The sequence below is a fragment of the Calonectris borealis genome, chromosome 3 (genome assembly GCF_964195595.1).
Source record: "Calonectris borealis chromosome 3, bCalBor7.hap1.2, whole genome shotgun sequence".
Lineage (NCBI taxonomy): Eukaryota > Metazoa > Chordata > Aves > Procellariiformes > Procellariidae > Calonectris > Calonectris borealis.
Genome location: NC_134314.1, coordinates 114420472 through 114486867, shown reverse-complemented (window position 1 = coordinate 114486867; position 66396 = coordinate 114420472). Strand labels below are relative to the sequence as shown.

At 56.4% G+C, this 66396-nt stretch overlaps 4 protein-coding genes and 6 long non-coding RNA genes across 10 annotated transcripts; all 10 read left to right on the top strand.

Moving 5' to 3' along the window:
* The first annotated feature begins 1566 nt into the window (after window positions 1-1566).
* Window positions 1567-2229, top strand: LOC142081455 (uncharacterized). Its single transcript, XR_012673332.1, has 3 exons — window positions 1567-1712; window positions 1797-1906; window positions 2074-2229. It is a non-coding gene; the product is annotated as an uncharacterized LOC142081455 (long non-coding RNA).
* A 1437-nt stretch (window positions 2230-3666) lies between these two features.
* LOC142081454 (uncharacterized) lies at window positions 3667-4240 on the top strand. Its single transcript, XR_012673331.1, has 2 exons — window positions 3667-3801; window positions 4154-4240. It is a non-coding gene; the product is annotated as an uncharacterized LOC142081454 (long non-coding RNA).
* A 5198-nt stretch (window positions 4241-9438) lies between these two features.
* On the top strand, window positions 9439-10136 carry LOC142081453 (uncharacterized). The gene is made up of 3 exons (XR_012673330.1): window positions 9439-9465; window positions 9633-9828; window positions 10056-10136. It is a non-coding gene; the product is annotated as an uncharacterized LOC142081453 (long non-coding RNA).
* A 4913-nt stretch (window positions 10137-15049) lies between these two features.
* On the top strand, window positions 15050-15791 carry LOC142081452 (uncharacterized). The gene is made up of 3 exons (XR_012673329.1): window positions 15050-15124; window positions 15228-15281; window positions 15593-15791. It is a non-coding gene; the product is annotated as an uncharacterized LOC142081452 (long non-coding RNA).
* A 399-nt stretch (window positions 15792-16190) lies between these two features.
* LOC142081451 (T-cell activation Rho GTPase-activating protein-like) lies at window positions 16191-19383 on the top strand. The gene is made up of 9 exons (XM_075148177.1): window positions 16191-16454; window positions 16690-16851; window positions 16936-17045; window positions 17213-17408; window positions 17636-17753; window positions 17881-18026; window positions 18606-18697; window positions 18784-18944; window positions 19297-19383. Exons 3-8 carry the CDS (start codon window positions 16993-16995, stop codon window positions 18905-18907), a joined length of 729 nt encoding a protein of 242 aa, XP_075004278.1. The 5' UTR covers window positions 16191-16454; window positions 16690-16851; window positions 16936-16992; the 3' UTR covers window positions 18908-18944; window positions 19297-19383.
* Window positions 19384-29981: 10598 nt separating this feature from the next.
* LOC142081248 (T-cell activation Rho GTPase-activating protein-like) lies at window positions 29982-37506 on the top strand. The gene is made up of 13 exons (XM_075147938.1): window positions 29982-30031; window positions 33174-33258; window positions 33362-33415; window positions 33727-33793; window positions 34403-34578; window positions 34814-34975; window positions 35060-35169; window positions 35337-35532; window positions 35760-35877; window positions 36005-36150; window positions 36729-36820; window positions 36907-37067; window positions 37420-37506. The coding sequence occupies exons 1-12, from the start codon at window positions 29982-29984 to the stop codon at window positions 37028-37030; spliced, it is 1380 nt and encodes a 459-aa protein (XP_075004039.1). The 3' UTR covers window positions 37031-37067; window positions 37420-37506.
* Window positions 37507-38990: 1484 nt separating this feature from the next.
* On the top strand, window positions 38991-43456 carry LOC142081247 (T-cell activation Rho GTPase-activating protein-like). The gene is made up of 6 exons (XM_075147937.1): window positions 38991-39059; window positions 40934-40987; window positions 42376-42537; window positions 42622-42731; window positions 42899-43094; window positions 43322-43456. The coding sequence occupies exons 1-6, from the start codon at window positions 38991-38993 to the stop codon at window positions 43454-43456; spliced, it is 726 nt and encodes a 241-aa protein (XP_075004038.1).
* Window positions 43457-43621: 165 nt separating this feature from the next.
* Window positions 43622-45059, top strand: LOC142081449 (uncharacterized). The gene is made up of 3 exons (XR_012673327.1): window positions 43622-43712; window positions 44282-44620; window positions 44973-45059. It is a non-coding gene; the product is annotated as an uncharacterized LOC142081449 (long non-coding RNA).
* A 4116-nt stretch (window positions 45060-49175) lies between these two features.
* On the top strand, window positions 49176-51017 carry LOC142081246 (T-cell activation Rho GTPase-activating protein-like). Its single transcript, XM_075147935.1, has 6 exons — window positions 49176-49181; window positions 49650-49700; window positions 49937-50098; window positions 50183-50292; window positions 50460-50655; window positions 50883-51017. The coding sequence occupies exons 1-6, from the start codon at window positions 49176-49178 to the stop codon at window positions 51015-51017; spliced, it is 660 nt and encodes a 219-aa protein (XP_075004036.1).
* A 305-nt stretch (window positions 51018-51322) lies between these two features.
* LOC142081450 (uncharacterized) lies at window positions 51323-52244 on the top strand. Its single transcript, XR_012673328.1, has 3 exons — window positions 51323-51444; window positions 51902-51993; window positions 52080-52244. It is a non-coding gene; the product is annotated as an uncharacterized LOC142081450 (long non-coding RNA).
* The last annotated feature ends 14152 nt before the right edge of the window (window positions 52245-66396 follow it).

Here is a 66396-nt window from a genome sequence, read left to right as displayed (position 1 = left end):
TGCCGTGAGTTTCTCTCTGCTCTGGGCTCTGTCCTCGAGCACTGCTCCTGCAGCCCAGCATCAGAGCATCGCTGCTCACCTTCTGCCACTCCTTCTCTCTTGCCCAGTGGAGGACATTCAGCGCCAGGAGCCTGCGGAGGCTGATGGAGGGCCAGGCAGAGGTGAGAATGGCTGCCTTTCAGCCTCCTCTGGCTGTGCCGGGCTGTGCGGCGACTGGGGTGAGCTTGTGCAGGAGAGAGGGAGGGAGGTCCCATGGTGCCACTCGGGGAGCGGAGAGGGTTGGGGAGCCACCAGGAACGCCGGCACGTCCTCACTGGCGGTGCTGGGAGGAAACCTGCTGCGCGGGGCAGAGAGCCTGGGAGGGCAGAGGGTCCCAGCTCTGCCACGCTCAGGCTGCTGGTGCCGGGCGGCAGCTCGCCGGTGGCCCTTTCTGCTGCAGGGCTGCTCTCTAAGCGCAGCCTGGTTCTTGCAGGGTGATCCCACGCAAGGGCCTCCGACGGCCCCATCTGCCAACAGAGTGGGACTTTGCCACTCGGCAGGTGAGTTTTGGTGAGAAAGGCAGGGAGGGCCTTCTGTTCTCCTGAACTGGCACGTCTGCAGAAGTGAGGATGCTGCTGCTGCTGCCCTTCGCCCAGAGGCAGTTGGTGCCCATCACGCTGCAGCAGGAGAGAGCTGAGCCCTGGGGACCCTTCGATAGTGCCCAGCGCTCGAGGTCCCCAGAGCCCGGCGGATGGGTCCCCGCTCCTCGGCCGGAGCCGGCAGGAGCTGTGCTCACTTGTCCCTTGAGTGTTGCCATGCAGGTGTGGCACCCCAAGGGAGGACGTCACCTGGAGGAGCAAGGACACCCGCTGGGCAGCAGCCGCTGGACGTGGTTCTGCGGGGACACGCAGGCTCTGCTGCTGCCCACAGCTTGGAGGAGGGCAGGGCGAGGCCTGGGACAGGCTGTCCCGGTGGCACGCCGACTCTCGGGAGCCTCCCACCCGGAGCCGCGGCTCCGGCTGTTGCCTCCCTGCCCGTCCTGCCGCACCGCTCAGCACCGCGCTGCAGGCAGGGCAGGGCAGGGCAGGGCAGGGCAGGCTCCGGGAGCGCTGGCCTGGCGGTCTCCATTGAGGGGCTCTTGCTCTCTTTTCCTTTGCAGCAGCAGGGAGCGGCAGCAGCAGGAGGAGGGGGCTGCCCTGGCCCTTTGCTCTGCGGCGGAGCCCGGACGCTGCCCAGGCGCCAGGGCAGGCGGGCTCCGGCTGCAGCAGGGCGCTCTTTGGCCAGCCCCTGGCAGCCCTCTGCGGGGAGGACGGCACGCTGCCCCAGCCCGTCCAGGTAAGGCAGCCTGGACAGGGGGGCCCCAGCCCTCCCTCCGGCTGCTCCGGAGAGGCGGTGGGTGTCCCCAGGAGCTCCAGGGATGGGCGACTGCGCTCTTCACCCCCAGAACACGCTTCTGCTCCCAGCCCCTTTGCGGGGGAAAGGAGCTGGTTCTTGGGCAGAGCTTTGGCCCCGGCCACCGCTGTCAGAAGGCAGCTCTTCAGCCAAGCAACTGTCTCCTGTGTCTCCTTCAGGTGGTCCTGGATATCCTGCATCAGCAAGGACCATCAACGGAGGGGATATTCCGCCTAGCTGCCAGCGGGACGGCGTTTCGGGAGCTGCGGGAGGCCCTGGACAGCGGCGCAGACGTCGACCTGGGTAGCCAGCCTGTGCTGCTGCTGGCCGTCATCTTGAAGGTGAGCGCTTCTGACCTGCAGCTGGAAGAGCCCCTGGCTGGCCTGGACTCTTCAAAGGCTCACCGCGAGCCCTTGGCATTGCAGGACTTCCTGCGAAGCATCCCTGCCAAGCTCCTCGTGACAGACCTCTACGAGGACTGGATGGCGGCGATGCAGAAGAGCGTCAAGGAGGAGAAGGTGGAAGAGCTGAAAGCGTAAGTGTGGCCAGCAGCCTGCCTGTTGAGCAGGAGGCCTGACCGCTGGCTGAGAGCACCTGCAAAGCTGCGCAACACAGCCGCTGGCTCCCACCTGCCTTGGGCAAGCTTCGGGGACGGCTGTGGGCAGCAGCTGCTCTATTACCGTTGCGTTCCTGTTCCCTCAGGGTGGCCGAGAAGTTGCCTGCAGCCAACCTCCTCCTCCTCAAGCGCCTGCTGTCCCTCCTCCAGCACATCGGCCACAACGCCTCCACCAGCAGGATGAGCTGCAGCAACCTGGCCATCTGCCTGGGGCCAAACCTGCTGAGCCGAGCCAGCGAGGACCTGCTCCCGCTGGAGGCCATGCTGGAGGTGACTCAGAAGGTACGCTCTATTGAGCAGCCGGCTGCAGCCTTCCCGAACCATCAGAGCTCGGCTGGTCAGAGGTCCCTGGCTGCCTCCTCTCTTGAGCAAATGCCGGTGGGGCGGCTGCCTGGCAGAGCAGCCCCACAGCCACAGCCTTCTGCGCAGAGGCAAGGGTCAGGAGTGGGAGAGGCTGCTTGACACGTTTTCCGCCCCCTGTGCTGAAACCAAGGATGTGATGTGTGCAGGTGAAGGTGCTGGTGGAGTTCCTGATTGAAAACCATTGTGAAGTCTTTGGGGAGGAGACAACTGGCCTTTCCAGTCCCTCAGCTGAGGCGTCACCAGCGCCCATGGACAGATCCACAGGTATGAGGAGGGACTGAGGCTCATCACAGCCTCAGCAGAATGCTGGCGTAGGGCTTTGGGTGCGTTTTGGTTTAGCTGTTGTCCTCTTGCAAGAAATCACTTTGCTGCCCATGCTTTTGCTTTCCAGAACTGCCTTTAGAAGAGCAATGGGGCCCTGCAGGCGACGCAGACATGGAGCACCAGGCAAAAGCCTTCCTGGACACACCAGCCTCTCTGCTTGTCCTCCAGAAAGCAGCAGGGGCAGACACGGTGGCGGGATCGGAAACGGCAGAGGTATGGCAGGCCACAAACGCCGGGACAATGTGTCTCGTGTAGGAGGGTAGTTGCTGAGGAGTCCAAGTAGCTGCTGTGCCTCTTCCTGGCGTTCGAGCTCTTGTGGCTTTGTGTGGGGTTTTTTATCCTGCAGAATGATATGTGGTAAGTAAAACCGGAAAGGTGGTTTCTCGCATGTTAGGCACCTGCTTAATGAAAGGAAAGACCTACAAAACACCTAGAGAAAGGGAGATTTCAAAAGCAAAGCCTCCCAGCGCAGAAGGTGCTATTGCACCAAAGGGATATCCACCGAGCTCTGTCTGGGGAGGGCAGAAGAAACCCCGCAGAACGAAGCGGGCAAGCCTTTTCTTGCGTGGAGGGGGACCGCAGGCTCCCTGCTGAATGGCCCCCCCAAATTAACTGAGGGTCACACAGCCGTGTGAACATGGTGTTCCAAAGTGAGGCCCTTGGAAGAAAGGGCTCACGCAAAGCAGCCAAAGGGATCTTCTCTGGAGAGCTAAGGTAGCAATTTGCCAAACAGTCGCTTACTACTCCAGGGCGTCCCTTGCCAGCTGCTAACGCCAACATTTCTGTTCTAGGCACCCGTTGCTTTGCCTCCAAGCACCCCACAGACCACGGCAGACTCCCTGGGCAGCGCAGAACTAAAGGGCCTTTCAGAGGAGAGAAGGTAAAACGAGTCAGCTTTGGTGAAATCAAGAACTGATGCCAGTTGCTCCTGGCTTTCCCTATCTAATCACATTGTGGGATGGAAAGGTTTGCAGGCTCCCGCCAGGACAACGAAAACCAAGGAAAAAGAAAGAGACAAGAGGTCTGGGCAGACGAGCGGGAATGCCAACGAGCAAAGAAAAGAAGGAAGACAGAAAAAGACGGGGACTGAAGGAAAGCAGGAAGGTGCAGAAGGTCAGGAAGGCCAGGTGTGTACCAGGCTCTGCTGCCCATCTTTCCCAGCTCACAGCAAGGGACAGCGAGGGATGGTGCTGCGTGGGGTTTGGGAAGAACTCCATGGCAGCTCCCCGGGGGCTCCCCATCGAGCCCTGCTGCGTGGCACAGGGGCACCGGGCATCTCTGCACAGGCACAGGGCTCTGAGGGCATTACCCGTGGGGATAAGGCACCAAAGCCAGCCCATAGCCAATGCCAGCAACAGCTCTCTCTTCTGGGCCATAAAGAATTCCTCGTAAACGCTCTTCCCCAAAGAAAAGGGAACAAAATCCTGCCTCTTCCTGCCTCTAGGGATTTATCAGAGCTTTCTGACTCTGTCGTTGCAGGGGCTGATTTGTTTTCACCAGCTGAACCGCTGTGACTCCTGGGCCCCCACAGCTGATGTGCACAATAAAATGGTCTTTTCTCTCTTCTGACTGTGTCTGCCGAACGATATTGTGGAGTGGGGAGCTGTTGCTTTGTGATGAATGCTCGGGGAGGAGTTTGGGATCGTCCCTTGTGCCAGCATCCTTTCCAGCGGGCATCAGGCCTGAGTTGGGATGCTTTAGGAGTGAAAGCGAAGCACAGAGTCCTACAGGAGGGTGGAGTTTGGGAGGGACCTGTGGAGGTCATCTGCTCCAACCCACCTGCTCCAGCAGGCTCACCTAGAGCAGGTTGCCTGGGACCGTGTCCTGGTGAGATTTGGGTATCTCCTAGAAGCAGCGCCACGAGCTCAGAGCGAGGGCAGGACGTAGGCAGGGCACGGTGGCCAGGAAGGGCTGAAGGTCCTTCTGCAGCCACCGTCACCTGCAGCTTCCTGCCCCCTGCAGCCACCCTCCTTGCACACTGATTGTCGGGCAGTTTCTGCAGACCCCCCGCTAACTCATGGCAATGGTAGAGATTAACGTCCACTTGCTGGGCGGTATAAATGCGTCAGCTCACCCAAAAAGCTTTTGAAGCAGCTCCAGCAGCAGCCGGACTGCTGAGGCTTTTGTGCAAACCGGTGTGGTACAGGGGACGCCCGCACCTTGACGGAGGAGGAAGGATGAGCACTCTCACCGTCAGGAGGGAACTCTTTTGCTCACAGCTTGTTGTGGTTTAACCCTGGCTGGCGGCTGAGCACCACACAGCTGCTCGCTCACTCCTCACTCCCCCGCAGGGAGATGGGAGGGAGAATCGGAAGGGTAAAAGGGAAAATACCTCATGGGTTCAGGTAAAGACAGTTTTAGAATTAAAAAAAATTGTCAGAAAATAAAACCCAACCAAAAGGAAGGAGAGAGGAAAGTACAGTCCAAGAAAAACAAGTGATGCAAAGGAAAGCAATGGCTCCCCACCAACCGACCGATGCCCAGCCAGTCCCTGAGCAAGGGCAGCCCCCGCCAACCTCCACCCCCCACTTTTATTGCTGAGCACCACGTCATATGCTGTGCGATCCCTTTGGGCAGTCGGCGTCAGATGTCCCCGCCATGTCCCCTCCCAGCCTGCTCGCTGGCGGGGCAGTCTGAGGAGCAGAAAAGCCCTTGGCGCTCTGCAAGCGCTGCTCAGCAATAACTAACACACCCCTGGGTTATCAAGGCTGTTTTCGGCACCGATGCAGAACATAGCCCCGTACAAGCTTCGAGGAAGAAATTTCACGATTACGCTCATCATACGGTCCCATTTCAGGACTTCTTTTGCTCCGTCTTAAAACTCGCCTGGCCTTCACTACTGCTGCCACGGCAGCACTTCAGGCTGCTCTAGCTTCTGCCAATCCTCCTGGGGCATGACGGTCCTAGCAAGACCAGCCTTCAGACATCCCTGGCCCTGGAGACCTGGAGGAAAGGCTGGAGCAAAGAAGAGGTACCCTTAGTGCAAGAGGATCCACTTAGACCCTCAGGTGGCAGAGGAGGAGATTAGAGAACACTTAAGCCAAGTAGAGATGCTCAAGTCCCTGATGGGCCCCCATGGGCTGCACCCTCGAGTGCTGAGGGAGCCGGCAGATGGGCTTGTGAGGCCACTCCAAAAGGGAGCTGTGCCTGAGGACTGCAAGAAAGCAAACACCACACGGGCTGATGAGCACTGCAGTGGATGGAAGACTGGCTGAGCGGCCGGGCCGAGAGGGTGGTGCCCAGTGGCACCAAGTCTAGTTGGAGGCCAGGAACTAGCGGTGAAGCCCAAGGCAAGGGGCATTGGCAGCAGGTGGAGGGAGGTGGTCCTTGCCCTCTGCTGTGTCCTGCTGTGGTTTCCCCAGTGCAAGAGAGACACGGCCATACTGGAGAGAACCCCCAGGCCAGGGCCCCCCCAGGGCCCCTCCCACTTTCCGTTGGCCTCGGAATCTCGGTCCGTTGGAGCCAACAGCCACCAGAGACAGCAGGACGGAGCTGTGCTGGCACGCAGCAGCGCTGGGAGGAGGCAGGCTCTGGCCCAACAGCGCTGCCGCGGCACCGGCACCAGCACCCCGCTTCCCAGCCTCGCTGTCCACGCCTGGGCAGCCTCCTTGCTGCACGGCAAGGGTCCTCCTCTCCCGGGCAGGATGGGCCAGGCCAACTGCTGCTGCGGCTCCAGGTGGGCTCCCCCCATGGCTCGGGGACACGCGGGCACCCGCGGGCCCCCAGCAGCGGCCTTTCTCATGCCCGCCGCTCTCTGCTTTGCAGGGAGGCTCTCACCGATGCCGAGACGGTGCTGAGCGCGGACGTGCGGCTGACCCGGGGCCACAAGAGGAGCGAGAGGCGCCTTCTCCTCCTCCAGGAGGAACTGGTGGTCGCCAAGTTGCAGTAAGACCCCCAGAGCCCAGCTGCCTTTCCCCCAGCCCTGGCCCTGGCACCAGGGCAGGGACACCCTGACACCTTGCTGCTGGGTGCACCAATGTCCATCCCAATGGCAGGTGGGGGACAGGGCTCTTCCCGGGGGGACCCCAAGGAGGCCACCTCCAGCTCACTGCCTGCCTCTCCTCTGCAGACGTGGCACCACCCTGCGCCCACAGCTCCGCCTGCCCCTGGACCAGCTGTGGGTGCTGAGTGGTGGGAAGGAGGCAGCAGGGCAGGAAGAAGAGGAGGAGGCGGAAGGCAGCCATGAGGACAGCACCTCCATCGTCCTCGCCTGGCCCACCGGCTCCTGTGTTGCCACTTTTGCGTGAGTCGTGGTGCCGCGTCCCATGGCAGGGCACGAGAAGTTCCCAGCCATGCCCAGGCCATGCTGTGAATGGTCTCTGCTCCCCGTGCAGAGCCTGGGCAGGGAGCGGGCAGCACGCATGCAGGGAGGGATGGGGGGGCATTTCCACGTCCTGTATCCCCTGTCACCTCTTGGTGCCCAGAAGGGAAGGGCAAAAGCAGCGGCTCTGGCAGGAGAGAGGGAGCCAGGCCTTGGGCAGCGCCTCCGTCCTGCCCCACGGGGCTTCGTCCTGCCCCTGTGTCCTTCCCCACGGGGCAGGGCTGTGTGGGCGCCCGCCTCTGCCCACGGGCTGGGGGCAGCGGGATCTGACGCGTTTCTTCTTTCTTTCTGCAGCTCCCAGGCGCTCAAGGAGCTGTGGCTGGGCACGCTGCTGGGGTAAGCTGGGGGGATGCTCCAGGCACAGCCGGACAGGGGAGAGGTGCCCCCGTGGCTACAGGCAGCTCTCGGGCAGAGCTGTCTGACAAGAGGGAAGAGGCAGCTTGGGGCTCACGCAGCTCTCTCCCTGTCCCTTCCCGGTGCACAGGACACCAGAAGGAGCAAAGAGAGCCAAGGTGACCCGTCTGCCATCCATCAAACTCCTGGAGAAGGAGCTGAGCCGCCGCCATGCCGTGAGTTTCTCTCTGCTCTGGGCTCTGTCCTCGAGCACTTGTCCTGCAGCCCAGCATCAGAGCATCGCTGCTCACCTTCTGCCACTCCTTCTCTCTTGCCCAGTGGAGGACATTCAGCGCCAGGAGCCTGCGGAGGCTGATGGAGGGCCAGGCAGAGGTGAGAATGGCTGCCTTTCAGCCTCCTCTGGCTGTGCCGGGCTGTGCGGCGACTGGGGTGAGCTTGTGCAGGAGGGAGGGAGGGAGGTCCCATGGTGCCACTCGGGGAGCGGAGAGGGTTGGGGAGCCACCAGGAACGCCGGCACGTCCTCGCTGGCGGTGCTGGGAGGAAACCTGCTGCGCGGGGCAGAGAGCCTGGGAGGGCAGAGGGTCCCAGCTCTGCCGCGCTCAGGCTGCTGGTGCCGGGCGGCAGCTCGCCGGTGGCCCTTTCTGCTGCAGGGCTGCTCTCTAAGCGCAGCCTGGTTCTTGCAGAGTGATCCCACGCAAGGCCCTCCGACGGCCCCATCTGGCAACGGAGTGGGACTTTGCCACTCGGCAGGTGAGTTTTGGTGAGAAAGGCAGGGAGGGCCTTCTGTTCTCCTGAACTGGCACGTCTGCAGAAGTGAGGATGCTGCTGCTGCTGCCCTTCGCCCAGAGGCAGTTGGTGCCCATCACGCTGCAGCAGGAGAGAGCTGAGCCCTGGGGACCCTTTGATAGTGCCCAGCGCTCGAGGTCCCCAGAGCCCGGCGGATGGGTCCCCGCTCCTCGGCTGGAGCCGGCAGGAGCTGTGCTCACTTGTCCCTTGAGTGTCGCCATGCAGGTGTGGCACCCCAAGGGAGGACGTCACCTGGAGGAGCAAGGACACCCGCTGGGCAGCAGCCGCTGGACGTGGTTCTGCGGGGACACGCAGGCTCTGCTGCTGCCCACAGCTTGGAGGAGGGCAGGGCGAGGCCTGGGACAGGCTGTCCCGGTGGCACGCCGACTCTCGGGAGCCTCCCACCTGGAGCCGCGGCTCCGGCTGCTGCCTCCCTGCCCGTCCTGCCGCACCGCTCAGCACCGCGCTGCAGGCAGGGCAGGGCAGGGCAGGGCAGGGCAGGCTCCGGGAGCGCTGGCCTGGCCGTCTCCATTGAGGGGCTCTTGCTCTCTTTTCCTTTGCAGCAGCAGGGAGCGGCAGCAGCAGGAGGAGGGGGCTGCCCTGGCCCTTTGCTCTGCGGCGGAGCCCGGCCGCTGCCCAGGCGCCAGGGCAGGCGGGCTCCGGCTGCAGCAGGGCGCTCTTTGGCCAGCCCCTGGCAGCCCTCTGCGGGGAGGACGGCACGCTGCCCCAGCCCATCCAGGTAAGCCAGCCCGGACAGGGGGCCCCAGCCCTCCCTCCGGCTGCTCCGGAGAGGCGGTGGGTGTCCCCAGGAGCTCCAGGGATGGGCGACTGCGCTCTTCACCCCCAGAACACGCTTCTGCTCCCAGCCCCTTTGCGGGGGAAAGGAGCTGGTTCTTGGGCAGAGCTTTGGCCCCGGCCACCGCTGTCAGAAGGCAGCTCTTCAGCCAAGCAACTGTCTCCTGTGTCTCCTTCAGGTGGTCCTGGATATCCTGCATCAGCAAGGACCATCAACGGAGGGGATATTCCGCCTAGCTGCCAGCGGGACGGCGTTTCGGGAGCTGCGGGAGGCCCTGGACAGCGGCGCAGACGTCGACCTGGGTAGCCAGCCTGTGCTGCTGCTGGCCGTCATCTTGAAGGTGAGCGCTTCTGACCTGCAGCTGGAAGAGCCCCTGGCTGGCCTGGACTCTTCAAAGGCTCACCGCGAGCCCTTGGCATTGCAGGACTTCCTGCAAAGCATCCCTGCCAAGCTCCTCGTGACAGACCTCTACGAGGACTGGATGGCGGTAATGCAGAAGAGCGTCAAGGAGGAGAAGGTGGAAGAGCTGAAAGCGTAAGTGTGGCCAGCAGCCTGCCTGTTGAGCAGGAGCCCTGACCGCTGGCTGAGAGCACCTGCAAAGCTGCGCAACACAGCCGCTGGCTCCCACCTGCCTTGGGCAAGCTTCGGGGACGGCTGTGGGCAACAGCTGCTCTATTACCGTTGTGTTCCTGTTCCCTCAGGGTGGCCGAGAAGTTGCCTGCAGCCAACCTCCTCCTCCTCAAGCGCCTGCTGTCCCTCCTCCAGCACATCGGCCACAACGCCTCCACCAGCAGGATGAGCTGCAGCAACCTGGCCATCTGCCTGGGGCCAAACCTGCTGAGCCCAGCCAGCGAGGACCTGCTCCCGCTGGAGGCCATGCTGGAGGTGACTCAGAAGGTACGCTCTATTGAGCAGCCGGCTGCAGCCTTCCCGAACCATCAGAGCTCGGCTGGTCAGAGGTCCCTGGCTGCCTCCTCTCTTGAGCAAATGCCGGTGGGGCGGCTGCCTGGCAGAGCAGCCCCACAGCCACAGCCTTCTGCGCAGAGGCAAGGGTCAGGAGTGGGAGAGGCTGCTTGACACGTTTTCCGCCCCCTGTGCTGAAACCAAGGATGTGATGTGTGCAGGTGAAGGTGCTGGTGGAGTTTCTGATTGAAAACCATTGTGAAGTCTTTGGGGAGGAGACAACTGGCCTTTCCAGTCCCTCAGCTGAGGCATCACCAGCGCCCATGGACAGATCCACAGGTATGAGGAGGGACTGAGGCTCATCACAGCCTCAGCAGAATGCTGGCGTAGGGCTTTGGGTGCGTTTTGGTTTAGCTGTTGTCCTCTTGCAAGAAATCACTTTGCTGCCCATGCTTCTGCTTTCCAGAACTGCCTTTAGAAGAGCAACGGGGCCCTGCAGGCGACGCAGACATGGAGCACCAGGCAAAAGCCTTCCTGGACACACCAGCCTCTCTGCTTGTCCTCCAGAAAGCAGCAGGGGCAGACACGGTGGCGGGATCGGAAACGGCAGAGGTACGGCAGCTCCACAAACGCCGGGACAACGTGTCTCGTGTAGGAGGGTAGTTGCTGAGGAGTCCAAGTAGCTGCTGTGCCTCTTCCTGGCGCTCGAGCTCTGGTGGCTTTGTGTGGGGTTTTTTATCCTGCAGAATGATACGTGGTAAGTAAAACCGGAAAGGTGGTTTCTCGCATGTTAGGCACCTGCTTAATGAAAGGAAAGACCTACAAAACACCTAGAGAAAGGGAGATTTCAAAAGCAAAGCCTCCCAGCGCAGAAGGTGCTATTGCACCAAAGGGATATCCACCGAGCTCTGTCTGGGGAGGGCAGAAGAAACCCCGCAGAACGAAGCCGGCAAGCCTTTTCTTGCGCGGAGGGGGACCACAGGCTCCCTGCTGAATGGCCCCCCCAAATTAACTGAGGGTCACACAGCCGTGTGAACATGGTGTTCCAAAGTGAGGCCCTTGGAAGAAAGGGCTCACGCAAAGCAGCCAAAGGGGTCTTCTCTGGAGAGCTAAGGTAGCAATTTGCCAAACAGTCGCTTACTACTCCAGGGCGTCCCTTGCCAGCCTCTAACGCCAACATTTCTGTTCTAGGCACCCGTTGCTTTGCCTCCAAGCACCCCACAGACCACGGCAGACTCCCTGGGAAGCGCAGAAGAACTAAAGGGCCTTTCAGAGGAGAGAAGGTAAAACGAGTCAGCTTTGGTGAAATCAAGAACTGATGCCAGTTGCTCCTGGCTTTCCCTATCTAATCACATTGTGGGATGGAAAGGTTTGCAGGCTCCCGCCAGGACAACGAAAACCAAGGAAAAAGAAAGAGACAAGAGGTCTGGGCAGACGAGCGGGAATGCCAACGAGCAAAGAAAAGAAGGAAGACAGAAAAAGACGGGGACTGAAGGAAAGCAGGAAGGTGCAGAAGGTCAGGAAGGCCAGGTGTGTACCAGGCTCTGCTGCCCATCTTTCCCAGCTCGCAGCAAGGGACAGCGAGGGATGGTGCTGCGTGGGGTTTGGGAAGAACTCCGTGGCAGCTCCCCGGGGGCTCCCCATCGAGCTGTGCTGCGTGGCACAGGGGCACCGGGTATCTCTGCACAGGCACAGGGCTCTAAGGGCATTACCCGTGGGGATAAGGCACCAAAGCCAGCCCATAGCCAATGCCAGCAACAGCTCTCTCTTCTGGGCCATAAAGAATTCCTCGTAAACGCTCTTCCCCAAAGAAAAGGGAACAAAATCCTGCCTCTTCCTGCCTCTAGGGATTTATCAGAGCTTTCTGACTCTGTCGTTGCAGGGGCTGATTTGTTTTCACCAGCTGAACCGCTGTGACTCCTGGGCCCCCACAGCTGATGTGCACAATAAAATGGTCTTTTCTCTCTTCTGACTGTGTCTGCCGAACGATATTGTGGAGTGGGGAGCTGTTGCTTTGTGATGAATGCTCGGGGAGGAGTTTGGGATCGTCCCTTGTGCCAGCATCCTTTCCAGCGGGCATCAGGCCTGAGTTGGGATGCTTTAGGAGTGAAAGCGAAGCACAGAGTCCCACAGGAGGGTGGAGTTTGGGAGGGACCTGTGGAGGTCATCTGCTCCAACCCACCTGCTCCAGCAGGCTCACCTGGAGCAGGTTGCCTGGGACCGTGTCCTGGTGAGATTTGGGTATCTCCTAGAAGCAGCGCCACGAGCTCAGAGCGGGGGCAGGACGTAGGCAGGGCACGGTGGCCAGGAAGGGCTGAAGGTCCTTCTGCAGCCACCGTCACCTGCAGCTTCCTGCCCCCTGCAGCCACCCTCCTTGCACACTGATTGTCGGGCAGTTTCTGCAGACCCCCCGCTAACTCATGGCAATGGTAGAGATTAACGTCCACTTGCTGGGCGGTATAGATGCGTCAGCTCACCCAAAAAGCTTTTGAAGCAGCTCCAGCAGCAGCCGGACTGCTGAGGCTTTTGTGCAAACCGGTGTGGTACAGGGGACGCCCGCACCTTGACGGAGGAGGAAGGATGAGCACTCTCACCGTCAGGAGGGAACTCTTTTGCTCACAGCTTGTTGTGGTTTAACCCTGGCTGGCGGCTGAGCACCACACAGCTGCTCGCTCACTCCTCACTCCCCCGCAGGGAGATGGGAGGGAGAATCGGAAGGGTAAAAGGGAAAATACCTCATGGGTTCAGGTAAAGGCAGTTTTAGAATTAAAAAAAATTGTCAGAAAAAAAAAACAACCAAAAGGAAGGAGAGAGGAAAGTACAGTCCAAGAAAAACAAGTGATGCAAAGGAAAGCAATGGCTCCCCACCAACCGACCGATGCCCAGCCAGTCCCTGAGCAAGGGCAGCCCCCGCCAACCTCCACCCCCCACTTTTATTGCTCAGCACGGCGTCATATGCTGTGCGATCCCTTTGGGCAGTCGGCGTCAGATGTCCCCGCCATGTCCCCTCCCAGCCTGCTCGCTGGCGGGGCAGTCTGAGGAGCAGAAAAGCCCTTGGCGCTCTGCAAGCGCTGCTCAGCAATAACTAACACACCCCTGGGTTATCAAGGCTGTTTTCGGCACCGATGCAGAACATAGCCCCGTACAAGCTTCTAGGAAGAAATTTCATGATTACGCTCATCATACGGTCCCATTTCAGGAATTCTTTTGCTCCGTCTTAAAACTCGCCTGGCCTTCACTACTGCTGCCATGGCAGCACTTCAGGCTGCTCTAGCTTCTGCCAATCCTCCTGGGGCACGACGGTCCTAGCAAGACCAGCCTTCTGACATCCCTGGCCCTGGAGACCTGGAGGAAAGGCTGGAGCAAAAAAGAGGTACCCTTAGTGCAAGAGGATCCGCTTAGACCCTCAGGTGGCAGAGGAGGAGATTAGAGAACACTTAAGCCAAGTAGAGATGCTCAAGTCCCTGATGGGCCCCCATGGGCTGCACCCTCGAGTGCTGAGGGAGCTGGCAGATGGGCTTGTGAGGCCACTCCAAAAGGGAGCTGTGCCTGAGGACGGCAAGAAAGCAAACACCACACGGGCTGATGAGCACTGCAGTGGATGGAAGACTGGCTGAGCGGCCGGGCCCAGAGGGTGGTGCCCAGTGGCACCAAGTCTAGTTGGAGGCCAGGAACTAGCGGTGAAGCCCAAGGCAAGGGGCATTGGCAGCAGGTGGAGGGAGGTGGTCCTTGCCCTCTGCTGTGTCCTGCTGTGGTTTCCCCAGTGCAAGAGAGACACGGCCATACTGGAGAGAACCCCCAGGCCAGGGCCCCCCCAGGGCCCCTCCCACTTTCCGTTGGCCTCGGAATCTCGGTCCGTTGGAGCCAACAGCCACCAGAGACAGCAGGACGGAGCTGTGCTGGCACGCAGCAGCGCTGGGAGGAGGCAGGCTCTGGCCCAACAGCGCTGCCGCGGCACCGGCACCAGCACCCCACTTCCCAGCCTCGCTGTCCACGCCTGGGCAGCCTCCTTGCTGCACGGCGAGGGTCCTCCTCTCCCGGGCAGGATGGGCCAGGCCAACTGCTGCTGCGGCTCCAGGTGGGCTCCCCCCATGGCTCGGGGACACGCGGGCACCCGCGGGCCCCCAGCAGCGGCCTTTCTCATGCCCGCCACTCTCTGCTTTGCAGGGAGGCTCTCACCGATGCCGAGACGGTGCTGAGCGCGGACGTGCGGCTGACCCGGGGCCGCAAGAGGAGCGAGAGGCGCCTTCTCCTCCTCCAGGAGGAACTGGTGGTCGCCAAGTTGCAGTAAGAGCCTCACAGCCCAGCTACCTTTGCCCCAGCCCTGGCCCTGGCACCAGGGCAGGGACACCCTGGCACCTTGCTGCTGGGTGCACCAATGTCCATCCCAATGGCAGGTGGGGGACAGGGCTCTTCCCGGGGGGACCCCGAGGCCACCTCCAGCTCACTGCCTGCCTCTCCTCTGCAGACGTGGCACCACCCTGCGCCCACAGCTCCGCCTGCCCCTGGACCAGCTGTGGGTGCTGAGTGGTGGGAAGGAGGCAGCAGGGCAGGAAGAAGAGGAGGAGGCGGAAGGCAGCCATGAGGACAGCACCTCCATCATCCTCGCCTGGCCCACCGGCTCCTGTGTTGCCACTTTTGCGTGAGTCGTGGTGCCGCGTCCCATGGCAGGGCACGAGAAGTTCCCAGCCATGCCCAGGCCATCTTGGGAATGGCCTCTGCTCCCCGTGTAGAGCCTGGGCAGGGAGCGGGCAGCACGCATGCAGGGAGGGATGGGGGGGCATTTCCACATCCTGTATTCCCTGGTCACCTCTTGGTCCCCAGAAGGGAAGGGCAAAAGCAGCGGCTCTGGCAGGAGAGAGGGAGCCAGGCCTTGGGCAGCACCTCCGTCCTGCCCCACGGGGCTTCGTCCTGCCCTTGTGTCCTTCCCCACGGGGCAGGGCTGTGTGGGCGCCCGCCTCTGCCCATGGGCTGGGGGCAGAAGCGCCTGACGCGTTTCTTCTTTCTTTCTGCAGCTCCCGGGCGCTGAAGAAGCTGTGGCTGGGCACACTGCTGGGGTAAGCTGGGGGGATGCTCCAGGCACAGCCGGACAGGGGAGAGGTGCCCCCGTGGCTACAGGCAGCTCTCGGGCAGAGCTGTCTGACAAGAGAGAAGAGGCAGCTTGGGGCTCACGCAGCTCTCTCTCTGTCCCTTCCCGGTGCACAGGACACCAGAAGGAGCAAAGAGAGCCAAGGTGACCCGTCTGCCATCCATCAAACTCCTGGAGAAGGAGCTGAGCCGCCGCCATGCCGTGAGTTTCTCTCTGCTCTGGGCTCTGTCCTCGAGCACTTGTCCTGCAGCCCAGCATCAGAGCATCGCTGCTCACCTTCTGCCACTCCTTCTCTCTTGCCCAGTGGAGGACATTCAGCGCCAGGAGCCTGCGGAGGCTGATGGAGGGCCAGGCAGAGGTGAGAATGGCTGCCTTTCAGCCTCCTCTGGCTGTGCCGGGCTGTGCGGCGACTGGGGTGAGCTTGTGCAGGAGGGAGGGAGGGAGGTCCCATGGTGCCACTTGGGGAGCGGAGAAGGTTGGGGAGCCACCAGGAACGCCGGCACGTCCTCGCTGGCGGTGCTGGGAGGAAACCTGCTGCGCGGGGCAGAGAGCCTGGGAGGGCAGAGGGTCCCAGCTCTGCCGCGCTCAGGCTGCTGGTGCCGGGCGGCAGCTCGCCGGTGGCCCTTTCTGCTGCAGGGCTGCTCTCTAAGCGCAGCCTGGTTCTTGCAGGGTGATCCCACGCAAGGGCCTCCGACGGCCCCATCTGGCAACGGAGTGGGACTTTGCCACTCGGCAGGTGAGTTTTGGTGAGAAAGGCAGGGAGGGCCTTCTGTTCTCCTGAACTGGCACGTCTGCAGAAGTGAGGATGCTGCTGCTGCTGCCCTTCGCCCAGAGGCAGTTGGTGCCCATCACGCTGCAGCAGGAGAGAGCTGAGCCCTGGGGACCCTTTGATAGTGCCCAGCGCTCGAGGTCCCCAGAGCCCGGCGGATGGGTCCCCGCTCCTCAGCCGGAGCCGGCAGGAGCTGTGCTCACTTGTCCCTTGAGTGTCGCCATGCAGGTGTGGCACCCCAAGGGAGGACGTCACCTGGAGGAGCAAGGACACCCGCTGGGCAGCAGCCGCTGGACGTGGTTCTGCGGGGACACGCAGGCTCTGCTGCTGCCCACAGCTTGGAGGAGGGCAGGGCGAGGCCTGGGACAGGCTGTCCCGGTGGCACGCCGACTCTCGGGAGCCTCCCACCCGGAGCCGCGGCTCCGGCTGCTACCTCCCTGCCCGTCCTGCCGCACCGCTCAGCACCGCGCTGCAGGCAGGGCAGGGCAGGGCAGGGCAGGGCAGGGCAGGGCAGGGCAGGGCAGGCTCCGGGAGCGCTGGCCTGGCGGTTTCCATTGAGGGGCTCTTGCTCTCTTTTCCTTTGCAGCAGCAGGGAGCGGCAGCAGCAGGAGGAGGGGGCTGCCCTGGCCCTTTGCTCTGCGGCGGAGCCCGGCCGCTGCCCAGGCGCCAGGGCAGGCGGGCTCCGGCTGCAGCAGGGCGCTCTTTGGCCAGCCCCTGGCAGCCCTCTGCGGGGAGGACGGCACGCTGCCCCAGACCATCCAGGTAAGGCAGCCTGGACAGGGGGCTCCAGCCCTCCCTCCGGCTGCTCCAGAGAGGCGGTGGGTGTCCCCAGGAGCTCCAGGGATGGGCGACTGCGCTCTTCACCCCCAGAACACGCTTCTGCTCCCAGCCCCTTTGCGGGGGAAAGGAGCTGGTTCTTGGGCAGAGCTTTGGCCCCGGCCACCGCTGTCAGAAGGCAGCTCTTCAGCCAAGCAACTGTCTCCTGTGTCTCCTTCAGGAGCTCCTGGATATCCTGCATCAGCAAGGACCATCAACGGAGGGGATATTCCGCCTAGCTGCCAGCGGGACGGCGTTTCGGGAGCTGCGGGAGGCCCTGGACAGCGGCGCAGACGTCGACCTGGGTAGCCAGCCTGTGCTGCTGCTGGCCGTCATCTTGAAGGTGAGCGCTTCTGACCTGCAGCTGGAAGAGCCCCTGGCTGGCCTGGACTTTTCAAAGGCTCACCGCGAGCCCTTGGCATTGCAGGACTTCCTGCGAAGCATCCCTGCCAAGCTCCTCGTGACAGACCTCTACGAGGACTGGATGGCGGCGATGCAGAAGAGCGTCAAGGAGGAGAAGGTGGAAGAGCTGAAAGCGTAAGTGTGGCCAGCAGCCTGCCTGTTGAGCAGGAGCCCTGACCGCTGGCTGAGAGCACCTGCAAAGCTGCGCAACACAGCCGCTGGCTCCCACCTGCCTTGGGCAAGCTTCGGGGACGGCTGTGGGCAACAGCTGCTCTATTACCGTTGCGTTCCTGTTCCCTCAGGGTGGCCGAGAAGTTGCCTGCAGCCAACCTCCTCCTCCTCAAGCGCCTGCTGTCCCTCCTCCAGCACATCGGCCACAACGCCTCCACCAGCAGGATGAGCTGCAGCAACCTGGCCATCTGCCTGGGGCCAAACCTGCTGAGCCCAGCCAGCGAGGACCTGCTCCCGCTGGAGGCCATGCTGGAGGTGACTCAGAAGGTACGCTCTATTGAGCAGCCGGCTGCAGCCTTCCCGAACCATCAGAGCTCGGCTGGTCAGAGGTCCCTGGCTGCCTCCTCTCTTGAGCAAATGCCGGTGGGGCGGCTGCCTGGCAGAGCAGCCCCACAGCCACAGCCTTCTGCGCAGAGGCAAGGGTCAGGAGTGGGAGAGGCTGCTTGACACGTTTTCCGCCCCCTGTGCTGAAACCAAGGATGTGATGTGTGCAGGTGAAGGTGCTGGTGGAGTTTCTGATTGAAAACCATTGTGAAGTCTTTGGGGAGGAGACAACTGGCCTTTCCAGTCCCTCAGCTGAGGCGTCACCAGCGCCCATGGACAGATCCACAGGTATGAGGAGGGACTGAGGCTCATCACAGCCTCAGCAGAATGCTGGCGTAGGGCTTTGGGTGCGTTTTGGTTTAGCTGTTGTCCTCTTGCAAGAAATCACTTTGCTGCCCATGCTTTTGCTTTCCAGAACTGCCTTTAGAAGAGCAACGGGGCCCTGCAGGCGACGCAGACATGGAGCACCAGGCAAAAGCCTTCCTGGACACACCAGCCTCTCTGCTTGTCCTCCAGAAAGCAGCAGGGGCAGACACGGTGGCGGGATCGGAAACGGCAGAGGTACGGCAGCTCCACAAACGCCGGGACAACGTGTCTCGTGTAGGAGGGTAGTTGCTGAGGAGTCCAAGTAGCTGCTGTGCCTCTTCCTGGCGCTCGAGCTCTGGTGGCTTTGTGTGGGGTTTTTTATCCTGCAGAATGATACGTGGTAAGTAAAACCGGAAAGGTGGTTTCTCGCATGTTAGGCACCTGCTTAATGAAAGGAAAGACCTACAAAACACCTAGAGAAAGGGAGATTTCAAAAGCAAAGCCTCCCAGCGCAGAAGGTGCTATTGCACCAAAGGGATATCCACCGAGCTCTGTCTGGGGAGGGCAGAAGAAACCCCGCAGAACGAAGCGGGCAAGCCTTTTCTTGCGCGGAGGGGGACCGCAGGCTCCCTGCTGAATGGCCCCCCCAAATTAACTGAGGGTCACACAGCCGTGTGAACATGGTGTTCCAAAGTGAGGCCCTTGGAAGAAAGGGCTCACGCAAAGCAGCCAAAGGGGTCTTCTCTGGAGAGCTAAGGTAGCAATTTGCCAAACAGTCGCTTACTACTCCAGGGCGTCCCTTGCCAGCTGCTAACGCCAACATTTCTGTTCTAGGCACCCGTTGCTTTGCCTCCAAGCACCCCACAGACCACGGCAGACTCCCTGGGAAGCGCAGAAGAACTAAAGGGCCTTTCAGAGGAGAGAAGGTAAAACGAGTCAGCTTTGGTGAAATCAAGAACTGATGCCAGTTGCTCCTGGCTTTCCCTGTCTAATCACATTGTGGGATGGAAAGGTTTGCAGGCTCCCGCCGGGACAACGAAAACCAAGGAAAAAGAAAGAGACAAGAGGTCTGGGCAGACGAGCGGGAATGCCAACGAGCAAAGAAAAGAAGGAAGACAGAAAAAGACGGGGACTGAAGGAAAGCAGGAAGGTGCAGAAGGTCAGGAAGGCCAGGTGTGTACCAGGCTCTGCTGCCCATCTTTCCCAGCTCGCAGCAAGGGACAGCGAGGGATGGTGCTGCGTGGGGTTTGGGAAGAACTCCATGGCAGCTCCCCGGGGGCTCCCCATCGAGCTGTGCTGCGTGGCACAGGGGCACCGGGCATCTCTGCACAGGCACAGGGCTCTAAGGGCATTACCCGTGGGGATAAGGCACCAAAGCCAGCCCATAGCCAATGCCAGCAACAGCTCTCTCTTCTGGGCCATAAAGAATTCCTCGTAAATGCTCTTCCCCAAAGAAAAGGGAACAAAATCCTGCCTCTTCCTGCCTCTAGGGATTTATCAGAGCTTTCTGACTCTGTCGTTGCAGGGGCTGATTTGTTTTCACCAGCTGAACCGCTGTGACTCCTGGGCCCCCACAGCTGATGTGCACAATAAAATGGTCTTTTCTCTCTTCTGACTGTGTCTGCCGAACGATATTGTGGAGTGGGGAGCTGTTGCTTTGTGATGAATGCTCGGGGAGGAGTTTGGGATCGTCCCTTGTGCCAGCATCCTTTCCAGCGGGCATCAGGCCTGAGTTGGGATGCTTTAGGAGTGAAAGCGAAGCACAGAGTCCCACAGGAGGGTGGAGTTTGGGAGGGACCTGTGGAGGTCATCTGCTCCAACCCACCTGCTCCAGCAGGCTCACCTGGAGCCAGTAAAATGTATCACCCCAACAGTAAAATATGGGTTTCTCATGTGCAGCTGGAATATCATGTGTTTTCATTTGTGCCCGTTTTCTCTGGTCCTCTCAGTGCACACTCTTGAGAAGAGCCTGGCTCCCTCACCTTCTTTCCTTCTCAGCAGGTTTTTATACCCATTGATAAGACACCCCCTGCCCTCCCCTCCCCGCCCCCCTCCAGTCTTCTCTTCTCCCAGCTGAAGAGTGCCAGCTCTCTCAGCCTCTCCTCATGTGGCAAGAAGAAGGAGAATTTTCACTGGTCCTCTACTGGAAACATTTGGAAGGCCTCCATCTCAAGGAAGAAATTTGAGACATTAGTCTTCATCTAGGTTGCCTCATGAGCTGTGCGCATGTTTGGTGTAGAAATGCCAGAGGCATCATTAACAGGGTGCTAATTTGGCAGTTCCGGTCATTCAGCTCATCGGAGCACTAAGCTGGACACCCGGAGAGGGCAACTGTGTGTCAGCCAGGCTGGATGCTCAGTGTTGAGCACAGCAGTGGCACAGCAGTGCCACAGCCACTGCTCGAGCTATGTGTGCGCTGGCAACTTGCCCCTGAGCGTCCTCGTGCCCTGACATCTTGCATCTCTCAGGTCACTTTGACAAAAAGTTATTGACAAAGGTATGAAGGTGGCACGGGGCACAACTGCTGGAAGAATCTGCCACGGTCCTTGTCTTGGTGGGAAGGTGTTGGCAGCGAGAGCTACGTCATGGGGGACATTGCTTATCGCTAGTGCAGCAACCGAGTGAGGAGGTGCTACCATTTGCCACCTACCATGAAGGTAGGCTGTAACGGAGAGGATGCGCTGCTTTGCCGCATCCCTAACAACCAGAAGTATCAGCTTCAGTTCCTTCAGTGTCTTTCAGTTACCACGTGTGGCTTTCTACGTGGGTGCTACTATTTTGCTGTCGAGGGTAGCTTCTGTCAAGCGTTGTGCTTTGGCCTTTTCTTGGTCTCTACTGAAAGAGTTGATAGCGTCAATCCAATGCAGCACGTAAGAGAGCAGCGTGCCACCAATGGGGGTTTGGGCTCCTTGCCTTGAGCCACCTGCGTTAAAAGAAACGCAATGAAGCTGATGACTCTGGTCCTGGACGTCTCCCTTGCCCGTGTGGAGGCAGATTGCCTGAGTCTCGGTCATCCTTCACTTTCTGTAGTCATTTACAACAAAGGTTGCTTTTGAAATGTTTTTCATGGTGCAAGTGCTCTTTGGCCTTTCCCTCTCTCCCCCTCTTTCACAGCGCATTGCTCTTAGGAAAACCTGCTGATGACATGAGATGTGCCAGATGAAAATAAGTAACAAAAATAACCTCTTAACCTCTGCTGACTGGATCCGGCCACTTTTGAGCAGGACTTTCCTAAGTGTAAAATGGCTGCGGAGAGGAATCTTTACCGACCAGATTCCTAGGGCTACCGGGACTGGGGGCTAAAAAGACAAGAAAGCATGGTAGCCTGCTTGCTTTATTTTTGCTTCTTTATTTCTTCTACTACCTTCTCCCATAGGTGTTCCCACCTTTCGTCCCTTAGCTCCTCGCAAGCACGGACTCAGCACTGGATCACGTTTTAGAAATGATTTGTTGGACTCCTTCCAAGCAAAGACTCAAGCGATTCAGACCTGCCTGTATTTTCCAGTTCAGTATTTCTTCTAGTCAGGGTGTTGTTGATTCCGTAGCTGTTGAGAGTTGGAATCTTTGTTGGAATCTTTTTCCGAGCAGGTCATCATGAAAGCTGATAGGGAGCAGCAGTTGATCTGAACTGGCCCCGGCGACCCACCGTGCAATTAATTGTTCCCCTCACTTGGGTCATGGAAACAGGTTTTTCTGTGAAGTAAGTACGTGCGGCTGCTTCAGGGGAGGTGCACCCAGCTGATACAGGACGTAGGGGCCTTGAAAGCCTGTCTGTTCTGTGGGATTTTGGAACATGTTTTTGGAAATGCTGGTTTTAAGTGGGAATGAACGAAGACATTTGCTACCACCTTGAAGTGTTTCCGCAGTCAGAGTCACGGCTTCAAGAAAACTGCGATACTGAACTGCATGTGACAAGGAGGAGAAAACGCTGTTGTTAGTAACTCTCTGAGAAGCAGAACATTGAAGGCTCGGGGTCTGTGCCTTCGGGCCTTGTCTACCTTGCCTTTCCCATTTGTGCCTGCTAAAAAAGGTGCAAGCTTCTGTTGCTGGAATAAAAAGCAGCCGCTGTTTCAATTGCACACCTTGACAGCTACAGCAATTACAGAGTTGCTAACTCCCCTGCTCTGACACCCAAAGCAAAACAGACTTGTTCTGAAGGCTTTGTACGAATGTACGGCTTTCAAATATGGCACTCCTTGAAGACATGGCTGGTTCGATAGTGGGTTCCCTTGTTCCTGGTTGGCAAACTGAAAAGCACAATGAGGTTGGGCTGCCAAAAGCCGAGCCGGTGCTCTTGAAGAAAATGCCGGTTGGTTTTAAATAGGCAAATGTGCCTCCTCTTGAAAACCTGTTCCACGACACAACAGCACGGTTTTCAAAGAGCATTAACACCATCATGAAGACAAACCCGGGTGGCGAATATTCACACTCAATCTCCAGGTGCGTAACACCTTCCCTGGGGAGAAGGGAGATGCTATTAATATAAACAACTTCTGTATATGAGTCTTTCCCTGGTTTCAATATCCCTGGGTACCTGAGACATTGGCTGGGGACCTACATGAGACCCCCAGCCCCTGGAGTGGCGGCTGGAGCATGGGTAGGTCAAAGGACCCTGATGGGAGCCCTGCAGGGCTTCATCCCTTGCGCCAACAGGCACCTTCCCTTGTCACACCACAGAGCACCTCATGGGCTGGAAAAGGGATGCTCTGGAGAGCTTCTGGCAAATCTCTGGAGAAGAGCTTGTCTCGCCACCTCTCCCAGGGGCTTCCTCAGCTCTGGTGCCCTCCCCAGGGACAGCCCCACCAGGTGGGTGCAGTCAGCATCGCAGGAGAAAACAGGCAGCGGCCACAACCGTCAGCACTGCGGGAAAGCTGGGAACCCAGAGACCTTCCCAGGCTCTCCAATCCCGGAAGAGTGGGTTTAGATCCCTTCTCCCAAAGTGCTCAATTTCCTTGAAAGCATTAACCGCTGGACCCACACTGTTTCTCACTGCAGTGTTGTCGTGGTTTAACCTGGCAGGCAGCCAAATACCACGCAGCCGCTCACTCACTCCCCCCACCCCCAGCGGGACGGGGAGAGAATCGGAAGGGTAAGAGTGAGAAAAACTCGTGGGTTGAGATAAAGACAGTTTAATAGAACAGGGGAAAAAAGGGAAAATAATAATGATAATGATAAAATATACAAAATGAGTGATGCACAACGCAATTGCTCACCACCCGCGCTGACCGATAACCAAGTAGCGATCGGTACTTCCTGGATCACGCCTACCCTTCATATACTGAGCATGACGTCACATGGTATGGAATACCCCATTGGCCAGCTGGGCTGGCTGTCCTGATTATGTTCCCTCCCATCTTGTGTACCTAGCTCAGTCAGTAGGCACGGGAGCTGTCCTTGGACTAGGAGGGCACTTAGCAACAACTGAAAACATCAGTGTGTTATCAACATTCTCCTCGTACTAAATCCAAAACACAGCACTAGGAAGAAATTTAACCCTATCCCAGCCGAAACCAGGACAGTATGCACCCCTTATTCCATACCATTTACGTCGTGCTTAGGTCTCACATCTTTTTTTAATACATTTCAATTAACCACCACTATCTTTCTTTATATATACACACATATATATATATGCACGCGCAGATATCATTCCCTCGGTCTATGGACTATCCCTCTAAAATGTCCATTGAGTTCATTTAGTCCATGACTTTGGGCTCCATCTGTTATAACAGTCTTTCAGGGCCGAAGAGATGGTGTGCGGTGCTGGGCCGTTGCATCCTGAAGCCAGTTCTCATTTCGGTACTGCTGCGCTCATCCAGTTCTATCATCGTTGCACTTTGCTCGGTTTCATCGGAGTTAGTTCATTCTTCACTAATCTGGGTGATTTTCACTGTTATACCACTGCTATATCATAGAAATAATGATATACAATATCATGTAACAGTTGACATCAAAATTCAGTTCATTGGCTATTTTCACCCAAAATCAAATCCCCTTGAGGTACACACCGGACCTCCCCATCCTTTCGCATCACCCACCAGGTGTACCCAGGTCCTTGAGCAAAAGCAATCCCACGGATGGGTTTTCCCTTGCCAGAGGCAGGAGTAACCCAGACTGTCTTCCCCAGCATATTCCTTATGTGCACGACAGGGACTTTATCTCCATCTACAGTACGTAAGAGTCTTGATTGAGCAGGGCCAGCTCGATTGGCAGATCCCCTGGTATTGACTAACCAGGTGGCCTTTGCTAAATGTGTATCCCAATGTTTGAATGTCCCACCACCCATTGCTCTCAGTGTTGTCTTTAACAGCCCATTGTATCGTTCGATTTTCCCGGAGGCTGGTGCATGGTAGGGGATGTGATAGACCCACTCAATGCCGTGCTCTTTGGCCCAGGTGTCTATGAGGGTGTTTCGGAAGTGAGTCCCGTTGTCTGACTCAATTCTTTCTGGGGTGCCATGTCGCCACAGGACTTGCTTTTCAAGGCCCAGGATGGTGTTCCGGGCAGTGGCATGGGGCACAGGGTATGTTTCCAGCCATCCGGTGGTTGCTTCCACCATGGTGAGCACATAGCGCTTACCGTGTCGGGTTTGTGGGAGTGTGATATAATCAATCTGCCAGGCCTCCCCATATTTATATTTCAACCATCGTTCTCCATACCAAAGAGGCTTTACTCGCTTGGCTTGTTTGATTGCAGCGCACGTTTCACACTCATGGATAACCTGTGCAATAGTGTCCATGGTTAAGTCCACCCCTCGATCACGAGCCCATCTCTTCCTTGATGGCCTGACACGTCATGGGCCCACCGAGCTATAAATAGTTCACCCTTATGTTGCCAGTCCAAATCCACCTGAGCCACTTCAATCTTAGCAGCCTGGTCCACCTGCTCGTTATTTTGATGTTCCTCAGTAGCCCGACTCTTGGGTACGTGAGCATCTACGTGACGTACTTTTACAGTCAGGTTCTCTACCCGGGCAGCAATATCTTGCCACAACGCGGCAGCCCAGATGGGTTTACCTCTGCGCTGCCAGTTGTTCTGCTTCCACTGCTGCAACCACCCCCACAGGGCATTTGCCACCATCCATGAGTCAGTATAGAGATAAAGTACTGGCCATTTTTCTCGTTCAGCAATGCCCAAGGCCAGCTGGATGGCTTTCACCTCTGCAAACTGGCTCGATTCACCTTCTCCTTCAGCAGTTTCTGCAACTTGGCGTATAGGACTCCATACAGCAGCTTTCCATCTCTGATGTTTTCCCACAAGGTGACAGGACCCATCAGTGAACAGGGCATATTGCTTCTCGTTTTCTGGTAGTTTATTATACAGTGGGGCTTCTTCAGCACGTGTCACCTCCTCCTCTGTGGATATGCCAAAATCTTTACCTTCTGGCCAGTTCGTGATCACCTCCAAGATTCCTGGGCGACTGGGGTTTCCTATTCGGGCCCGTTGTGTGATCAGCGCGACCCACTTACTCCACGTAGCATCGGTTGCATGATGTGTAGAGGGGACCCTCCCCTTGAACATCCAGCCCAGCACCGGCAGTCGGGGTGCCAGGAGGAGCTGTGCTTCAGTGCCAACCACTTCCGAAGCAGCTTGAACCCCTTCATATGCTGCCAATATCTCCTTCTCAGTTGGAGCGTAGGGGGCCTCCGATCCTCTGTATCCCCGACTCCAGAACCCTAAGGGTCGACCTCGAGTCTCCCCTGGTGCTTTCTGCCAGAGGCTCCAGGTGGGTCCATTCTCCCCGGCTGCGGTGTAGAGCACATTCTTTACATCTTGTCCTGCCCGGACTGGCCCAAGGGCTACTGCCTGAACTATCTCCTGTTTAATTTGTTCAAAGGCTTGTCGTTGCTCAGGGCCCCATTTGAAGTCGTTCTTCTTCCTGGTCACTTGATAGAGAGGGCTTACGATCTGACTGTAATTTGGAATATGCATTCTCCAAAAACCCACAACGCCTAAGAAAGCTTGTGTTTCCTTTTTGCTAGTTGATGGGGACATGGCTGTTATTTTGTTGATCACATCTGTTGGGATCTGACGACGTCCATCTTGCCATTTTATTCCTAAAAACTGGATCTCCTGTGCAGGTCCCTTGACCTTACTTTGTTTTATGGCAAAACCAGATTTCAGAAGGATTTGAATTATTTTCTTCCCTTTCTCAAAAACTTCTTCTGCTGTGTTGCCCCATACGATGATGTCATCAATGTACTGCAGGTGTTCTGGAGCCTCACCCTGTTCCAGTGCGGTGTGGATCAGTCCGTGGCAAATGGTAGGGCTGTGTTTCCACCCCTGGGGCAGTCGGTTCCAGGTGTACTGGACGCCCCTCCAAGTGAAAGCAAACTGTGGCCTGCATTCTGCCGCCAAAGGGATGGAGAAGAAGGCATTAGCAATGTCAATGGTGGCGTACCACTTGGCTGCCTTTGACTCCAGTTCGTATTGAAGTTCTAGCATGTCCGGCACGGCAGCACTCAGTGGCGGCGTGACTTCGTTCAGGCCACAGTAGTCTACTGTTAGTCTCCACTCTCCATTAGACTTTCGCACTGGCCATATGGGACTGTTAAAGGGTGAGCGAGTCTTGCTGATCACTCCTTGGCTCTCCAGTCGACGAATCAGCTCATGGATGGGGATCAGAGAGTCTCGGTTGGTGCGGTATTGCCGCCGGTGCACTGTTGTGGTAGCGATTGGTACTTGTTGTTCTTCAACCCTCAGCAACCCCACAACAGAAGGATCCTGTGAGAGACTGGGCAAGGTGGACAGCTGTTTAATTTCCTCCGTCTCCAGGGCAGCTATACCAAAAGCCCACCGGTACCCTTTTGGGTCCTTGAAATACCCTCTCCTGAGATAGTCTATGCCAAGGATGCACGGAGCCTCTGGGCCAGTCACAATGGGGTGCTTTTGCCACTCGTTCCCGGTCAGGCTCACTTCGGCCTCCAACACAGTTAACTCTTGGGATCCCCCTGTCACTCCAGAAATACAAATGGGTTCTGCCCCTTTATAGTTTGATGGCATCAGGGTACACTGTGCACCGGTGTCTACGAGAGCCTTATACTCCTGTGGGTCTGATGTGCCAGGCCATCGAATCCACACAGTCCAGTAAACCCGGTTGTCCCTTTCCTCCACCTGGCCGGAGGCAGGGCCCCTCTAGTTCTGGTCATAGTATCCATCTCTCACTTCTTGCAAACGTGAGTCAAGAATTTCTTCATTGCAATTACAATCCAAAGTAAGATCAGCCCTTCTACTCTGTCGGGGGAACTGTTCACTGGAAACTGGACCGTCGTGAGACAGGTTTTTCCTGACAACTGGAGCAGCATTTTTCGTGGGAGAACCCCCTTGTGTGATTGTTTTTCCTTGCAACTCACGTACACGTGCCTCTAGGATGAAGGTAGGTTTTCCATCCCACTGCCTCATGTCCTCTCCGTGGTCACGCAGGTAAAACCACAGGGTGCCCCGTGGTGTGTACTTTCTATATCCTCTCTCTTGAGGAGAAAAACGCTGACTCCTAATGGCTGAGATACTGGTCCGTACAGGTGGAGAATAAGACATATCCTCTTTGAGTTGCCAGACTTCCCGGGAGAGTTTCTCCACAGCCGAGACAAGGGAGGAGGAGACAGTTTCTTCAAAATCCCGAAGTCTGCTAACCACCTCATCCACCGTTGGTGCTTCTTCCTCTTTCCAGCACAGTACTGCCAACGAACTGGCATACGATGCTGGTGCGCTCTGTACCAACTTCCGCCACATGGGTCGGGTGCACTGGACGTCATCTGGATCTTTGGGTGTTCGGGTGTCGTCCAGGTCACTATAAACCACCTCCAGCATGCCTAGTTCTCTCAGGTACTGGATACCTCTCTCCATAGTGGTCCCTTTGCCTAGGCGATATATAACATCTTCCTTGAAGGGATACCTTTCCTTCACGCCTGACAGCAGTCGCCTCCAGAGGCTGAGGACCTGTGTCCCTTTTCCAATTGCTTTGTCAATACCCGCTTCCCTAGCAAGGGATCCCAGCTGTTTGGCCTCCTTCCCCTCTAATTCCAGGCTACTGGCCCCATTATCCCAGCATCGGAGCAGCCAGGTAACAATATGCTCGCCTGGACGACGGCCGAAATCTTTCCGCATATCTCGCAACTCATTCAGGGATAAGGATCGGGTGGTTTCCGTCTCATTTATGAGTTCTTCCTCTTCCTCCTCCCCTCCTCGTGATGGCCCTGGTTTTCCATCATCCTTTTCTACATGACCTGACTTCTGCTTCAAAGACTTCTTCTTCTGTACAGGGGCAACGGATACCAGTGACGGTTGGTCCTCTGGTTCAGCTGTAGTACCCGTCGCGAGGGTTTGGGTAGCTGCAGTGCCTGTCGCGGGGGTTGGAGTACTTGTAGTGACTGTTGCCGGGGTTTGAGTGGCTGCAGTGTTTGTCGCACTGGTTGGAGTAACTGCAGTGACTGTTGGCGGAGTTTGAGTAGCTGCAGTGCCTGTTGCGGGGGTTGGAGTAACTGCAGTGACTGTTGCTGGGGTCTGAGTAGCCATAGTGGTTGTTGTGGGGGTTGAAGTAGCCACGGTGCCTGTCGCAGGGGTTTGAGCAGCCACAGTGGTTGTCGTGCGGATTGAAGTAGCTACAGTGCCTGTCGTGGGGGTTTGAGTAGTCACTGTATCTGTTGCTGGGGTTGATCTCTGGACAGTATTCCTGAATAGTTGTTTAACTCTGAACAAGGCCTGAACCACATTCAGGAGACATAGCAATATGATCATGCTTGTTTGAACATGCCAAGGATATTCAAAATTCTCAGGGAATATTGTGGACGTCTTCATGAAGAGGATAGAAGAAAAAGGAGTTTCTGAAGATATGGAAGGGAAGGTGAACAAGTGGGAGAAAGTGTCCCATCCTGTCTCCCCCCTAAATTCATCCTCTGAGGTGAAGACGTAAGAAGTGTAATTATTAATAGTTTCCAAAAGATAGCTCCCGAAGAACAGGAATGATGGCAGTGCTGAGTACAGGCTCGTGACCAATAATTTTATCATAACATAAAGCCAGGTCACACAGTATAGCAAAACAATGACCTTAATCCATTTCCCAGAGATGACCAACCCCACATAAAAACTGATAATCAGCAGTATAGGCAGCCAGTAAGGTGCTACAGACCAAACTGCAAGAACAGATCCAAAAACTCTGAGAGCAAATAAATCAACATTGTGAACATCGAGTACTAAACTGATATCATGAATGCTTATAACAAATTTGTTTTAACCCGTTCGGGTCAGATGTGTCGTTATCTCAACCCTTCGTGCCCCACGTTGGGCGCCAAAAAGGACTGTCGTGGTTTAACCTGGCAGGCAGCCAAATACCACGCAGCCGCTCACTCACTCCCCCCACCCCCAGCGGGACGGGGAGAGAATCGGAAGGGTAACAGTGAGAAAAACTCGTGGGTTGAGATAAAGACAGTTTAATAGAACAGGGGAAAAAAGAGAAAATAATAATGATAATGATAAAATATACAAAATGAGTGATGCACAACGCAATTGCTCACCACCCGCGCTGACCGATAACCAAGTAGCGATCGGTACTTCCTGGATCACGCCTACCCTTCATATACTGAGCATGATGTCACATGGTATGGAATACCCCATTAGCCAGCTGGGCTGGCTGTCCTGATTATGTTCCCTCCCATCTTGTGTACCTAGCTCAGTAGGCACGGGAGCTGTCCTTGGACTAGGAGGGCACTTAGCAACAACTGAAAACATCAGTGTGTTATCAACATTCTCCTCGTACTAAATCCAAAACACAACACTAGGAAGAAATTTAACCCTATCCCAGCCGAAACCAGGACAAGTGTAAAATAGCCAAAAGATCCTTTTGGAAATGTCTCTGATTTCCTGCGTTTTTCCTGAGCTCTCTTAGCCGCTTCTATTTCAATCAAGGCATTGCTCAGTGTCAACAGTTAAACCAGACACACGACGCCAAAAGCTGACTGGATCCTTTTTTTGCCATCAGGAGGGCCTTGCGCACAAACTTGTCCCTGGCTGTGCTGGCCGCTCGGTGGGTGAAGGTCACAGGTAACAGGGCAGGATTCCTTTCTGGTGCTCCTCCAGCCGTGTACGCCGAGGGAAAAGCCTTAACGCCCAAGAGCGATAAAGCCTTAACCCCCAAGTGCGCTGCTCCATGGACATGAGTACTCCTGCCTAAGCTCACCACCCATTTCATCTCCATGTGGCTCTCGGCAGGAGATGAACGGCTCTTCAGTGCTGGTGGTTCCTCCCCTCTTTCAGGAAATACGGCAAGTTTTCTTCCTTGTTGGACCTGCCTTAATTCCAATGTCTTGGGGATTGAAAGCTGGCACCGCATATGTGCCCACTGTGACTTTCTATGCTGCTGGGCCTGTGGGGATGGTTGGGGCACAAAGGATGAAACCTGAATTACCAACTGAAATACAGCTATCGCTAGCCTGGGTGCAAGTGGAGCCAGGAGCTGGTCCTGAAAACCATCAGCCGGGGACACGGAAAGCTTTTAGCAACTGTGGCTCTTCTGGAATAGACTGTGCCATGTGCATCCATGTCTCTTAACAACACTTCCTTACAGCTGAAAAGAGGTTTGAGATCTTGCTCATGGCTAAAGGAGGGTGGTGGCCCGGGACGGTGGCTGGGGCGTGGGGCTTGCATTGCCTATGCCCAGCTATGCCCACAGGCTGACAGAGGAAAGGCTTTCCCTGGGGAAGAGGCACCAGCCAGCGGTTGAGATGGAGGAAAACTTCACCACTACTTTTGCTTGTAGGTGGAAAGTTCTGGATCAGAGAGGAATTCCACATCTCCCCGAGCATAGCACAGGTAAATGGCTGTACAGCAAGTTTTTTTTCTTTGTTTAATTTTTTCCTGGAAGAGTCTTATGTTGGTACCGAGTAGAGGCAGAATGTCAGACAAAGTGGCTCACTGAAAGGGAACGATATAGGGAAAATTACTTGGCTTAAAAGCCCGATTGCTCTAGAAGTGGAATCCTTTTTCTCTAGAGCTTTTTTTTTGGAAGGAGGTGGGGGGAGGGGCATGGATGATTTATCTTCAGAGCTCCTAAAACATGCATTGTAGCAGTCAAGATACAATATGCCTTTCTCATGTACCTTTTCTTTTTTGAACATGGTGAATTCAATCTGCTGATCAATAGCCCACTGAGTTCAACAGGCACCTTTCATTGTTATCGTTTGCCTCAAGAGCTAGATGCAACCTCCTGTCACTGGTGTTAGCACAATTAATGCAGATAATCTGCTATCTACTGTGTAATAACCTAGGCTACCTACTACCTAACGACCTATGGGAGAGTACAACCCGATCCGATGTTACACATAACATCAGCACTAGGAAGAGATGTGAGGTTCAAATGAAAAATGAGGCAGTTTGACACCTTTTAATAGCTTGCAGGAATAAAAAGGGGAAGCACGGTACGTATAATACAAAGAAAAATAATAGGGACTTTGCCCCTAAATTTCTGAACCTTCTGTGACAAGTTCTGTCATATCAAAGCGCACGTCTGCAACGCCCTGCGCTGCACTCTGCGGGTCCTGTTCACACCCAGTGGCCTGGATGATGGGGCAGAGCGCACCCTCAGAGAGCTTGCAGCTGGCACACGACTGGGAGGAGAGGCTCATGCGCCGGAGGGTCCTGCTGCCAACCAGAGGGACCTTGACAGGATGGAGGAAGGGGCTGACAGGAATCTCATGCAGTTCAACAAGGGGAAGAGCAAAGTCCTGCACCTGGGGAGGAACAAGCCCTTGCACGGGTATATGCTGGGGGACACCCAGCTGGAAAGCAGCTGTGCAGACACATGGGGTCATGGTGGACCCCAAGTTGACCAATTTAGAGCAAGCAAAGAGCCCTTGGGGCAAAGAAGGCTAACTGCATCCTGGGCTGCAGTAGGCAAAGCATTGGCAGCAGGTGGAGGGAGGTGGTCCTTGCCCTCTGCTGTGTCCTGCTGTGGTTTCCCCAGTGCAAGACAGACACGGCCACCCTGGAGAGAACCCCCAGGCCAGGGCCCCCCCAGGGCCCCTCCCACTTTCCGTTGGCCTCGGAATCTCGGTCCGTTGGAGCCAACAGCCACCAGAGACAGCAGGACGGAGCTGTGCTGGCACGCAGCAGCGCTGGGAGGAGGCAGGCTCTGGCCCAACAGCGCTGCCGCGGCACCGGCACCAGCACCCCGCTTCCCAGCCTCGCTGTCCACGCCTGGGCAGCCTCCTTGCTGCACGGCGAGGGTCCTCCTCTCCCGGGCAGGATGGGCCAGGCCAACTGCTGCTGCGGATCCAGGTGGGCTCCCCCCATGGCTCGGGGACACGCGGGCACCCGCGGGCCCCCAGCAGCGGCCTTTCTCATGCCCGCCGCTCTCTGCTTTGCAGGGAGGCTCTCACCGATGCCGAGACGGTGCTGAGCGCGGACGTGCGGCTGACCCGGGGCCGCAAGAGGAGCGAGAGGCGCCTTCTCCTCCTCCAGGAGGAACTGGTGGTCGCCAAGTTGCAGTAAGACCCCCAGAGCCCAGCTGCCTTTCCCCCAGCCCTGGCCCTGGCACCAGGGCAGGGACACCCTGGCACCTTGCTGCTGGGTGCACCAATGTCCATCCCAATGGCAGGTGGGGGACAGGGCTCTGCCCACGGGCACCCCAAGGAGGCCACCTCCAGCTCACTGCCTGCCTCTCCTCTGCAGACGTGGCACCACCCTGCGCCCACAGCTCCGCCTGCCCCTGGACCAGCTGTGGGTGCTGAGTGGTGGGAAGGAGGCAGCAGGGCAGGAAGAAGAGGAGGAGGCGGAAGGCAGCCATGAGGACAGCACCTCCATCATCCTCGCCTGGCCCACCGGCTCCTGTGTTGCCACTTTTGCGTGAGTCGTGGTGCCGCGTCCCATGGCAGGGCACGAGAGGTTCCCAGCCATGCCCAGGCCATCTTGGGAATGGTCTCTGCCCCCTGTGCAGAGCCTGGGCAGGCAGCGGGCAGCACGCATGCAGGGAGGGATGGGGGGGCATTTCCACGTCCTGCATCCCCTGTCACCTTTTGGTGCCCAGAAGGGAAGGGCAAAAGCAGCGGCTCTGGCAGGACAGAGGGAGCCAGGCCTTGGGCAGCGCCTCCGTCCTGCCCCACGGGGCTTCGTCCTGCCCTTGTGTCCTTCCCCACGGGGCAGGGCTGTGTGGGCGCCCGCCTCTGCCCACGGGCTGGGGGGCAGAAGCGCCTGACACTGGTTCTCCTCTCTTTCTACAGCTCCCGGGCGCTGAAGGAGCTGTGGCTGGGCACACTGCTGGGGTAAGCTGGGGGGATGCTCCAGGCACAGCCGGACAGGGGAGAGGTGCCCCCGTGGCTACAGGCAGCTCTCGGGCAGAGCTGTCTGACAAGAGAGAAGAGGCAGCTTGGGGCTCACGCAGCTCTCTCTCTGTCCCTTCCCGGTGCACAGGACACCAGAAGGAGCAAAGAGAGCCAAGGGGACCCGTCTGCCATCCATCAAACTCCTGGAGAAGGAGCTGAGCTGCCGCCATGCCGTGAGTTTCTCTCTGCTCTGGGCTCTGTCCTCGAGCACTGCTCCTCCAGCCCAGCATCAGAGCATCGCTGCTCACCTTCTGCCACTCCTTCTCTCTTGCCCAGTGGAGGACATTCAGCGCCAGGAGCCTGCGGAGGCTGATGGAGGGCCAGGCAGAGGTGAGAATGGCTGCCTTTCAGCCTCCTCTGCCTGTGCCGGGCTGTGCGGCGACTGGGGTGAGCTTGTGCAGGAGGGAGGGAGGGAGGTCCCATGGTGCCACTCGGGGAGCGGAGAGGGTTGGGGAGCCACCAGGAACGCCGGCACGTCCTCACTGGCGGTGCTGGGAGGAAACCTGCTGCGCGGGGCAGAGAGCCTGGGAGGGCAGAGGGTCCCAGCTCTGCCACGCTCAGGCTGCTGGTGCCGGGCGGCAGCTCGCCGGTGGCCCTTTCTGCTGCAGGGCTGCTCTCTAAGCGCAGCCTGGTTCTTGCAGGGTGATCCCACGCAAGGGCCTCCGACGGCCCCATCTGCCAACAGAGTGGGACTTTGCCACTCGGCAGGTGAGTTTTGGTGAGAAAGGCAGGGAGGGCCTTCTGTTCTCCTGAACTGGCACGTCTGCAGAAGTGAGGATGCTGCTGCTGCTGCCCTTCGCCCAGAGGCAGTTGGTGCCCATCACGCTGCAGCAGGAGAGAGCTGAGCCCTGGGGACCCTTCGCTAGTGCCCAGCGCTCGAGGTCCCCAGAGCCCGGCGGATGGGTCCCCGCTCCTCGGCCGGAGCCGGCAGGAGCTGTGCTCACTTGTCCCTTGAGTGTCGCCATGCAGGTGGGGCACCCCAAGGGAGGACGTCACCTGGAGGAGCAAGGACACCCGCTGGGCAGCAGCCGCTGGACGTGGTTCTGCGGGGACACGCAGGCTCTGCTGCTGCCCACAGCTTGGAGGAGGGCAGGGCGAGGCCTGGGACAGGCTGTCCCGGTGGCACGCCGACTCTCGGGAGCCTCCCACCCGGAGCCGCGGCTCCGGCTGCTGCCTCCCTGCCCGTCCTGCCGCACCGCTCAGCACCGCGCTGCAGGCAGGGCAGGGCAGGGCAGGGCAGGGCAGGGCAGGGCAGGCTCCGGGAGCGCTGGCCTGGCGGTTTCCATTGAGGGGCTCTTGCTCTCTTTTCCTTTGCAGCAGCAGGGAGCGGCAGCAGCAGGAGGAGGGGGCTGCCCTGGCCCTTTGCTCTGCGGCGGAGCCCGGCCGCTGCCCAGGCGCCAGGGCAGGCGGGCTCCGGCTGCAGCAGGGCGCTCTTTGGCCAGCCCCTGGCAGCCCTCTGCGGGGAGGACGGCACGCTGCCCCAGCCCATCCAGGTAAGGCAGCCTGGACAGGGGGCCCCAGCCCTCCCTCCGGCTGCTCCGGAGAGGCGGTGGGTGTCCCCAGGAGCTCCAGGGATGGGCGACTGCGCTCTTCACCCCCAGAACACGCTTCTGCTCCCAGCCCCTTTGCGGGGGAAAGGAGCTGGTTCTTGGGCAGAGCTTTGGCCCCGGCCACCGCTGTCAGAAGGCAGCTCTTCAGCCAAGCAACTGTCTCCTGTGTCTCCTTCAGGTGGTCCTGGATATCCTGCATCAGCAAGGACCATCAACGGAGGGGATATTCCGCCTAGCTGCCAGCGGGACGGCGTTTCGGGAGCTGCGGGAGGCCCTGGACAGCGGCGCAGACGTCGACCTGGGTAGCCAGCCTGTGCTGCTGCTGGCCGTCATCTTGAAGGTGAGCGCTTCTGACCTGCAGCTGGAAGAGCCCCTGGCTGGCCTGGACTCTTCAAAGGCTCACCGCGAGCCCTTGGCATTGCAGGACTTCCTGCGAAGCATCCCTGCCAAGCTCCTCGTGACAGACCTCTACGAGGACTGGATGGCGGCGATGCAGAAGAGCGTCAAGGAGGAGAAGGTGGAAGAGCTGAAAGCGTAAGTGTGGCCAGCAGCCTGCCTGTTGAGCAGGAGCCCTGACCGCTGGCTGAGAGCACCTGCAAAGCTGCGCAACACAGCCGCTGGCTCCCACCTGCCTTGGGCAAGCTTCGGGGACGGCTGTGGGCAGCAGCTGCTCTATTACCGTTGCGTTCCTGTTCCCTCAGGGTGGCCGAGAAGTTGCCTGCAGCCAACCTCCTCCTCCTCAAGCGCCTGCTGTCCCTCCTCCAGCACATCGGCCACAACGCCTCCACCAGCAGGATGAGCTGCAGCAACCTGGCCATCTGCCTGGGGCCAAACCTGCTGAGCCCAGCCAGCGAGGACCTGCTCCCGCTGGAGGCCATGCTGGAGGTGACTCAGAAGGTACGCTCTATTGAGCAGCCGGCTGCAGCCTTCCCGAACCATCAGAGCTCGGCTGGTCAGAGGTCCCTGGCTGCCTCCTCTCTTGAGCAAATGCCGGTGGGGCGGCTGCCTGGCAGAGCAGCCCCACAGCCACAGCCTTCTGCGCAGAGGCAAGGGTCAGGAGTGGGAGAGGCTGCTTGACACGTTTTCCGCCCCCTGTGCTGAAACCAAGGATGTGATGTGTGCAGGTGAAGGTGCTGGTGGAGTTTCTGATTGAAAACCATTGTGAAGTCTTTGGGGAGGAGACAACTGGCCTTTCCAGTCCCTCAGCTGAGGCGTCACCAGCGCCCATGGACAGATCCACAGGTATGAGGAGGGACTGAGGCTCATCACAGCCTCAGCAGAATGCTGGCGTAGGGCTTTGGGTGCGTTTTGGTTTAGCTGTTGTCCTCTTGCAAGAAATCACTTTGCTGCCCATGCTTTTGCTTTCCAGAACTGCCTTTAGAAGAGCAATGGGGCCCCGCAGGCGACGCAGACATGGAGCACCAGGCAAAAGCCTTCCTGGACACACCAGCCTCTCTGCTTGTCCTCCAGAAAGCAGCAGGGGCAGACACGGTGGCGGGATCGGAAACGGCAGAGGTATGGCAGCTCCACAAACGCCGGGACAACGTGTCTCGTGTAGGAGGGTAGTTGCTGAGGAGTCCAAGTAGCTGCTGTGCCTCTTCCTGGCGTTCGAGCTCTTGTGGCTTTGTGTGGGGTTTTTTATCCTGCAGAATGATACGTGGTAAGTAAAACCGGAAAGGTGGTTTCTCGCATGTTAGGCACCTGCTTAATGAAAGGAAAGACCTACAAAACACCTAGAGAAAGGGAGATTTCAAAAGCAAAGCCTCCCAGCGCAGAAGGTGCTATTGCACCAAAGGGATATCCACCGAGCTCTGTCTGGGGAGGGCAGAAGAAACCCCGCAGAACGAAGCGGGCAAGCCTTTTCTTGCGCGGAGGGGGACCGCAGGCTCCCTGCTGAATGGCCCCCCCAAATTAACTGAGGGTCACACAGCCGTGTGAACATGGTGTTCCAAAGTGAGGCCCTTGGAAGAAAGGGCTCACGCAAAGCAGCCAAAGGGTCTTCTCTGGAGAGCTAAGGTAGCAATTTGCCAAACAGTCGCTTACTACTCCAGGGCGTCCCTTGCCAGCTGCTAACGCCAACATTTCTGTTCTAGGCACCCGTTGCTTTGCCTCCAAGCACCCCACAGACCACGGCAGACTCCCTGGGAAGCGCAGAAGAACTAAAGGGCCTTTCAGAGGAGAGAAGGTAAAACGAGTCAGCTTTGGTGAAATCAAGAACTGATGCCAGTTGCTCCTGGCTTTCCCTATCTAATCACATTGTGGGATGGAAAGGTTTGCAGGCTCCCGCCGGGACAACGAAAACCAAGGAAAAAGAAAGAGACAAGAGGTCTGGGCAGACGAGCGGGAATGCCAACGAGCAAAGAAAAGAAGGAAGACAGAAAAAGACGGGGACTGAAGGAAAGCAGGAAGGTGCAGAAGGTCAGGAAGGCCAGGTGTGTACCAGGCTCTGCTGCCCATCTTTCCCAGCTCACAGCAAGGGACAGCGAGGGATGGTGCTGCGTGGGGTTTGGGAAGAACTCCATGGCAGCTCCCCGGGGGCTCCCCATCAAGCCCTGCTGCGTGGCACAGGGGCACCGGGCATCTCTGCACAGGCACAGGGCTCTGAGGGCATTACCCGTGGGGATAAGGCACCAAAGCCAGCCCATAGCCAATGCCAGCAACAGCTCTCTCTTCTGGGCCATAAAGAATTCCTCGTAAACGCTCTTCCCCAAAGAAAAGGGAACAAAATCCTGCCTCTTCCTGCCTCTAGGGATTTATCAGAGCTTTCTGACTCTGTCGTTGCAGGGGCTGATTTGTTTTCACCAGCTGAACCGCTGTGACTCCTGGGCCCCCACAGCTGATGTGCACAATAAAATGGTCTTTTCTCTCTTCTGACTGTGTCTGCCGAACGATATTGTGGAGTGGGGAGCTGTTGCTTTGTGATGAATGCTCGGGGAGGAGTTTGGGATCGTCCCTTGTGCCAGCATCCTTTCCAGCGGGCATCAGGCCTGAGTTGGGATGCTTTAGGAGTGAAAGCGAAGCACAGAGTCCTACAGGAGGGTGGAGTTTGGGAGGGACCTGTGGAGGTCATCTGCTCCAACCCACCTGCTCCAGCAGGCTCACCTAGAGCAGGTTGCCTGGGACCGTGTCCTGGTGAGATTTGGGTATCTCCTAGAAGCAGCGCCACGAGCTCAGAGCGAGGGCAGGACGTAGGCAGGGCACGGTGTCCAGGAAGGGCTGAAGGTCCTTCTGCAGCCACCGTCACCTGCAGCTTCCTGCCCCCTGCAGCCACCCTCCCTGCACACTGATTGTCGGGCAGTTTCTGCAGACCCCCCGCTAACTCATGGCAATGGTAGAGATTAACGTCCACTTGCTGGGCGGTATAAATGCGTCAGCTCACCCAAAAAGCTTTTGAAGCAGCTCCAGCAGCAGCCGGACTGCTGAGGCTTTTGTGCAAACCGGTGTGGTACAGGGGACGCCCGCACCTTGACGGAGGAGGAAGGATGAGCACTCTCACCGTCAGGAGGGAACTCTTTTGCTCACAGCTTGTTGTGGTTTAACCCTGGCTGGCGGCTGAGCACCACACAGCTGCTCGCTCACTCCTCACTCCCCCGCAGGGAGATGGGAGGGAGAATTGGAAGGGTAAAAGGGAAAATACCTCATGGGTTCAGGTAAAGGCAGTTTTAGAATTAAAAAAAATTGTCAGAAAATAAAACCCAACCAAAAGGAAGGAGAGAGGAAAGTAAAGCCCAAGAAAAACAAGTGATGCAAAGGAAAGCAATGGCTCCCCACCAACCGACCGATGCCCAGCCAGTCCCTGAGCAAGGGCAGCCCCCGCCAACCTCCACCCCCCACTTTTATTGCTCAGCACGGCGTCATATGCTGTGCGATCCCTTTGGGCAGTCGGCGTCAGATGTCCCCGCCGTGTCCCCTCCCAGCCTGCTCGCTGGCGGGGCAGTCTGAGGAGCAGAAAAGCCCTTGGCGCTCTGCAAGCGCTGCTCAGCAATAACTAACACACCCCTGGGTTATCAAGGCTGTTTTCGGCACCGATGCAGAACATAGCCCCGTACAAGCTTCTAGGAAGAAATTTCACGATTACGCTCATCATACGGTCCCATTTCAGGACTTCTTTTGCTCCGTCTTAAAACTCGCCTGGCCTTCACTACTGCTGCCATGGCAGCACTTCAGGCTGCTCTAGCTTCTGCCAATCCTCCTGGGGCATGACGGTCCTAGCAAGACCAGCCTTCAGACATCCCTGGCCCTGGAGACCTGGAGGAAAGGCTGGAGCAAAGAAGAGGTACCCTTAGTGCAAGAGGATCCACTTAGACCCTCAGGTGGCAGAGGAGGAGATTAGAGAACACTTAAGCCAAGTAGAGATGCTCAAGTCCCTGATGGGCCCCCATGGGCTGCACCCTCGAGTGCTGACGGAGCCGGCAGATGGGCTTGTGAGGCCACTCCAAAAGGGAGATGTGCCTGAGGACTGCAAGAAAGCAAACACCACACGGGCTGATGAGCAGTGCAGTGGATGGAAGACTGGCTGAGCGGCCATGCCCAGAGGGTGGTGCCCAGTGGCACCAAGTCTAGTTGGAGGCCAGGAACTAGCGGTGAAGCCCAAGGCAAGGGGCATTGGCAGCAGGTGGAGGGAGGTGGTCCTTGCCCTCTGCTGTGTCCTGCTGTGGTTTCCCCAGTGCAAGACAGACACGGCCATACTGGAGAGAACCCCCAGGCCAGGGCCCCCCCAGGGCCCCTCCCACTTTCCGTTGGCCTCGGAATCTCGGTCCGTTGGAGCCAACAGCCACCAGAGACAGCAGGACGGAGCTGTGCTGGCACGCAGCAGCGCTGGGAGGAGGCAGGCTCTGGCCCAACAGCGCTGCCGCGGCACCGGCACCAGCACCCCGCTTCCCAGCCTCGCTGTCCACGCCTGGGCAGCCTCCTTGCTGCACGGCGAGGGTCCTCCTCTCCCGGGCAGGATGGGCCAGGCCAACTGCTGCTGCGGCTCCAGGTGGGCTCCCCCCATGGCTCGGGGACACGCGGGCCCCCGCGGGCCCCCAGCAGCGGCCTTTCTCATGCCCGCCACTCTCTGCTTTGCAGGGAGACTCTCACCGATGCCGAGACGGTGCTGAGCGCGGACGTGCGGCTGACCCGGGGCCGCAAGAGGAGCGAGAGGCGCCTTCTCCTCCTCCAGGAGGAACTGGTGGTCACCAAGTTGCAGTAAGACCCCCAGAGCCCAGCTGCCTTCCCCCAGCCCTGGCCCTGGCACCAGGGCGGGGACACCCTGGCACCTTGCTGCTGGGTGCACCAATGTCCATCCCAATGGCAGGTGGGGGACAGGGCTCTGCCCATGGGCACCCCAGGGAGGCCACCTCCAGCTCACTGCCTGCCTCTCCTCTGCAGACGTGGCACCACCCTGCGCCCACAGCTCCGCCTGCCCCTGAACCAGCTGTGGGTGCTCAGCGGTGGGAAGGAGGCAGCAGGGCAGGAAGAAGAGGAGGAGGCGGAAGGCAGCCATGAGGACAGCACCTCCATCATCCTCGCCTGGCCCACCGGCTCCTGTGTTGCCACTTTTGCGTGAGTCGTGGTGCTGCGTCCCATGGCAGGGCACGAGAGGTTCCCAGCCATGCCCAGGCCATCTTGGGAATGGTCTCTGCCCCCTGTGCAGAGCCTGGGCAGGCAGCGGGCAGCACGCATGCAGGGAGGGATGGGGGGGCATTTCCACGTCCTGCATCCCCTGTCACCTCTTTTTCCCCAGAAGGGAAGGGCAAAAGCAGCGGCTCTGGCAGGACAGAGGGAGCCAGGCCTTGGGCAGCGCCTCCGTCCTGCCCCACGGGGCTTCGTCCTGCCCCTGTGTCCTTCCCCACGGGGCAGGGCTGTGTGGGCGCCCGCCTCTGCCCACGGGCTGGGGGGCAGCGGGATCTGACGCGTTTCTTCTTTCTTTCTGCAGCTCCCAGGCGCTCAAGGAGCTGTGGCTGGGCACGCTGCTGGGGTAAGCTGGGGGGATGCTCCAGGCACAGCCGGACAGGGGAGAGGTGCCCCCGTGGCTACAGGCAGCTCTCGGGCAGAGCTGTCTGACAAGAGGGAAGAGGCAGCTTGGGGCTCACGCAGCTCTCTCCCTGTCCCTTCCCGGTGCACAGGACACCAGAAGGAGCAAAGAGAGCCAAGGTGACCCGTCTGACATCCATCAAACTCCTGGAGAAGGAGCTGAGCCGCCGCCATGCCGTGAGTTTCTCTCTGCTCTGGGCTATGTCCTCGAGCACTTGTCCTGCAGCCCAGCATCAGAGCATCGCTGCTCACCTTCTGCCACTCCTTCTCTCTTGCCCAGTGGAGGACATTCAGCGCCAGGAGCCTGCGGAGGCTGATGGAGGGCCAGGCAGAGGTGAGAATGGCTGCCTTTCAGCCTCCTCTGGCTGTGCCGGGCTGTGCGGCGACTGGGGTGAGCTTGTGCAGGAGGGAGGGAGGGAGGTCCCATGGTGCCACTCGGGGAGCGGAGAGGGTTGGGGAGCTACCAGGAACGCCGGCACGTCCTCACTGGCGGTGCTGGGAGGAAACCTGCTGCGCGGGGCAGAGAGCCTGGGAGGGCAGAGGGTCCCAGCTCTGCCGCGCTCAGGCTGCTGGTGCCGGGCGGCAGCTCGCCGGTGGCCCTTTCTGCTGCAGGGCTGCTCTCGAAGCGCAGCCTGGTTCTTGCAGGGTGATCCCACGCAAGGGCCTCCGACGGCCCCATCTGCCAACAGAGTGGGACTTTGCCGCTCGGCAGGTGAGTTTTGGTGAGAAAGGCAGGGAGGGCCTTCTGTTCTCCTGAACTGGCACGTCTGCAGAAGTGAGGATGCTGCTGCTGCTGCCCTTCGCCCAGAGGCAGTTGGTGCCCATCACGCTGCAGCAGGAGAGAGCTGAGCCCTGGGGACCCTTCGATAGTGCCCAGCGCTCGAGGTCCCCAGAGCCCGGCGGATGGGTCCCCGCTCCTCGGCCGGAGCCGACGGGAGCTGTGCTCACTTGTCCCTTGAGTGTCGCCATGCAGGTGTGGCACCCCAAGGGAGGACGTCACCTGGAGGAGCAAGGACACCCGCTGGGCAGCAGCCGCTGGACGTGGTTCTGCGGGGACACGCAGGCTCTGCTGCTGCCCACAGCTTGGAGGAGGGCAGGGCGAGGCCTGGGACACGCTGTCCCGGTGGCACGCCGACTCTCGGGAGCCTCCCACCTGGAGCCGCGGCTCCGGCTGCTGCCTCCCTGCCCGTCCTGCCGCACCGCTCAGCACCGCGCTGCAGGCAGGGCAGGGCAGGGCAGGGCAGGGCAGGCTCCGGGAGCGCTGGCCTGGCCGTCTCCATTGACGGGCTCTTGCTCTGTTTTCCTTTGCAGCAGCAGGGAGCGGCAGCAGCAGGAGGAGGGGGCTGCCCTGGCCCTTTGCTCTGCGGCGGAGCCCGGCCGCTGCCCAGGCGCCAGGGCAGGCGGGCTCCGGCTGCAGCAGGGCGCTCTTTGGCCAGCCCCTGGCAGCCCTCTGCGGGGAGGACGGCACGCTGCCCCAGACCATCCAGGTAAGCCAGCCTGGACAGGGGGCCCCAGCCCTCCCTCCGGCTGCTCCGGAGAGGCGGTGGGTGTCCCCAGGAGCTCCAGGGATGGGCGACTGCGCTCTTCACCCCCAGAACACGCTTCTGCTCCCAGCCCCTTTGCGGGGGAAAGGAGCTGGTTCTTGGGTAGAGCTTTGGCCCCGGCCACCGCTGTCAGAAGGCAGCTCTTCAGCCAAGCAACTGTCTCCTGTGTCTCCTTCAGGTGGTCCTGGATATCCTGCATCAGCAAGGACCATCAACGGAGGGGATATTCCGCCTAGCTGCCAGCGGGACGGCGTTTCGGGAGCTGCGGGAGGCCCTGGACAGCGGCGCAGACGTCGACCTGGGTAGCCAGCCTGTGCTGCTGCTGGCCGTCATCTTGAAGGTGAGCGCTTCTGACCTGCAGCTGGAAGAGCCCCTGGCTGGCCTGGACTCTTCAAAGGCTCACCGCGAGCCCTTGGCATTGCAGGACTTCCTGCGAAGCATCCCTGCCAAGCTCCTCGTGACAGACCTCTACGAGGACTGGATGGCGGCGATGCAGAAGAGCGTCAAGGAGGAGAAGGTGGAAGAGCTGAAAGCGTAAGTGTGGCCAGCAGCCTGCCTGTTGAGCAGGAGCCCTGGCCGCTGGCTGAGAGCACCTGCAAAGCTGCGCAACACAGCCGCTGGCTCCCACCTGCCTTGGGCAAGCTTCGGGGACGGCTGTGGGCAACAGCTGCTCTATTACCGTTGCGTTCCTGTTCCCTCAGGGTGGCCGAGAAGTTGCCTGCAGCCAACCTCCTCCTCCTCAAGCGCCTGCTGTCCCTCCTCCAGCACATCGGCCACAACGCCTCCACCAGCAGGATGAGCTGCAGCAACCTGGCCATCTGCCTGGGGCCAAACCTGCTGAGCCCAGCCAGCGAGGACCTGCTCCCGCTGGAGGCCATGCTGGAGGTGACTCAGAAGGTACGCTCTATTGAGCAGCCGGCTGCAGCCTTCCCGAACCATCAGAGCTCGGCTGGTCAGAGGTCCCTGGCTGCCTCCTCTCTTGAGCAAATGCCGGTGGGGCGGCTGCCTGGCAGAGCAGCCCCACAGCCACAGCCTTCTGCGCAGAGGCAAGGGTCAGGAGTGGGAGAGGCTGCTTGACACGTTTTCCGCCCCCTGTGCTGAAACCAAGGATGTGATGTGTGCAGGTGAAGGTGCTGGTGGAGTTTCTGATTGAAAACCATTGTGAAGTCTTTGGGGAGGAGACAACTGGCCTTTCCAGTCCCTCAGCTGAGGTGTCACCAGCGCCCATGGACAGATCCACAGGTATGAGGAGGGACTGAGGCTCATCACAGCCTCAGCAGAATGCTGGCGTAGGGCTTTGGGTGCGTTTTGGTTTAGCTGTTGTCCTCTTGCAAGAAATCACTTTGCTGCCCATGCTTTTGCTTTCCAGAACTGCCTTTAGAAGAGCAACGGGGCCCTGCAGGAGACGCAAACATGGAGCACCAGGCAAAAGCCTTCCTGGACACACCAGCCTCTCTGCTTGTCCTCCAGAAAGCAGCAGGGGCAGACACGGTGGCGGGATCGGAAACGGCAGAGGTATGGCAGCTCCACAAACGCCGGGACAATGTGTCTCGTGTAGGAGGGTAGTTGCTGAGGAGTCCAAGTAGCTGCTGTGCCTCTTCCTGGCGCTCGAGCTCTGGTGGCTTTGTGTGGGGTTTTTTATCCTGCAGAATGATACGTGGTAAGTAAAACCAGAAAGGTGGTTTCCCGAATGTGCTTAATGAAAGGAAAGACCTACAAAACACCTAGAGAAAGGGAGATTTCAAAAGCAAAGCCTCCCACCGCAGAAGGTGCTATTGCACCAAAGGGATATCCACCGAGCTCTGTCTGGGGAGGGCAGAAGAAACCCCGCAGAACGAAGCGGGCAAGCCTTTTCTTGCGCGGAGGGGGACCGCAGGCTCCCTGCTGAATGGCCCCCCCAAATTAACTGAGGGTCACACAGCCGTGTGAACATGGTGTTCCAAAGTGAGGCCCTTGGAAGAAAGGGCTCACGCAAAGCAGCCAAAGGGTCTTCTCTGGAGAGCTAAGGTAGCAATTTGCCAAACAGTCGCTTACTACTCCAGGGCGTCCCTTGCCAGCTGCTAACGCCAACATTTCTGTTCTAGGCACCCGTTGCTTTGCCTCCAAGCACCCCACAGACCACGGCAGACTCCCTGGGAAGCGCAGAAGAACTAAAGGGCCTTTCAGAGGAGAGAAGGTAAAACGAGTCAGCTTTGGTGAAATCAAGAACTGATGCCAGTTGCTCCTGGCTTTCCCTATCTAATCACATTGTGGGATGGAAAGGTTTGCAGGCTCCCGCCAGGACAACGAAAACCAAGGAAAAAGAAAGAGACAAGAGGTCTGGGCAGACGAGCGGGAATGCCAACGAGCAAAGAAAAGAAGGAAGACAGAAAAAGACGGGGACTGAAGGAAAGCAGGAAGGTGCAGAAGGTCAGGAAGGCCAGGTGTGTACCAGGCTCTACTGCCCATCTTTCCCAGCTCGCAGCAAGGGACAGCGGGGGATGGTGCTGCGTGGGGTTTGGGAAGAACTCCATGGCAGCTCCCCGGGGGCTCCCCATCGAGCCCTGCTGCGTGGCACAGGGGCACCGGGCATCTCTGCACAGGCACAGGGCTCTAAGGGCATTACCCGTGGGGATAAGGCACCAAAGCCAGCCCATAGCCAATGCCAGCAACAGCTCTCTCTTCTGGGCCATAAAGAATTCCTCGTAAACGCTCTTCCCCAAAGAAAAGGGAACAAAATCCTGCCTCTTCCTGCCTCTAGGGATTTATCAGAGCTTTCTGACTCTGTCGTTGCAGGGGCTGATTTGTTTTCACCAGCTGAACCGCTGTGACTCCTGGGCCCCCACAGCTGATGTGCACAATAAAATGGTCTTTTCTCTCTTCTGACTGTGTCTGCCGAACCATATTGTGGAGTGGGGAGCTGTTGCTTTGTGATGAATGCTCGGGGAGGAGTTTGGGATCGTCCCTTGTGCCAGCATCCTTTCCAGCGGGCATCAGGCCTGAGTTGGGATGCTTTAGGAGTGAAAGCGAAGCACAGAGTCCCACAGGAGGGTGGAGTTTGGGAGGGACCTGTGGAGGTCATCTGCTCCAACCCACCTGCTCCAGCAGGCTCACCTGGAGCAGGTTGCCTGGGACCGTGTCCTGGTGAGATTTGGGTATCTCCTAGAAGCAGCGCCACGAGCTCAGAGCGAGGGCAGGACGTAGGCAGGGCACGGTGGCCAGGAAGGGCTGAAGGTCCTTCTGCAGCCACCGTCACCTGCAGCTTCCTGCCCCCTGCAGCCACCCTCCTTGCACACTGATTGTCGGGCAGTTTCTGCAGACCCCCCGCTAACTCATGGCAATGGTAGAGATTAACGTCCACTTGCTGGGCGGTATAGATGCGTCAGCTCACCCAAAAAGCTTTTGAAGCAGCTCCAGCAGCAGCCGGACTGCTGAGGCTTTTGTGCAAACCGGTGTGGTACAGGGGACGCCCGCACCTTGACGGAGGAGGAAGGATGAGCACTCTCACCGTCAGGAGGGAACTCTTTTGCTCACAGCTTGTTGTGGTTTAACCCTGGCTGGCGGCTGAGCACCACACAGCTGCTCGCTCACTCCTCACTCCCCCGCAGGGAGATGGGAGGGAGAATCGGAAGGGTAAAAGGGAAAATACCTCATGGGTTCAGGTAAAGGCAGTTTTAGAATTAAAAAAAATTGTCAGAAAATAAAACCCAACCAAAAGGAAGGAGAGAGGAAAGTAAAGCCCAAGAAAAACAAGTGAGGCAAAGGAAAGCAATGGCTCCCCACCAACCGACCGATGCCCAGCCAGTCCCTGAGCAAGGGCAGCCCCCGCCAACCTCCACCCCCCACTTTTATTGCTCAGCACGGCGTCATATGCTGTGCGATCCCTTTGGGCAGTCGGCGTCAGATGTCCCCGCCGTGTCCCCTCCCAGCCTGCTCGCTGGCGGGGCAGTCTGAGGAGCAGAAAAGCCCTTGGCGCTCTGCAAGCGCTGCTCAGCAATAACTAACACACCCCTGGGTTATCAAGGCTGTTTTCGGCACCGATGCAGAACATAGCCCCGTACAAGCTTCTAGGAAGAAATTTCACGATTACGCTCATCATACGGTCCCATTTCAGGACTTCTTTTGCTCCGTCTTAAAACTCGCCTGGCCTTCACTACTGCTGCCATGGCAGCACTTTTGGCTGCTCTAGCTTCTGCCAATCCTCCTGGGGCATGACGGTCCTAGCAAGACCAGCCTTCAGACATCCCTGGCCCTGGAGACCTGGAGGAAAGGCTGGAGCAAAGAAGAGGTACCCTTAGTGCAAGAGGATCCGCTTAGACCCTCAGGTGGCAGAGGAGGAGATTAGAGAACACTTAAGCCAAGTAGAGATGCTCAAGTCCCTGATGGGCCCCCATGGGCTGCACCCTCGAGTGCTGAGGGAGCTGGCAGATGGGCTTGTGAGGCCACTCCAAAAGGGAGCTGTGCCTGAGGACTGCAAGAAAGCAAACACCACACGGGCTGATGAGCACTGCAGTGGATGGAAGACTGGCTGAGCGGCCGGGCCCAGAGGGTGGTGCCCAGTGGCACCAAGTCTAGTTGGAGGCCAGGAACTAGCGGTGAAGCCCAAGGCAAGGGGCATTGGCAGCAGGTGGAGGGAGGTGGTCCTTGCCCTCTGCTGTGTCCTGCTGTGGTTTCCCCAGTGCAAGACAGACACGGCCATACTGGAGAGAACCCCCAGGCCAGGGCCCCCCCAGGGCCCCTCCCACTTTCCGTTGGCCTCGGAATCTCGGTCCGTTGGAGCCAACAGCCACCAGAGACAGCAGGACGGAGCTGTGCTGGCACGCAGCAGCGCTGGGAGGAGGCAGGCTCTGGCCCAACAGCGCTGCCGCGGCACCGGCACCAGCACCCCGCTTCCCAGCCTCGCTGTCCACGCCTGGGCAGCCTCCTTGCTGCACGGCGAGGGTCCTCCTCTCCCGGGCAGGATGGGCCAGGCCAACTGCTGCTGCGGATCCAGGTGGGCTCCCCCCATGGCTCGGGGACACGCGGGCACCCGCGGGCCCCCAGCAGCGGCCTTTCTCATGCCCGCCGCTCTCTGCTTTGCAGGGAGGCTCTCACCGATGCCGAGACGGTGCTGAGCGCGGACGTGCGGCTGACCCGGGGCCGCAAGAGGAGCGAGAGGCGCCTTCTCCTCCTCCAGGAGGAACTGGTGGTCGCCAAGTTGCAGTAAGACCCCCAGAGCCCAGCTGCCTTTCCCCCAGCCCTGGCCCTGGCACCAGGGCAGGGACACCCTGGCACCTTGCTGCTGGGTGCACCAATGTCCATCCCAACGGCAGGTGGGGGACAGGGCTCTGCCCACGGGCACCCCAGGGAGGCCACCTCCAGCTCACTGCCTGCCTCTCCTCTGCAGACGTGGCACCACCCTGCGCCCACAGCTCCGCCTGCCCCTGGACCAGCTGTGGGTGCTGAGTGGTGGGAAGGAGGCAGCAGGGCAGGAAGAAGAGGAGGAGGCGGAAGGCAGCCATGAGGACAGCACCTCCATCATCCTCGCCTGGCCCACCGGCTCCTGTGTTGCCACTTTTGCGTGAGTCGTGGTGCCGCGTCCCATGGCAGGGCACGAGAGGTTCCCAGCCATGCCCAGGCCATGCTGTGAATGGTCTCTGCCCCCTGTGCAGAGCCTGCGCACGGAGCGGGCAGCACGCATGCAGGGAGGGATGGGGGGGCATTTCCATGTCCTGTATCCCCTGTCACCTTTTGCTGCCCAGAAGGGAAGGGCAAAAGCAGCGGCTCTGGCAGGACAGAGGGAGCCAGGCCTTGGGCAGTGCCTCCGTCCTGCCCCACGGGGCTTCGTCCTGCCCCTGTGTCCTTCCCCACGGGGCAGGGCTGTGTGGGCGCCCGCCTCTGCCCACGGGGTGGGGGGCAGAAGCGCCTGACGCTGGTTCTCCTCTCTTTCTGCAGCTCCCGGGCGCTGAAGGAGCTGTGGCTGGGCACACTGCTGGGGTAAGCTGGGGGGATGCTCCAGGCACAGCCGGACAGGGGAGAGGTGCCCCCGTGGCTACAGGCAGCTCTCGGGCAGAGCTGTCTGACAAGAGGGAAGAGGCAGCTTGGGGCTCACGCAGCTCTCTCCCTGTCCCTTCCCGGTGCACAGGACACCAGAAGGAGCAAAGAGAGCCAAGGTGACCCGTCTGCCATCCATCAAACTCCTGGAGAAGGAGCTGAGCCGCCGCCATGCCGTGAGTTTCTCTCTGCTCTGGGCTCTGTCCTCGAGCACTTTTCCTGCAGCCCAGCATCAGAGCATCGCTGCTCACCTTCTGCCACTCCTTCTCTCTTGCCCAGTGGAGGACATTCAGCGCCAGGAGCCTGTGGAGGCTGATGGAGGGCCAGGCAGAGGTGAGAATGGCTGCCTTTCAGCCTCCTCTGCCTGTGCCGGGCTGTGCGGCGACTGGGGTGAGCTTGTGCAGGAGGGAGGGAGGGAGGTCCCATGGTGCCACTCGGGGAGCGGAGAAGGTTGGGGAGCCACCAGGAACATCGGCACGTCCTCACTGGTGGTGCTGGGAGGAAACCTGCTGCGCGGGGCAGAGAGCCTGGGAGGGCAGAGGGTCCCAGCTCTGCCGCGCTCAGGCTGCTGCTGCCGGGCGGCAGCTCGCCGGTGGCCCTTTCTGCTGCAGGGCTGCTCTCGAAGCGCAGCCTGGTTCTTGCAGGGTGATCCCACGCAAGGGCCTCCGACGGCCCCATCTGGCAACGGAGTGGGACTTTGCCGCTCGGCAGGTGAGTTTTGGTGAGAAAGGCAGGGAGGGCCTTCTGTTCTCCTGAACTGGCACGTCTGCAGAAGTGAGGATGCTGCTGCTGCTGCCCTTCGCCCAGAGGCAGTTGGTGCCCATCACGCTGCAGCAGGAGAGAGCTGAGCCCTGGGGACCCTTTGATAGTGCCCAGCGCTCGAGGTCCCCAGAGCCCGGCGGATGGGTCCCCGCTCCTCGGCCGGAGCCGACGGGAGCTGTGCTCACTTGTCCCTTGAGTGTCGCCATGCAGGTGTGGCACCCCAAGGGAGGATGTCACCTGGAGGAGCAAGGACACCCGCTGGGCAGCAGCCGCTGGACGTGGTTCTGCGGGGACACGCAGGCTCTGCTGCTGCCCACAGCTTGGAGGAGGGCAGGGCGAGGCCTGGGACAGGCTGTCCCGGTGGCACGCCGACTCTCGGGAGCCTCCCACCCGGAGCCACAGCTCCGGCTGCTGCCTCCCTGCCCGTCCTGCCGCACCGCTCAGCACCGCGCTGCAGGCAGGGCAGGGCAGGGCAGGGCAGGGCAGGGCAGGCTCCGGGAGCGCTGGCCTGGCGGTTTCCATTGAGGGGCTCTTGCTCTCTTTTCCTTTGCAGCAGCAGGGAGCGGCAGCAGCAGGAGGAGGGGGCTGCCCTGGCCCTTTGCTCTGCGGCGGAGCCCGGACGCTGCCCAGGCGCCAGGGCAGGCGGGCTCCGGCTGCAGCAGGGCGCTCTTTGGCCAGCCCCTGGCAGCCCTCTGCGGGGAGGACGGCACGCTGCCCCAGCCCATCCAGGTAAGGCAGCCTGGACAGGGGGGCCCCAGCCCTCCCTCCGGCTGCTCCGGAGAGGCGGTGGGTGTCCCCAGGAGCTCCAGGGATGGGCGACTGCGCTCTTCACCCCCAGAACACGCTTCTGCTCCCAGCCCCTTTGCGGGGGAAAGGAGCTGGTTCTTGGGCAGAGCTTTGGCCCCGGCCACCGCTGTCAGAAGGCAGCTCTTCAGCCAAGCAACTGTCTCCTGTGTCTCCTTCAGGTGGTCCTGGATATCCTGCATCAGCAAGGACCATCAACGGAGGGGATATTCCGCCTAGCTGCCAGCGGGACGGCGTTTCGGGAGCTGCGGGAGGCCCTGGACAGCGGCGCAGACGTCGACCTGGGTAGCCAGCCTGTGCTGCTGCTGGCCGTCATCTTGAAGGTGAGCGCTTCTGACCTGCAGCTGGAAGAGCCCCTGGCTGGCCTGGACTCTTCAAAGGCTCACCGCGAGCCCTTGGCATTGCAGGACTTCCTGCGAAGCATCCCTGCCAAGCTCCTCGTGACAGACCTCTACGAGGACTGGATGGCGGCGATGCAGAAGAGCGTCAAGGAGGAGAAGGTGGAAGAGCTGAAAGCGTAAGTGTGGCCAGCAGCCTGCCTGTTGAGCAGGAGCCCTGGCCGCTGGCTGAGAGCACCTGCAAAGCTGCGCAACACAGCCGCTGGCTCCCACCTGCCTTGGGCAAGCTTCGGGGACGGCTGTGGGCAACAGCTGCTCTATTACCGTTGCGTTCCTGTTCCCTCAGGGTGGCCGAGAAGTTGCCTGCAGCCAACCTCCTCCTCCTCAAGCGCCTGCTGTCCCTCCTCCAGCACATCGGCCACAACGCCTCCACCAGCAGGATGAGCTGCAGCAACCTGGCCATCTGCCTGGGGCCAAACCTGCTGAGCCCAGCCAGCGAGGACCTGCTCCCGCTGGAGGCCATGCTGGAGGTGACTCAGAAGGTACGCTCTATTGAGCAGCCGGCTGCAGCCTTCCCGAACCATCAGAGCTCGGCTGGTCAGAGGTCCCTGGCTGCCTCCTCTCTTGAGCAAATGCCGGTGGGGCGGCTGCCTGGCAGAGCAGCCCCACAGCCACAGCCTTCTGCGCAGAGGCAAGGGTCAGGAGTGGGAGAGGCTGCTTGGTCTTGTTTCAGGCAGCTGGCTTGAGACTAACGGTTTGATGTGTGCAGGTGAAGGTGCTGGTGGAGTTCCTGATTGACAACTGCAGGGAAGTCTTTGGGGAGGAGGCAACTGGCCTTTCCAGTCTCCCAGCCGAGGAGTCGCCAGCGCCCATGGACAGATCCACAGGTATGAGGAGGGTCTGAGGGTTGTCACAGGCTGGGGCTTGGGACACCAGAAACCTCAGCCTCGTTTCTGGCGTGTCTGGTCATTCAGTGTTGTCCTCTCAGCCCCACTGGTCCCGTGACCTCTGTTTGGCTATTGCCTCTTGGGGCATGAACAGTTTGCCCTGCAAGATGAGCTGAAACCTGCAGACAGGGCATCGGAGGGCTGAAAACAGAAGTGGTGTAGGGCTCTGGGTGTGTTTTGCTTTTGCCATTTTATACTTCCAGGAAGTCACTTTGCTGCACGTGCTTTTGCTTTCCAGAACTGCGTTTGGAAGGGCAAAGTGCCTCTGCAGTCACAGCAGGCACCGAGCGTCAAGCAGAAGCCTTGCTGCCTGCACCCGCGTCTCTGCTCGGTGTCCTCAAAGAAGCTGGGGGAGATATGATGGTGGAGTCTGAACTGGGAGAGGTATGTCAGGTCCCCAAACACTGTGACAGCGTGTCTGGTATAAGAGGGGAGTTTCTGATGAGGTCAAGTCGCTGCTGTGCCTCTTCCTGGCAGGAGAGCTGGTGTGTGTCTGGGTTATTCCTCCACCCGCCGGGATGACACACAGTAAGGAAAACTGGCAAGGTTTTTTCTCAAATGCACTAGGCATGTGCTTAATCAAACCAAATGCCTACAAAATACCTACAAAAAGACAGAAGGGACTAGCTGTCAACCTTGAGAGGGGTTTTGCTCAGGCCCTACTTCATCAGAGCTTTGTCAAGTTTTTTTTTGGGGGGGCAGGGGGACTGTGTGAAATGTGGCTGATGCAAACCAGCCAAAGGGATCTCCTCTGCAGAGCTAAGGTAGCAATTTGGCAAAGAGTCGCCTACTGCTCGAGGTTGTCTCTTGCCACCTGCTAACTCTGACATTTCTGTTGTAGGCACCTCCAGCTTTGCCTCCAAGCACCCCCGAGAGCGTGGCAGACTCCCTGGGGCACCCAGAAGAACTAGTGAGCCTTTCAGAGGACAGAAGGTAAAATGAGCTGGCTTTGGTTAAAATCAGCACTGACTCCGGTGGGTCATGGCTTTACCTATCTAATCACGCTGTGGGATGGAAAGGTTTGCAGGCTCTCCCCGGGACAAGGAGAAAAAGAGAAACAGAAAGAGAAAACAAGCCTGGGGAGAGGAGAGTGAAAGCCACGCAGAAAAGAACAGGAGGAAGAGAGAAAATGTTTTTGGGGATGGACCCATGAGAAGATGCAGGAAGGTGCAGAAGGACAGGAAGGCCAGGTGTGTACCAGGCTCTGCTGCCCATCTTCCCCAACTCTCAACACTGCTCCAAGCCAGTCCAACTCGCTGGCAAGGGACGGCGAGGGATGGCGTTGCGCGGGGTTTGGGAAGGACTCCGTGGCAGCTCCCCGGGGGCTCCCCATCGAGCCCTGCTGCGTGGCACAGGGGCACTGGGCATCTCTGCACAGGCACAGGGCTCTGAGGGCATTACCCGTGGGGATAAGGTGCCAGAGCCAGCCCGTAGCCAATGCCAGCAACAGCTCTCTCTTCTGGGCCATAAAGAATTCCTCGTAAACGCTCTTCCCCAAAGAAAAGGGAACAAAATCCTGCCTCTTCCTGCCTCTAGGGATTTATCAGAGCTTTCTGACTCTGTCGTTGCAGGGGCTGATTTGTTTTCACCAGCTGAACCGCTGTGACTCCTGGGCCCCCACAGCTGATGTGCACAATAAAATGGTCTTTTCTCTCTTCTGACTGTGTCTGCCGAACCATATTGTGGAGTGGGGAGCTGTTGCTTTGTGATGAATGCTCGGGGAGGAGTTTGGGATCGTCCCTTGTGCCAGCATCCTTTCCAGCGGGCATCAGGCCTGAGTTGGGATGCTTTAGGAGTGAAAGCGAAGCACAGAGTCCCACAGGAGGGTGGAGTTTGGGAGGGACCTGTGGAGGTCATCTGCTCCAACCCACCTGCTCCAGCAGGCTCACCTGGAGCCAGTAAAATGTATCACCCCAACAGTAAAATATGGGTTTCTCATGTGCAGCTGGAATATCATGTGTTTTCATTTGTGCCCGTTTTCTCTGGTCCTCTCAGTGCACACTCTTGAGAAGAGCCTGGCTCCCTCATCTTCATTCCCTCCCAGCAGGTTTTTATGTATATATTGATAAGTCACACCCGCCCCCAAGTTTTTCTCTTCTCCCAGCTGAAGTGTGCCAGCTTAAAAGCACCAGGGAAAATTGGGCTTCCTTGAGGCTCCTTGTCTTTTGTGTAATGTTTGTGTCAATGGTGTGTTAACCATCTTATATAGTGCCTGCAGAGCTGCTCCCCTCTCTAGAATGGCTCAGAAAGGGGAATTAAGCTACAGACCAGCTTGTGCACAAAGAATAAGCTAACTGGCCTAGATCTCTTCAGCTGGGAAATAAATGGCTGAGGGAATACATGCGAGGGACATGAAGAATAATGAATGGCAAGGAGAGGCCATAAAGGGACTGGCTTGCATTTCTACTTCCAGCAAAAGACCTAGCTGTTGTCTAGGTCAGAGTGAACACAAAAAGGTGGTTTTTCATAGACCGTGTAGTTAAATTATTTGCTGCTAGACACTGTAGAATTTAAACTGTGTACAATCACAGCTTTTCTTGTTAAAAATCCTTCCAGAAAGTATTCTTCTTAAAGATAACCACACCTGGGAACTGTGAGCCCCATTCCTCCACCTGATTTGGGAGAACTGCCCATCTCTCACTGCACAACAGCCTGGAGCAACAGCTTTTTTCTTCTCCAAGCTTGGCAGCTCATACAACTGAAAATAGAAAATGGGCTCATATTAAAATGTGAACATTTTAATTTATGCATCTGATTGATATTATGCTGTAATTAAATTATATTCCCATGGTGCGTATAACATCAGGGTTGCAGTAATACAAATAATTAGTAATTAACTCTAATCAGATCAGTTAGCAAATGGCAGATTCCAGATGAATAAGCTGGCCAATGGTGTGTGTGGTGAGGAAAGCCAAGGAAGAATGAAGAAAAGCTAATTTGTGCTGATGGATAAGGGAAGAAGTCATCAAAATAACAGGAAATTCATTTTCAAGACAACTCCCCTGCCAAAGAAAACAAGAATGCAATCTTAAAAGATCCTTTAGGCAATAGTCATCACCCTGCAGCTCGGTTCTTGGAAGATATTCCAGTTTGACCTTCAACACCCTGCCCTGAGTCCCTCCCAAATGCTCATGCCTCTTACGATGCTTTGGTGCTGAAGTAAATGAAGGGCCAGTACAGCAGCATGCACAGAGTACATTCAGGCAAAGGGACCTTCCTAAGCTGCCTCCCAGCTGGCAATCCCTTGATGATGACAAGTGATGATGGCACTTCAGTGCCTTCCTCAGCATGCCACCGGCACCTTGGCATGGGAATTTGAGAATGGGTTCCTAATCATTTGTTCCCACTAATCTCCAGGTAACTGCAGTGCTGCAGGGGCAACTCTGAGCTGTAGAAATAGCTGGAATAGGAAGGCCCAGGCAGATGTGGTGGGAAGAGCAGCCTGAAAACACACCTGGGCATGGGACTCAGGAAGGACTACAGCACAGGTCATAGGAAATGACCACCAGGATGGTGCTGCAGATGCACAGAGCCCAACTTGAGCACACTAGACTATGTCTCCCAAGCTTTCCTCTAGCTAGCAGAGAATCACAGCCCTCCAACATGTAATTCAGAGCATTAATCTCTTGCTCCTAATTGCCTTCAGGAGGCACTGATTTCTCTCTATTAACTACTGCAGGAGTCAGCAGAGACTAGCTCTCCTGGGCTGAAGAAGATTGTCAGGATTCCCTTTCCCTGAATGAGTCCAACAGGAGTTCAATGTTCTGCTGCAGTACAGGCCCCGGAGATATAGGCATGATCTTCATCTCAGCTCTAAGAATGCCGAACTAGCCCCTGAGCAACATGAGAGCTTAGCAAATCGTTGCAAGTGTTTGGAGTTCAGGGTCTGTTGAGGTCCCAAAGGCAGGAGAAATGCTGCTGCCTGTTGACCTTGCAGAGCCAGATCAGCTGAGGGCATTGTGTCTAACCTTCAGAAGAAGATTGATATCAGGACTGGATGGGAGCCAGTGGGCTTGGGCACCGTGTGCTGCACAGAGGGAGTGTGCGTCTTGGTGCCTCCAGCTTCTCTTCTGAAAACACCGATGTGGAGCTGTTCCGCTGTGTCCTCGGTGCCGTGGGGCCGCAGCTCTGTCCGGCACAAGCCCCATTGTCCAGCACTGAGGTCTTGTTTCTCTGAGCTTTTGTTTTCATTCCAGATGTGTGGGACCAGCCCCTGTGAGGGGAGACCAGGGAATGAGAAGAGTAGATGAGGAGAAGGACATAACCAAAGAATTCAGCTTAGAGCCTTTTCCCCATACAGATTGCTCTCAGGCCCGTGCTGGCAGGGCTTGGTCCTCCTCTTCAAACTTGGGGAGTGTTTAGGGTAGAGCAAAATTGTGGAAGGTATATGATAGCAAGCAAAGAGGCTCTGCCATTGCATGCACTGGGGATTCTTTCCCAGGCAGAAGTAAATACTCCTGGAAACATAGGTAGCAGAGGCCAAATCCTGGCACAGGGAGCCTTCTCAGTGCTTCCCTCACACTCTTGCTGAATGGGTCAGCTGATGATACCTTAAGATGTGTTTTGGTTTGGAAGTAGCCTGATTGTCCCTTTACATCTTCCACTGACGACAAGCTCGTCCCATTGCTCGCTCTTTCCCTCCCGAGTCCCTGCCTGTCTGTCCACCAGGTGCAGGCTGAGCCTGGGCCACGTGGCTTGGCCCCGTTGCCAGCTGTGCTGTCTTTGCTTCCCTTCCACAGTTTAATGCACAACACAAGGTGTTAGGAGACCATCCTGCAGTCCGCACCATGGTGGCACAAGAAGGGTAAAAGCAGCCAGGTCTGCCTTTGCAGCTGGCCATAGCAGAAACCCAGCTCCATGTCCCTGCTCAACGGGGGCACACAGCACACCCAGAATCTGACATAGATGACTTGGGACATTCTCTGCTTTCTTCTTGGTGCAACCATGTCTGTGTTGGTTCAACATGTTTTACCTGTCCTCTTTCCGCCTGATTATATCAGGAGGGCATCTGTGCCTCAGTCTGCTAGTGTGTCTAACCCTTCAGCTCCAGGATCATGATCTTCACTGCAGAAAAGGAGGAGTGTGTGCTTCCAAGATTATTCAATGCAGAGGGCTTAGGACAGCTATTCTTCATGGGGCCAGGGAGAATTTCTCTATAGACCAATAAAATATAAAAGATCTGGGAATGCGACTTCTTAACTGATAGGTAATACTATAATCTGAACATCTGTTTCTGGCTCGAAACAGAGCAAAATATTGCATTTTGGCAGCGTCCTCAAAAAAAGTAAACAAACAAAATATTTTTAGCAATTTCAGTTTGGATCTGCCAAACAAAGTTTCAATTAAAAGAAAATTCAAGATGTGCTCTTGCCAGCTGGACTGCAGTTTGATCAGTATCAAATATTTTAGAGACAAATAATTTCAAAAGAAAATAGTCTGTGTTCCATCTCAAAAAGTTCAGTGTGAAATATTCTGCCATTGTGAAGGGGTTTCGCTTTTTATTTTCTCAATTATAAAATGTCCTTGAAAGTGACATCTTCCTGCAGCCAAGCTTTCCTTTTGATTAAACGGCATTTTCTGATGGAAAATGTTCTAAGCAAACGTAAAATGATTAGAAAATGTGACCAGCTCTAATTGCTGCTATGTGCCAAGAGTATGCCAACAGGTTCTTTCTTGGAGGGCAGCAGGAAAAGGGAGGTTGCCTGGGCTTTTTTTTATTTGATGATTCAACAAGTCACTGGCTGCTCAAAAGTTACCGGTAGGAGCTCACAGGCAAGGCTCCAGAAATGGTCAAATGAACTAATGAATCAAATGAAATAATAAAGAAAGGTGAGGACAGGTCGTAATGTATAGACTTATTTCAGTTCCTTTCCAGAATCCTACAAAAATATGAAAAAATGGGAGAAACAGTTATATTTGTGTGTAGTGTTTAGCGTAGGAGCAATGCTCTACAGGCCTATATAACATAATAGACAGTGGTTTATTGAGGTGTTTGCCGACACTCTAGAATGGAAAGGAGTTGCAACAACGTGTATATGTGCATCGCTTTACCTGAACATGTAAAAGTTTATTGAGCAATTTGCTGAACGAAGGACTGCCTGCATTTTCATGTCTGTCTCTGTTCTTGGTTAGAGAGGGTCACCACAGCTTTGATGTGATGAGGGAAGATGGCATAACAAGAATTTGCAGTACCCCAGTCTGCTACTAGATTCAATGTCAATCATTGTTCTCAAGGCTCAGGTCACCTAATTACTTTCAGATATGACTTTTTCTGCAGCTTCTACTTAACTGACTCTTTCCAGAAGTGCCACTGATAGGTGTCATCTTAAAAGTTCTTTTCCTCTTGCATGCAAACCAGTCTTCAGCCTTCATGAGATGTTTTGGGTTACTTATTTCATGGTTCAGTTTTGTAGGTTGCCATTGGCTACCAATAACATTTGTCCCTGGCATAACCGTGGCATGGGAGTTTCTGGGACCACTCCTCAGGGTCACAGAGAACTGGGACTTAGGATTCCCAGCCTTCTGACTGAAATTGAACAGGTCAACCCCTTCTGGCTTCCCAGTGTTTCAAAGAGGAGTAGAAACCAAAGTAGTGACAGAAGATTCCTGGGATCATCCTTCCCACAAGGATGCTGGTAGACTTTTGCCTTAACTACACGTGCCAGAAGATTCTGAGGAAAGAGAATGGTGCAGTAGTTCATACTCATTTTTTCCTTGGGGATGGACCACCAAGGAATGGAATAGAAGTTTTGCTCCCATCCCTAATCTACACAAGGGTTGTATCTGTCACCCAGGGGATGGAGTGGGGCACACAGCAGCTGGTGGGGTCCCAGAGACCCTAGACCCCCAGGGGTGCCAAACGCCATGGGGTTTGGCTATGGATGACCCAGCTGACAGGACACTGGCTCTAGGATGCTTCTCATCAGACCCAGATAGGCAGGTTAGCATCTGTGGCTGATGATATTCACTGTTCCTCAAAAGGGCTTGGGAGCAGGAGTGAAATACCCTTTTTACTGTGCCATGGACCGAGGAATTTGCACCTTCCATGAGAGCAACAGAGCATTGCACAGCTGGGGAACAGCCTGCAATCTGCAGGCAACCCAAATGAGGACACCGCTAACGAAGGAGGGAGGGATGTGCAGAGCCAGACCTTCACTGTGGGAGACAGGAGGAGAATTTTCTACCAACCCCAAGGGACTGTACAGACCTTGCAGCAACACAGAAAGTTGGATGGAGGCCAAGAGGAAGAGGAAGGTCTTGCCCTATCTAGACATTGTGAATGGGGGTGATTTTTCTACAGACCATTTTATTTTAACCTCTTATGTGAGATTTTCTTGTTTGACTATCCACCTCTGCTAGTCACAGCTAGGGACACCCCCAAAACTGCTTGTTGTGGCCCAAGGAGGTGGTTGAGCACAATGCTGTGTGACCATATCCATGCTTTAGAGACCTCTGAGAAAGCCTCTTCGAGACCCAGTTGCTTGCTGACTGGCCAGCAGTATTTTTGCATACATGCTACTTCCTTTATGTCAGTGTAGCAGTTGTACCTATGTCCTTTCTGGTCTCCAGGATGGCTCACTTCCTTGATGAGGCTGTTATTCTGTGACAGCTGTTAAGTTGCTCATAACCAAAGCACTTTAGTAATAATACAAGCTGTTCCTTCATGAATCTGTTTTTGAAAGAAAATCTGTATTACTTAGCCTGCATATTGGCTCATTTGAGCATTTATTTATTTATTGTGATCAGTCTTGCCTCTTGGGTATGTCTCAAATGAGTAGAAAATAATTAATATGCCAACTATAGTAGGTGTTCTTAAAATATAATGGATAAACAAATTCTAGGACAGAATGAAGAAATGTGGCCCCAGTTCTGAATGTGAGTCAATCACAATCCCCTGGGTGCTCAAATTGTCCTTCAGTTTGGGGGAAATTCAAAGAGAAGAGTTGCAACTTCTGGAAGAGCACCTGCAAAAATGGTGGTCAGCCCACATGCTTTTTGCCTTTTTGCTTTGATTTGCACAGGGAAATTGTAGTTTCTGTGGGCTATGTAGCAGATTTGTGGAAGAGGATGGGGGAGCAGGCAGTACACTGGAGGGCAGAGGTGCCTTTCAAAGGGACCTGGACAGGCTGGAGAAATGGATTGATATGAACATCGTGAAGGTCAGTGAAAGCAAATGTGAAGTCCCACCTCTGGGACATAACGACCCAGTCTTGTGAAGTGTGTGAGGGAGTTAACCAGGAGTCAGCAGGTGCCCCTGCAAGACAGGAGGCCAACTGGCTGTACCCGCAAGAGTGCAGCCAGCAGTGTGAGGGGAGTGATTATAGTGATTACAGTGATAACAGTGATTATAGTCTGCTCTACTTGGGACTAGTGGGATCCTGGCCAGTCTGAGGCTCCTCAGTACAAGAGACAGAGGAACAAACTGGAGTGGGTCCAGTGAAGGCCACTAAGCTGGTTGGGGGCTGAAGCACAGAGCATATGTGGAGAGGCTGAGGAAATTGATCTGTTCAGCCAGAGGATGAGCAGGTGAAGGGTAGGTCTTATCACTGCCTATGGCTACCTAATGGGGCAGTGCTGAGAAGATGGAGCTAGACTCTTCTCAGAGGTGCACGGTGGAAGGACAAGATGCAACAGAAACAGTTTACATCACGGGAAATTCTGATTAGATGTAAAGAAAACATTTTTCCCCATGGGGGTGGTCAAACAGTGTGGAACCTCTGTCCCTGGAAATATTCAAAATTCAACTGGACAACCTGATCTATTTGGCCTGCCTTGAACAGAAGTCTGGAGTGGAGACCTTCAGAAGTCCCTGACAACCTGTGTTATTCTATGGTCCTATATGCAGACCGTCTCTAATTCCTAGAGATTTCAGATGACAGGATGACTCCAGAGAATTGATAGACAACTCAGGTGAGCTGCCAGTCTCTGGTGGGCAGTACAGAGTCTATTAAGGCTTATCTAAACACGTAGAGGAAATCCATGGCCAAGCTGGCTCAAGACATGCCTTCCTAGGGGCCAGGTCCTTTCTGCTGCAAAATAGTGGGCAGCATGCTGCTAAGGATGTGTCAGTACCACTTCCATGCACGACCACCAGCTTGTCCCCACCCAATGCTAGCAAAAGATGCATTGGGCGAAGGTGGCAGGGAGAAAAGGGCAGCAAAGGCAGACTCAAAAGCATATAGCAGGGAAGCAGCAAAGCCTAGCTCTCATGATCTGTTGCCCATTTTGTAGATGATTATTGATCAGTATTTTTAGGGTTTTTCCATTGCAGCATTCTCCTGATGGAGAACAAGTCGATTTCTCTGTGTCTTTCTGTTCAGTATCTCACATATACATATATGTGAGATAGGTATATGTGTATGTATGTGTATGTATATATGTGTGTGTGTATGTGTATATATATGTATGTATGTATACAAATATATCTGCAAGTGTATGTATGCATGCACATGTATGTGTACATATATGGCACTGACTCAGAAATGGCATGAGTCTGAAAGAGGGGGAACATCTCTGAGTTTCCTGGAAGGACAAATTGAATCTGAGAGGTACGCAAATACCTGACCTTGTGTTGGGAAGGGAAGGTTACTGTAACCCACCTGGTGCATCACTTCGGATGTTTTATCTTCGCACAAGCACCGTCTGTTACTGGTCAGAAAAGTCTGTAGGGGGAGGGTTTTGACCACAGAAAAATATCCCACTGTAGAGTTATCAGCCAAGAGAAAGTGGCTTTCTCCCCAGACACATGGCACTGTGGTTGTGTGCAATCACAGATTGGATGCAGTAAATTACAGACTCTCTCCTACCTACCACCTCATAAAATCTGTCTCCCAGAGCCCTTTCCCACCCCTCTGCTGCCTTCCACAGACAGCTCTCTCTGCTAGAGCAGTCTGTCAAAAGTACACTTGGACACGTCCGAAGAAGGAAATGTGATGGCACGAAGGACTAGCACCTACCTGCTGATCACTGAATGCAGCAAGGGCACCAGAGCTGGCTCATGATCATATGAGACATATGTTGCCTCACCATATCACCATAAACTACAACAGCGTTGGCAGCTCCTGCTTTTGTTCCCTTGACTTGGCTGTGATCCTGGTGTCTGCAACACTTAGTCCTGCCCATGACGTCTGAAGCACAACCCAATGTTCTGTGTTGCACAAAAGAAGTTGGACCACAGGCTGTGATGACCAGACTGCCTGAGGATACAGAAAGCAGAGCCGGTGCAGAAGGTTGAAAAGGGCTGGGTTTGTTTAGTTGAGAAAACTGACACTGTTCCTGTCGTCCGTCTCCATTTTTGCCTCTTGCCTTGGATTTGAAGCTGTCTGAGCCCAGGACTAGCTACTTGGACCACATCCTGCCCTGAAGAAACCAGGCACATAACAAGGTCTCCTAGGTACAGCCCTTCTGCAAATATTCATCCTGTGGTCTTGTGTTGCTAACAGGCAAGTGTAATGAACTCTGAGACTAATGAAATGTGTTCTCCTGCAGGCTGTATCATGGGCTGTTGTGCTCTCTGACAGAATCTCTACCACTGGTTGGGGCTTTCAGCAGCCTGAGTGTGGGTTCTCTGATGTCTAATACACAGTGCCCTCTCTCTTTGTGCCCTTTCTCTGGGGGCAATGATTGGGTGCATCTCTTCTGTTGCACTGTTCCTTATTGTGAAGTTTATAAGCACTTAATTGTATTAAAGATGTCCACACCCTCTGTTAAGTTCTGTCGAAAATGGTTGCTAATTCAAAAGTCACCAAGCCCACAGGTCCCTCAGGTTAGAAACACCCTCCGGTCGGTCATCATTGTATGCATTGATGCAGGAAGAAATTAAGGGGAGATGACAGAGGACCCGCTGGTTGTTGGCTGCCTGTGAATTTCCTTTGCAGCTCACCAGGTGGCATTTCCCAAGCTGTGATGGGTGCATGGCAACCAGCCCAGAGAAGGCGGTTGCCACTGCCACGGGCAGGCAGGCTGGTGTCTGCCCTCGATCTGTTCCAGCCTCAGTGTACAGTGACGCTCCCAAGCAGCCTCGCTATGCCCTCTTCTTGCCTCAGCAGGGAGCTCTTGCAAGCTAGCCGTGTGGTGGGTGTTGAGTGGAAGGTGGGAGAAATTCATTTCAGGCTGACAGAGCCATAAAAAATGCTCAAGGCTAGCAAGATTCCCAAATGAAGGCACCGAGAATCAGTGTAGGTATCAGGGGGTTATGAAATCCCGTCAGATGGCAAATGTAAGGTGTAATTAGTCTCTGACCCAGCACATTATTTGCTGAGAGTCCCTCTGTTCCCTTGAGCTCTGAGACTTCCACAAAGAGGATTTTTTTCTTCCCTCTCAGTCCCTCCAGCACTCCCCATGCATCTTTTGAGGTTAATCCACAATGACATCCTACATTATACGATTAAGTTGGAGCCTTCCAACCCTGGACTTTGCAGCTTGATATTTTTCCTTGTAGTAAATCTTAGATATCACTACAGCTTGTCATCTCGTAAAGAGATCAGTGCCACTTCTTTGACACCTCCTGATTGAGCCAATATAGGATGAAGATCTCACTTCAGAAAGGAAGGGAAGCAATGAGGCAGCTGTAATCTTTGGGAGACTGGCTTCTCTCCTCTCTCTCTGGGATGGCCGAGCTCCTTTGTAAACTAAACAGGATCTCCCTCTGTCCAAACACAGGAAAGCAGAGCATTCTGCTACCCTAAAAGTGACGTTTATTAAAAATAAAGTTACCTTTAAGTCTGGAGAGAGCATAAAAGGAGCAATGGCTTCTGAATAACAGGTAAGTTTAAGAGGCAAATTCAAACTGAACTGAATGACAGATACATTAACTCAGTTTCAAAAAGCTGCTTTGAAAAAGGAAAGCACCCAGAGTAATATTCTTGGTGTCCCTCTATAGAAAGTAAGCTTTCAAGGGTCTCTCTTTACCTGTCAGTACTTCCTCCTGACTTCTTCCAATTCATCATTGGATGAAGGATGAAATTTAGGATCCCTGTCTCTCCTCCCTGGTCACACAACCCTTCCTTTCCCAAAGGAGGGGTTACAAACAGAGAATAACCATCAGCCACAAGCGGCCAACAATGAATAATGATTGTCTGCAGAGTGCTTTCTTAGTTCAACAATTGCTGACAACTTTTCATAGCCAACCTTGAATGCTATGGCTCTAAACAGCAGGAGTAATTGCTGTAGCAAGTTACGAAGATATTCCTCTACCTGACTGTGATTTCCCAATTCACATAGGTATGTACACTCTGGCATCACTCAGAAATACCACTGTCATCTGGGTAAGGCAGATGCACATACTAGTCTTTCTGCCAAATTTGCCTAAGCACACAATAGGAAGTTCATGCCAGATTTATTCTTATATGTGGGAAGATAACACGTCAGCTTATTTTTTAATACATCTGAACCAGTGGAGTGCTTGTCAGCCCATGGCCTGTAGCAGTTTGGAGCTGGTACTCAGAAAGCAAAAGCTGGTGGTGTGGTTTCAGTTGCAGTGTGGGTCACACAGGCTCTTCTTGAATAAAAGGACATGAATCTCACATGGCTGCCCAGTTTCAGAGATGTGTTTCCAGCTTAGGCAACAAGCACTTGTGATTTCATTTCCACACAGACCCTCCTCCCTTCTGCTGCTGAAAAAGGCTAGAAATCCCCCCATGTGTGTTTGAAAAGCTGTTTCCTGACTTTGCCAGCCTAAGGTTTTCATCAACATCAAACAATGTCGCAGGCAGCCCAAGGCATCACTCTTACCTTTGGTTCTTGCTGTTCCTCTGGCTCTCAGATATCTTATGAGAGCCCAAACCATGTTTCTCTCAATTCTTTCTAGCTGGGTCCATCAGGATGGCAGGACTTTACACATCTCCCAGGTTGATGTGGAAAAAGGTATTGGTATGCAGTAGGAAAACTTATTTCCACAGCTGGCATCTTCCAGGAGTATCACTGCAGGTAGTGAGATATATAGCACATCCAAAATCAGGATGAGCCTCTCTTTCTTCAGAGAGGCCATGTGTGCATGCAAATCTGAAAACATTTGATGTTCCCTCTGTGTGGGTGTGAATGTGCACCAACTTCTTGTGAAACCATATGTCTTTGCAAGGTTACCCCAGTCACCTGCTCTGCTCCTCCACCTCTGTGAGGGTCAAGCCCCTCTCCGAGGCTGCTGGCCCAGGACACACCACAAACCTACAAGAAAATTTGTTTCAGGTACACAGGTAAAGCAAAGACAGATCCTAAAGTCATCTCTGCAACAGGCTGCTTCAGCGTCTCAGATGGGTGGTAGTTTATAGCTGCCTCCTCAGTCCGGTGTGGTGAGGTGATGTGCACAGTGTTTTGAGAACCAGCGTTTAGAAAGGCAGCAGCTGAAATGTTGTATCAGCTCCTCACAGCCCACTGCAGACTGAGCAGAAGAAGATACTCTTGCAGAAGGAGAATCCTCCAAGGCAAATTTATGCTCCTGCAAGCTGTGAGACAGCACCAGCGCACCCCATGTGGTCCTTCCCACATGATCCTTCTTGCTCTTCCACCAGCTGCCCCTGCTTAGAGGCGGCTCCTCTGCTTCAGCCACATCACAGCGCGTGGCAACCCCAAAGCCTGAACTGAGGAAACTCCAAGTCAAATGGTACCTCTGCAGCATTTCCTTCAACTTTCTCCTTCCTTCATCAGAACCTTCCTGACTTTGAGGAGCAAACTTGTCCCACCCAGCTTCAGAGGTCCTTGCTCAGCAGAAGCTCAGACTGTAGCACCGGTGTCAGTGGCACTTTCTAGTCTTAATGCCATAGATTTTTTCTTTAGAGGATTGTATGTGTTCTGCCGGCCAGAGATGCTGCAGCGGGCCATGCCAACATCACTTACCTTAAGAAGAGACAGGTCCCTGTTCAGCTCCTGGCTGACCCACAGACCTGGGTAAATACCCGTGCTACAGATATTCAGCAAACTGGTCCCATATTAAGGCATGAAAGCTATCAATGGGAGCTTTATCCCCACTTCAGGCTGCAGTGAGGCCCAGGTTTACCTCCCCAGGATGCAAGCCCCCTTTAGGTTCCCTGCCCACCCCCCTGGACTGCCATGCCAAGTGCCAGCCCCATGTCGTGTGGTGGGTTGCTCCAGCATGTGCAGCACTGAGGCACATCCTCAACTTTCAGCCAGGCGATGCTCTCAGGAGTGCTCTTGCTAGGCAGGTGCTGCTCCTGTTTACTGTCCCTTGGGGGTTCCTGCAGACAGGCAAGCCTGCACTCCCCAGTTTGGGATGCTATTTTTAAGACTAGATGCAAAGGCTTCTAAGGCATTTTTCATACTGCCCATCTGGGAAGGTTTCTTCTAGCTCCAGGGCTGGCTTTTGCTTCTCAGGTCAATATTCAGCTTGCACAACCATCATCAAAAATCGTAAGGCAGATCCCTCAACCACAAGATTGGTTTAAAAAGGACATTATTATTATTTTTGGGCATGTAGACCTTGGAGTCTCTGTATTTGCTTTCTAATTTTTTGAACTCCAGGTTAAATTCAGATCAGGGTTAGGAAATATTAGTTCCTTTCTTCTAAAATGAAAAATCTGAGTTTCTTCTTCAATATCATGTGCCCCAAAGTTCAGACTTTGAGGGAAAGAGCTAATTCTCCACAAATCATGCTGACATAAAAGAAGAGCACGTTACACACGGGAATCCACTTCCTTGGCTGCATTGTTCTTCAGGCTGATCTGTGTGTCAGAGGCAAAGCACAGGAGGCCATGGTGAAAGCCAAGTCCTAACTGAAATGTGTTACCTTGCCCAAATTCAAGCTCACTGGGCATCTGCATGTTGTAAAAGCCAACCTGTGCTCACAGGTCTCACTGCGTATCTCGGACGCTGTGGCATTTACGGTCTTCACACAGGGGTAGGGTGGTGTCCTGGGAGTGCTAGCTTGAGCCCCAATCATCGTTCTCCTTTCTTGTGATGAACCACACCCAAACACACTTAAATCTGAGTTATTTAGCAAACAGATTAGTTGTTGACGTGTGGTGCTCAGCTTTGGGGTCCTGGATGGGGCTTATATGGCCCCCAAAGACTCCCAAGGTGGTGATGGATGAACCCATGCTCTCCAGCTTGGATGTCACCCATGGGCTGCATGAGACAAGAGCTCTGCTGGCAAAGCATGGGGCTTTTGCTGCGAGTTGATCCCTCCCACTGATGTGTAGCTCCCAAGGACCTCCAGCCATGCACATCACCCACCCAGCTGACTAGCACAGGAGTCACCACGTGCAAGGGCTGCGTCTCTGCCCCGTAACAGTGTGAGACCTTGGCCTGGCTGCTGAGGAGAATGAGGTAGAGGGAGATATCCACACATGAATGCACAGGACCAGCCAGCTCTGCTGAACCATG

Excerpts from the sequence above, each read along its gene's own strand:
- LOC142081248 (XM_075147938.1), top strand. The coding sequence starts at position 29,982 with ATGAACGGCTCTTCAGTGCTGGTGGTTCCTCCCCTCTTTCAGGAAATA. Across the intron at positions 35,878-36,004 it reads GCCCATGGACAGATCCACAG|AACTGCCTTTAGAAGAGCAA; the intron begins GTATGAGGAGGG and ends TTTGCTTTCCAG. Across the intron at positions 36,821-36,906 it reads GGCCTTTCAGAGGAGAGAAG|GTTTGCAGGCTCCCGCCGGG; the intron begins GTAAAACGAGTC and ends TGGGATGGAAAG.
- LOC142081246 (XM_075147935.1), top strand. Across the intron at positions 50,099-50,182 it reads TGCTGGCCGTCATCTTGAAG|GACTTCCTGCGAAGCATCCC; the intron begins GTGAGCGCTTCT and ends TTGGCATTGCAG. Across the intron at positions 50,293-50,459 it reads AAGGTGGAAGAGCTGAAAGC|GGTGGCCGAGAAGTTGCCTG; the intron begins GTAAGTGTGGCC and ends CTGTTCCCTCAG.
- LOC142081451 (XM_075148177.1), top strand. The coding sequence starts at position 16,993 with ATGGCGGCGATGCAGAAGAGCGTCAAGGAGGAGAAGGTGGAAGAGCTG. Across the intron at positions 17,046-17,212 it reads AAGGTGGAAGAGCTGAAAGC|GGTGGCCGAGAAGTTGCCTG; the intron begins GTAAGTGTGGCC and ends CTGTTCCCTCAG. Across the intron at positions 17,409-17,635 it reads TGCTGGAGGTGACTCAGAAG|GTGAAGGTGCTGGTGGAGTT; the intron begins GTACGCTCTATT and ends TGATGTGTGCAG.
- LOC142081247 (XM_075147937.1), top strand. The coding sequence starts at position 38,991 with ATGCTCAAGTCCCTGATGGGCCCCCATGGGCTGCACCCTCGAGTGCTG. Across the intron at positions 42,538-42,621 it reads TGCTGGCCGTCATCTTGAAG|GACTTCCTGCGAAGCATCCC; the intron begins GTGAGCGCTTCT and ends TTGGCATTGCAG. Across the intron at positions 42,732-42,898 it reads AAGGTGGAAGAGCTGAAAGC|GGTGGCCGAGAAGTTGCCTG; the intron begins GTAAGTGTGGCC and ends CTGTTCCCTCAG.